The 72089-nt window shown below is 34.0% G+C and overlaps 5 protein-coding genes across 7 annotated transcripts in view; 1 reads left to right on the top strand and 4 right to left on the bottom strand.

Annotated features, from left to right (window-relative positions):
* Positions 1–10773, bottom strand: part of LOC127965870 (myosin-IIIb-like) — a 22150-nt gene extending 11377 nt beyond the window's left edge. The window contains exons 1-6 of the mRNA XM_052566567.1: positions 10491–10773; positions 10223–10288; positions 10009–10139; positions 7103–7205; positions 1145–1247; positions 843–999 (exon numbers count right to left, since the gene is read on the bottom strand). Of these exons, the coding sequence (XP_052422527.1) occupies positions 843–999; positions 1145–1247; positions 7103–7205; positions 10009–10139; positions 10223–10288; positions 10491–10592 (662 nt within the window). The 5' untranslated portion in view covers positions 10593–10773. The remainder of the gene's footprint in view (positions 1–842; positions 1000–1144; positions 1248–7102; positions 7206–10008; positions 10140–10222; positions 10289–10490) is intronic.
* Positions 10774–12822: 2049 nt separating this feature from the next.
* Positions 12823–16464, bottom strand: LOC127965874 (BPTI/Kunitz domain-containing protein). The gene is made up of 6 exons (XM_052566573.1): positions 16297–16464; positions 14998–15192; positions 14748–14912; positions 13607–13672; positions 13360–13438; positions 12823–13247 (listed from the first exon to the last, which is right to left on the bottom strand). The coding sequence occupies exons 1-6, from the start codon at positions 16364–16366 to the stop codon at positions 13190–13192; spliced, it is 633 nt and encodes a 210-aa protein (XP_052422533.1). The 5' UTR covers positions 16367–16464; the 3' UTR covers positions 12823–13189.
* Positions 16465–21233: 4769 nt separating this feature from the next.
* Positions 21234–24254, bottom strand: nxnl2 (nucleoredoxin like 2). Its single transcript, XM_052566574.1, has 2 exons — positions 23810–24254; positions 21234–22121 (listed from the first exon to the last, which is right to left on the bottom strand). Exons 1-2 carry the CDS (start codon positions 24109–24111, stop codon positions 21953–21955), a joined length of 471 nt encoding a protein of 156 aa, XP_052422534.1. The 5' UTR covers positions 24112–24254; the 3' UTR covers positions 21234–21952.
* A 3921-nt stretch (positions 24255–28175) lies between these two features.
* Positions 28176–36412, bottom strand: LOC127965872 (spindlin-Z-like). Of its 3 annotated transcripts, none has more exons than XM_052566569.1 (6): positions 36208–36412; positions 32912–33183; positions 32783–32831; positions 31099–31352; positions 30019–30252; positions 28176–29047 (listed from the first exon to the last, which is right to left on the bottom strand). In XM_052566569.1, exons 2-6 carry the CDS (start codon positions 32961–32963, stop codon positions 28848–28850), a joined length of 789 nt encoding a protein of 262 aa, XP_052422529.1. In that variant the 5' UTR covers positions 32964–33183; positions 36208–36412; the 3' UTR covers positions 28176–28847. The 3 variants fall into 3 exon arrangements, with proteins under 3 accessions (XP_052422529.1, XP_052422531.1, XP_052422530.1); XM_052566571.1 differs by lacking the exon at positions 36208–36412 and adding an exon at positions 35928–36008; XM_052566570.1 differs by lacking the exon at positions 36208–36412 and adding an exon at positions 35841–35978.
* Positions 36413–41472: 5060 nt separating this feature from the next.
* LOC127965871 (hippocampus abundant transcript 1 protein) lies at positions 41473–55510 on the top strand. The gene is made up of 12 exons (XM_052566568.1): positions 41473–41762; positions 43884–43982; positions 45157–45219; positions 45305–45432; positions 46030–46144; positions 46308–46526; positions 48625–48738; positions 49600–49671; positions 51482–51594; positions 51743–51840; positions 52067–52221; positions 53225–55510. The coding sequence occupies exons 1-12, from the start codon at positions 41676–41678 to the stop codon at positions 53438–53440; spliced, it is 1479 nt and encodes a 492-aa protein (XP_052422528.1). The 5' UTR covers positions 41473–41675; the 3' UTR covers positions 53441–55510.
* Positions 55511–72089: the final 16579 nt, after the last annotated feature.

The following is a 72089-nucleotide window of genomic DNA, read 5'->3' as shown; positions in this document are numbered from 1 at the left end:
AAAGCAAGCGATTGCTAGCTAGCTGCTAATTTTCTTACATTTTATAATGGTAAAAAATTCCACTATTACAACTTTTAATGCTACGTTTTTAATGCGACTTTTTAATTGATATGATTATACTAAAATCATTATCAGGTCTATCAAAAAAGGATTTTATCTTTCAAAAACTATGAAAGCCAGTCGTGGAAAATCACACTTTTTTTGCAAAGAGGGCAAGAAAGGATGACAGTGATCATTTTTTCATTAATAAATAGGATAAGAAAAAAAAAAAAAAAAATCACAAACTGTTTCTTTGTATTTATTTTAAATGTAACATTTATTGTCAATATTGGGATCATGTGAGTACTAGGGTACTCTTTGCTGTGTGTGGATGACCATGTCGGTCAGCCACCACCGAAGACCAATTTTGACCCAGGAAAAACCCTGGTATGTTGTTGTACGTAAAATGTAAAAAAAATAAAAATATTTAAACTTTTTTTTACAATATTAGGTTACTATTGTAAAAAAAAAGTTTAAATATTTTTATTAAATAGAATATGTAACTCAAGCCTTGTGTGCTCTTGTGAACTTGTTAAAATCACTGTACCGCACAACCTTGAGTGTTTTCGAATTCGTCTCAACCAATCAGATCTTTGCATCACCTGACAATGTTTTGTATTGACCTTTTACACAATGAATGCCGTATTAAGAAACATGACGTCCGTGCCACAAATAGTTCTGTGGGAGGCGTCGTGTGACACACCTCCAATAAACTGCATGGGTGAGATGCTAATCTATGACATGCATCGTGAACAATGTTGATGATCCGGTTTCAAAAGCTCATGACATCACTGATGACTCACCGGTAGCGTGTTGGGTCCAGGAGGCCGTATATCTCTTTATCCTCCTTCGAGATGCCGGCTAACATGAAGTAGAAGATGTGGAAGTTCTGCTCTCCCTCGTCCTGATGAACCACACGGGATTTCTCCAGGAGGTACTCGTTGATTTTGGCCCCTTTGACTACAAAAACACAGAAACGGAGGTTAAAGTTCAATCAGAGAACACTGAATTGATTTATTGCTCTAGAAACACACCCAGTGAGACTTATATGATCCATTACAGTTAGTGGGAATAGCGTTATCTTTATTGTCTGTGGTAAACAAACCTGAAGAGTTCTGGAAGCGAAGCTGGATGTATTTCCCGAAGCGACTGCTGTTGTCATTCATTACCGTCTGAGCATTTCCAAAGGCCTCGAGAAGTGGATTCACCTATTCAGACACAACCAGACGCAATCATGTTAAGCAGAATCTTAACGTTTTTAACTTTTCTTAAAGCTTTGCTTTTAAACAGCATCCCAGAATGCAATACAAAGCTGGCTGAGATAACTGTGATGTGCTTTGGTCACAACACCAGTTTGTTCACTATCATTTGTTTTCTTATTAAACTTCATTATTTACATTCACACAAATATACATATACATACATATATAGCTATTATACATGTATAAAAAAGTGCCTCCATAAGTATTGGGACAGTAAAGACAAACTTGCTCTGCTTGCATTGTAGTCTAGTAATCTGCAAATATGATTGAAAAAACTAATATGAGACAAAACTACAGAATGTCACATTTTATTATTGGGTCATTCAACACAGAGAGGTTTTACCAGCTAAGAAGATCATCAGTTTTAGAGTTCATCCCACTATCTGATGGGAGCATAAGTATTAAAACAGTTGACTCACAGATCTTTCTAAGTGTCCTGTTGCATTAATTCTTCAGACATTAAAAGCAGGGAATGTGTCAGTTAGTGCATTATCCATTGCTTCTGCATTTTGAGTCTGGTATTCGAGAAAAACACACACAAACCAACATTTACCCTAAACACCCTGCCAGTTCAGTCAACCACTTTATCAGAGGAAAGAAATTGAAAGTCTTAGATTGTCCAAATCAATCTCCAGATTTAATCGGATTGAACATTAATTTCACCAGCTCAAGAGGGGACTAAATACAGAAACTCCCCAAAACAAGCAACATATGGAATTGGCTGAATTAGAGACTGGGAAAAGCATTTCAAAGGATAAGACCAAGACTCTACAGACTTCAATCTTTTACATCTGCTTTAAGTTCAACTCTATACTTATGCTCACATCAATAGTGACATGAACTCTAAAAGTGCAGTCCTTTTTATTTGGGAAAACCAGAAACCGCTAATAATAAAATGTGACATTCTGTAGTTTTGTCTTAGACAATCTTAAATATAAAGATGCTTCAAAAGGTTCTTCAAGCGATGGCAAAGAAGAACCATTTTTGGTTCCATTTTGGAACCATTCAGTCAAAGATTCTTTAAAAGAAACCATCTCTTTCTAACCTTTTTTATAATCTGAAGAACCTTCTTTCTCCACAAAGAAAACAGAAAGGTTCTTTAGATGTTAAAAGTTCTTTAAAGAACCATTTAGACAAAAAGGTTCTTCTACTGCATTGTGAAGCACCTTTTTTTTTTAAGAGTGTATTCAAAACTTAATCTGATTTTAAATATAAACACACATTAATTAACATTTACAAAACAAATAACTAAATATTTATAAGGATCATCATGAATGCTGACTTTCAGCTCATCTACACAAAAACTGGAAATAAATATAAGGTGAATAATGTGCCATGAATTGTTGCTAGAGAGGAACAATCTTTTAAACTGTGCTCAGTCTACTATAATAATTTGTAGATTTATAGCAGAATGTCAACTATTGACTCATTTGTTTTTGTTAATTTTATTGCCCATTTAGACCAATTTTATGAATGCCTTTTGAATAAATGCCATTTGATTTATTAATGACCAATTACAGAGCTAGAAAGAGTAGCCTCTGAACAATAAGGAACTATATTGACAATTTTAGCTTTGAACCAACAAGAAAGAGAGCAAAAAGAAACAGGGAATCTGGACTGCTGAATCTCGTCTTTGTTTGAGGGATCCTAAAACCAGTTATTCCACTTCAGAGGGCAAGAACGAAGGTGCTCACTTCTCTATGCAAACATACTGAACAGTGTGACAGCAGAAAGCTTTCTTCAAGATAACAGTCTCAGAGTTTAAAGCAAATCACACATCGTAGGAACAGGATGTTGAAATGTGTTATACGGAAGTTTAAAAAAAAAGAAAAAAAAGAAAGAAGTCACATGGAGCAAAGGTTGATTCAACTTCATTCGCAAATGGGAGTCAAAGCATCACGTCTTGATTGGGTAATATAACAGCAAGATTTCCCTGAGTCACACCAGTGGGTGAAGCGGTCTGGCTTAAGCAATGCTTTAGAGAGTTTTGGTCACTTCTTAGATTCTCAGATGTCTGGGGGAGTTCAGACAGATATCTGAGAAGTTTAGGAAGTGAACTTGACTCTCTAAAGCAATGCATTAGCATTGCATGACCCCCATTTGCACAGGAAGTTGGCAATCTTTGCTCCAGTTGTTAGAAAATGTTCACACAGTTTTGTAAAGGTTTGGAAACACTTTGGACATGTCAACATCTTGCCTTAACTGACGGTGAGAGTTTGAAGTGGGACTATGTATTTGTCCGACTGATGTCTGACGGATGAAGTGTTCGGGAAAACCGGTTTAAAAACTAGTTTTTGTTACATTTGCAGGGAGTAGTGATGCAGAAAAGACATGCTTCACCTTTAAGAAGTGCTCAAACGTAAATGTTAAATGGAACACCCTTATGTTTTAGTACAAGTATGAACATTTCATGAAACTTCATCAGAAAAACAATACATCTAACAAACAGATGTATACTTTAGTAGAAGTTTGTAAGATTAAAATGTTTATTAGAAATTCAATTAAATGTGTGTTTACTGAAAGTTGTCAAAATAAAAGTCCCACTCACTCAAATTCTACGTCAAATATCAGTAATGGTAATATATTGATCAACCACTAAAACATTTTCCCAATGTTGTGCAAATATTTTTTTTTTTACGTCACAATTATCTCAATGTTCGGCGCATTAACAATATGCAAAAACCTTTAATAGTTTCCAAAATAGTTATAAATGTTCAAATAACGCAAATGTGAAAGTCTAAAGATGAAAGGTTTTAACTTAAAATCTGAGAGTTCCGGTCCTTGATTCTGATTGGTTGAGCCACGTTTGAATCTGTTCTAAATTACTCTACAAACATACACCTTTGTTTACGTTTGTGTGTTGCTTGGCAACCATTTGTTGGAACCAAAACTGTTTCTGAGGAACTACATTGTTTGGTGGAAGAATACCTTTTTATAGAAATAATCTAATAATCTACATTTATAGAACATTAATATAAACATTGTGTTAATGTCTCTATTCCCATTTGAGAAACTGCGCAGCTTAACCTTCCCACAATCAAAACACTAATTTGTTTATAAAAGTAGATCTTTGTAAACATATGCAAAGTCGATCTACTGTTAAACTGCATATGAAACGAAACACTCCAGGTGAAAAAAAATGATACTTTATTTCGAACTCTGCTAAAAAAAACCTTCTGAAAACAAACGACGAACCTACAGCAGCAGAAGTAAAACTGCAGCAATTACAATAAGTAGTAAGAACAACCCATCAGGTGTCAATAAATATTGCTTTTCCAAATAACCAACCATCAGGGGCTTCCAGAAGTGAGCTCGCTCAAAAATGCATTGTCATTTACAACTTTACCAACTTTCTCATTTCATCAGATCTGATGATGACTTTCAGCGTGAACATAACAGCATGGGAAAATGTTTTATGGTATTGGTTACCAGCTATGATTACAGATCTGAGTGGGTCAGATAGTGGAAGATAATACGATGCCAACTGCTATCAAATCATAACACTACACCCAACCAGGAAGTAACAAGCAGAAATAACTTCTACCATGCACATCTGTTCCTCAAACCAACCAGAGACCTCAAATTACAGACAGATGCTAAAAAATACTGCTGTCACACCCGCATATTTTCAGACACCGCTTGAGTATTTTTATACCAAGTTTAAGAGGGACGTATTAAAGAGAAAAAAAACTAACACTAGCTTCTTTTTTCCTTTTGTATTATTTTCCTTTTATTTATTATACAATTAACAAAAGCAAGAAGGCCTCTAACACTAGCTTGCTCTATTTTTTTATTTTATCGGACTTCTTTCTATTTATTATATATAGAATTTTTTTAATCACTTGCTATGTGTGCTATTAAGCTAACAGACTTGCACAAAGGGATAAAAAAAAAAACCTGAGGCTGAATTTTTTTTCCCGGTGGGGAAAGTTTATCTTGCAATAACTGCGGCAACTTGAACATTTGAAAGGATACTTTGACAAAGTTATTGCTTTCTTTTTTATGAATACATGGTTGACCTGAATCATGAAAGCTGTGTCATACACTTGGAAAATTATGAGCTATATCACCACTATCATTGACAGCATGTGACACTCCACTTATCTCATGAGAGGAGACAAAATACAGATACTTGCACAAACAATGCAGTTGTATTTAGAAACATTTTAACTAATTTAGGGCTGTGACTAATTATTATTTTGGTAATCAAGTAATCCGATATTTTTTAGTGATCAATCTAAATGAAAAACATGCTTTAGTATGACTATTTAAATATAAACTAACGATGAGGCAATAATAATTGGCTCAAATAAAATATCAAAACCAAGAAATTACATGATTGTTTTGAACAACACATTTAAAATACATAATGTAATATGCCTATACATAATATAAACAAACATATCAAGTGTTTTTTTGTTGACCCTCTAACTTTAACACTCACTATTCTAATTCGATTCTTTAAAAAATATAACTACCTTTCTAATATTTTTGTATTCTATGTTCTTTTCATTTATTATGCAATTGTATATGTATGTGTGTGTGTATGTGTAAAGACCTCTAACTAGCTTGCTCTATTCTTTTATTTTTTTATTCTATCTGTTTTCTTTTTATTTATTATATTAGTTAAAATCCCATGCTACGTGTACTGTGTTAACCTAACCGAGACTTGTTATAGCACTAATATATCATTGCTCTTTTTGTTGTTTTTGATTGCTTCCACTGTCTTCATCTGTAAGTCGCTTTGGATAAAAGCGTCTGCTAAATGAATAAATGTAAATGTAAATAAATGTAAAATAAGTGTCTTCTAAATGACTAAATGTAAATGCAAAAAACAGCTTGATCTGCTATTTATTATTATTATTATTGAATAATAAGTGGGCGTTCTCATTCTAAAATGCATTTGATTGGATAACTGCAAGACGGGTAATCAATTTTGTTAGGAATTTTACTAGATGAAAAAGGTTTTGCATGCGTATATTTCCTAAATCTTTTAGGTTTACACTAGCATTAAGATGCAGGCTTTCTTTATGTTGTGTAAAAGAGTGGTAAAACTCCCTTTCACTGTACATTCTGATGAAAAGTAAAAGTGATGTACTTCCATAGTATTGTCCTGTTTAACTGTGCTAATGTTATTAAACCTCAAAAAAAATATTGGCCAACCCTGAGCAATCTGTCAAGATGGAGTTTATGATTAAAATAAACAACATAATAATAATAAAAAAAAAACATAATTCAAAGGAAAAACAAGACATTTGTTTTTCTTGTTGTAACCATAAACTCACGTAATTTTGTGCAATTTCTGAGAAAACAACACTTAGAACAAGACTATTAGAAAGAAGAACCAAAATTCTAAGGAAGATATTCACTTTTTTGCAGTGCATGCAACATTTAATGCAATAACTATGAATTTAAGACTTTCTGCTCTAATTTAAGACCCTTTTAAGGCCGTAATTTGTGTAAGGGCAAGTTCCGACTTTTTAAGACCTCAACACTAATAGACACAGACTAAAAGCCACAAAAGTCCAAGTTTGACTTTATGGGCTCTTTAAGCCATTCCCAAAAACACATAACAACAAACAAATTAAACACACCCCATATACACCATTTGAATATCTCAGAAACCACACATGTGACTTTAACACACACACACATGAGGGTGAGGAGCAGTTTCATCTTCCTGTATGCAAATCAAACACCCGACCACTAGAATGCAGCTGCTAAATCATGTTTCATTGCAGTCCTAATCTGTGCAAACCTGGTGGCTGTATTCAAATGCAGACGCATCTGGCGGGCCGTACCTGCAGGATCTGCTGCTCCAGCTGTGAGTTGGCCTTGCACAGCTCCATGATGTGTCTCAGCAGCAGTTTGGTGCTCTCCGTTTTACCCGCGCCGCTCTCACCACTGCGGGACAAATGGATACAACATATCAGACTGTTAGTGTTGTGGTAAAATAAACGCTAGTGTCACGGGACAGGGCCACAGAAGTGAAACTTGGGTGAGTCAAGATACAAGAGAACCAAAACATGTCCAGCTCATATTTAACACCAGAATCAAAAGACTATATCTGGACTTTTTTTTTTTTCATGTCTATTAAATGAACACTGAGTGCATATTTTATATATATATATATTAAGTAAATTATTTTTATATTTTCCTTTTTGTTTCTAATTTTTATTCATTTTATTTGTTATATTATTCTCCAGCTTTAGTTATTGTTTTTTTCAATTTTATTGGTTTTCCTATTTCATTTTAACTTAAAATTTTAATTTTTTTTTTTTTTTACTTCGTTACAGTTTTAGTAATTTTGTATTACATTATTTATTCGTTTTAATTTTTTAAATACGTCTATATAATTTTTTATTAGTTTTCATTTTATTTTTTGTTTTATTTTAGTAAATCAAGATTAAACTAAATGAAACAAACGAATTAAAAAAATTATCAAATTAGTTTTTTGTATATTTAAAGTCACGTTTAGTTTACTTGATTGTCTTGAAATAATGAAAATAGCAACACAATTCAATGTAAAAACAAAATAGGCTTCGTTTTCAATATCCATTCCTATGCAAAATATTAATAATATAATATTGATTATTCTTATTTTACAATACAAAATTGCTTACAGTATGATCCAAAAACTCTTTTAAGAGCTCCAAAGACTAGAACTAATCAATATTTTTCACAAAAAGGTGCATGACTTTTGATCTGATTTCAAAGTCAATTTATATCGTCTTGGGGGCTACAACAACATCAAACATAATAATAATTGATGACACAGGCATACGTTAATGGTTGTGTTGTCTTGCCTTGTCATTGTACACATTAAAAGCATTCTGTCCCAGTTGTCTGGGTGATTATCAGTCTCCCTGCACTGGTACTGCTCTCATTCATGGATGGCTATATGGTTTCTAAGGGTGATCACTGAGCTCTATTGATAGTTTAGATGATCAGACAGTGTCTGTTGCCCAGTGACTGTGAAAGCAAAACCAACTTTTTGTCTTTAGATGGTGTTTCGCACTGCTCCGTCCCTATCAATGCACAGAACAGGTCTGAGAAATTCACAGTGAGGCTCCATATCTGAAAAATACATTAAGGCCGACCTTTCTAATGGTAAAGCAGCAGCGCAGAGTCTCAGCGGAAGGACGCACGGAGGAAAAACCTTAAATATGATACCGCAAAGAGTACAGCTATCAACTACACTATTACATTATGGAGGAATCCAGGAACTAAAATCCATCGGAAACTTTCACAGTTAGTCAGAAACAGACACGGATAGTTTATCAATGCAAACTCAGAATACTTGCATGACTGTTTGAAGACCAATATGATTAACTCTCAGCTAAGTCTCAAAATTTGCCCTCGGTTTCACAGACAAGGGTTAAGCCTAGTCCTAGACTAAAGTGTAAATCTGAACTGTTTTAACTGAAAGAAACTAGCACTGACTGATCTTAAAACACGTCACTGCCTTTGTTTTGTCTTAAAAATGTAGACCAGTAATTCATGTTTATAAATATTATTTAAATGTCCTAATTGAACTATGGGTTAGTCCTGGTTTAGGCAGAAAGCCTTGATCTCAGATTAGGGGTTGAAAACCAAGTTTACACAACTATGAAAGCTTGCTTTCGCCAAAGAATACAATAAAAAAAAAATAATAAAAGTAAAAAAATTCACAATTCTTATTTTTTTCTCGCAATTCTGACAGAAAAAAAGAACTCCGAGTTTTGAGAGAGAAAGAATAATGAGATATTAACTCCGAACTGAGAAATAAAACTCAAAGGATAAACTTGAAGTCCTGAGAAGAAAACTTCCAATTGTGAGAAAGAAATGTAAAAAAATTAGGATCACCTCATAATATCGCAATGAAAAGTCGTAATTGTGAAACAAAACAGCTGCGAGAAAAAAAAAAAAAAAAAAGTATATAAAAATTCACAATTACCTTGTTTATTTTTTTATTCCATGGCAGAAAAATTCGGAATTGTAGGAGAATAAATTAGTAATTCTCATTTGATGTCTTGCAACTTTTTTGAGAAATAAACAATATAAGATAAACATTCATATTAACACACACACACATACATACACATTAAGATGCGATCAGACTATGGATCAGACGCGTGCTCGCGCGGGTTTAGAGACGCGATGCCCCGCGTTTGGCGTGTAATAGCATACATTTTCTGTAAAGATACGAATCAAAACAACTCATCCGTCGAGTAAAACACAAGCGAGATCGGCGTCTATTTCTAGTTGAATTTTGTCGCGAAGCTACTTCCACATTTGTCCGCGACAACGTTGTCATGTGGTTTCTACGTCAGTAAAGGCGGTAACAAAGGGTAACTAACGTCATTGACAGGCGACTGCTGCCCCGTGCCACGGTTTAGAATGGGAATTTTCTCATGATTTACAAGTAGTTGAAAACATTAGAGATATTGTTAGTAATCAGCTGGACAAAATATATAAGACTAGCCTAGTGGTTTTTGGATAATTTACTGCAAATATCTTACAAATTGTACCTTTAAATGAAATAGACAAGAGGACTTTTATCTGATGTCAGAAATATGAGAGAATGCTCGTCTTGTCTCTACGTGTCTCACCGAAAAAAAACAAACATGACTGAACAAGAAATTTCATACTGTACTTAGACGCGTCACCATATGAGCATTAGAAGACCGCTCCAGGAGAAACCACTGGCTTTGATTGTAATACAAACCTGATCACGATACACTGGTTCTTGGGTCCCGTGGACAGACGTCCCATCATGGACTGATACGCCCGGTCCGCCACAGCAAATATATGAGGGGGCAAAGACTTCTTCTCATGGCACTTATAACGCTCAGATACCTGCACAGGAGAGACCAGTTTAATTACGGTTACATGCTTTCTGACCACATACCTTCTTAACAGCCAAAGAAACACATCCTTACCTCTTTTTCATAGATTGAAAGATATTTAAATGGGTTAATAGCCACCAAGATGTCTCCTATATAGGTCTGTAAATATATATAAATTCAGTTAGAAGTCATATCTCAGTGATATAAAGCAGCATTTACATACAGTCAGGGAATAACAACTGTCCCACAGAACAAGAGCTCGTTGTTTAATCATCTCCAGAAAACACCGCTGGTTTTAATTCAGGAGTTTCACAGATTTTATGGTATTATTAGGTGTTTTAACACGTTTTAAGTCACTCACATAGATGAGGTTGTGTGTAAAGCGTCCAGTCAAAACCGCCAGCAAACTTTTCTCGTCCAGCTCGGAGAGATTCGCCAGGTCTTCAGGCAGTTTGTCCTCCATCGTTCGACTCTAAAGTTGTTCGTGAACTTATAAGTGTCAAATCTTATTGTCTCGCATCACAAAATAAAAGCTAGTGTTTATATCCACGCTCCGTCGCGTCCACGCAGCGGTTGACTTGGCTCTCTCTCGCGCGCGCGTGCACACTCTCTCTCTCTACACTTCTTGAGTGTCTCTCTCTCTCCGCCCTCTGCTAATAGACACCCCCGTTAACCCTTTCATCACACTACAACATTTAAAGTGATAGTTCACCCAAAATTAAAATTCTGTCACCGTTTTTAACTTTTATGTGACCCTTGAACACAAAACCAGTCATAAGGGTAATTTTTATTGCCTTCTAGAGATTTATACATCACCTGAAAGCTGAATAAATAAGCTTTCATTGATGTATGGTTTGTGAGTAAAGGACAACATCTGGCTGAGATACAATTATTTTAAAATCTGGAATCTGAGCAAGCAAATAAATATAAATATTGAGAATATCGCGTTCAAAGTTGTCAAAATTAAGTTCTTAGCAATGCATATTACTAATCACGGTAGAACATGTACAAAATATCTTCATGGGTCATGATCTTATTTAATATCCTAATGATTTTTGGTATAAAAGAAAAATCAATAATTTTGACCCATACAATGTATTTTTGGCTATTGCTACACATATTCCACAGCGACTTCAAACTGGTTATCAGGGTCACATATATTGTTACAAACTTATATGACTTTATTTCAACAGAAATGGAGATACTTAGCAGAATGCTGACGCTGCTCATTTCCAAACAATGAAAATGGATGGGGACTGGGGATGTTGATCTTTCGAAAGGTACAAAATGTACCTTTAAAGCAGTAGTTAATATATTAAAGCGCTATATTCCATGTCTGATGAAGCTGTATGATAGCTTTATATGAGAAAAGATTGAAAATCATCTTATTATTGCAGTTCTAATATCTAAAATACTAAAATATTTTCAGTAATTGAAAGAAATCTGGAATTATAGCAAATGTCAATATAAGATGACTAAAACTTAACTTTAAACATATTTATGTATTAAACAGTTTATGGACAATCATGGTGTTCTGTCTTTATAGTGAAATTGGATTAGTAATGTTTAATAATAATAATAATAACAATAACAATAATGTTATTGATATCTAGAAAAGGGTTCATAAAGGAACTGATGAGGGTCATTAATGCACCTTTAAGTGAAGGTTCCAATTAGAACCTTTGCACAGTTGCAATCTCCAGGAACCTCAAAAGGTTCATTTTTGGAACCTTTTCTTCTAAGAGTGTAGCAATGTTGGCTTATAAAATAAATGAAATAAACAGGTTTAAGTTGAGGTACCGGTACTTAAATTACTAAACCTGGAAAAAAAAAAAAGTAAGTTGTGTGTGTGTACCTATATCTATCTATCTATCTATCTATCTATCTATCTATCTATCTATCTATCTATCTATCTATCTATATATATATATATATATATATATATATATATATATATACACACACACACACACACACACACACACACACACACACACACACACATAAATAACAAAATTCCTTTTTTTAAAGCTGTATATTACTAATATATGGCATAATATATACAACAGAAAACACTGCAGTAGTTCAGTTCAAAACAGTTTTGAAGTGAGTCTGTAACCATCATGCATTCTAATTAATGGTGGATCAATGCTGTTATTATTATTTTTTTGTCTCAATGGGAGAATTTTTAATCTTTGGCATTTTATCCACAAGTCACACATCACTATAACATGGCGGATATTATGGACCAGTTCCACTAGTAGTTATGCATTACTGGTTAATGATTCTTATAACCTGGGATGTATTTTATGAAAACAGGTCATCATGGGTAAATTAAACTCTTCCTCCACGATCTAATCAATGAATGTTTGACATCACAGGCCTTCACATGTGACTATTAGAAATAAACAGGCTTAAATTATATCTTAATCAATGAATTTCTTTAATTGCCACCTGCATACACACACACACATATACATTCTTCTGTTTTTAACAATAAATTGGACAAATTATTAGAATATTATAAGACAGTAAATTATCAAATAAATATAACTAAATAGCTATTTTCACTTCTGGTTGAAATAAGATTACGCTCCTTTATTTTGATGTATTCTATTATTTATATTATAAATTTAATATATTATATTATATGTACCACAATATGTTATATATTAAATACATAAAAAAAACAGTAATTTTTTTTGGTCTTTATTATTTTTGGTATTAATACAATCTCTTGTTAAAAACAATATAAAACAGAAAAGTTATGATTCATTTGTTACATCATCATAATAAGTACAGTACATTTGATCAGGTACATCTGTGAAACTCATACATCAGATATCTGCCATCATATATATATATATATATATATATATATATATATAACATAATTAATTTTAATGTATAAGTGCTTTACATTGTTGAACCTTTCTATTCAAACAAAACATTATCACATGCATCATTTAAACCCAGTTGATCTATTACTGTCCAAACATGACTTGTAATGGTACAAAATCACAAATGACATATGTACAGACAAATGTTGTGAACGAAGATCTATTTCATTTCGATATCAGATGCCGGCACTAGCTTTCTTTGTGCTTTCTTGCTTTTCCTATGAATGAAAAGAAACATTTAACATACTTCCTCAGAAAGATCAAGTTTAAACAAGGGGGTATGTAAAGGGGCTTTTTGCTTAAAAAAAAATTTAATCACTTGATACTTACTTTCGGAGCACAAACATCACAATCGCAGAAATGACAGCACCAGCGAACACAATCCCAACCAAAATACCTACAATCAGCCCTGAGAGAGGAAAAAGGCATCATAAAAACATGTTTATGGACTCTTGAATAAGACTTTTTATGCACTGAACAATGAAGCGTGCAGCACAAGCATCAGCAGAGCTTTTAAGAAAAAACTAAACAGGAGCAAAAATGTCAATATGAACATATAAATAGTGAGTGAGTTTACCTGTATCAACAGTCTTCTCATCAGGGTTTGGAAGGTCTGCAGCTCCCAACAGCCGTCCAGACCGTGCTGTAAAACACATCCACACGGTCAGTACAGACTGTCCTCTAGTGGACAACACATGAACACACACTGAACATGCTGCTGGACATTTTAGGAAATGATAGAAAAACCTGAAGGAAATCATCTTATATTTTTACCATTTATAATAGGCGTTTTCTATGTGAATATATTGTTAGCTATAATTTATTCCTGTGATCAAAGCTGAATTTTCAGCATCATAAACCCAGTCTTCAGTGTCACATGATTCTTTAGAAATCATTCAGATATGCTGATTTGCTGCTCAAGAAACTTTTCTGATTATAATCAAGGTTGAAACTCTGATAGGGCCTACTCTTTTTTTTTTTTTTTTTTTTTTAGGATTCTTTAAAGATAAGAAAGTAAAAAAAAAAACAGCATTTAATTGAAATAGATATGTTTGGCAACATTGTAGATGTCTTTACTGTTAAACAATTTAATGTGTCCTTGCGCCACAATGTATCATTTCTTAAAAAAATAAAATAAAATCAATCAATCATCTGAACTGTATCCATTGCCGAAACTCCTTACAAGTACTCCAAGTCATTATCTTCAAAATTGTTTGACTTAAAAAAAAAAAAAAAAAAAAAGCCCCAATTTACTGCCTTATTATTATTATTTAATATTTAGGACATCCTCTTCTTCTTTGTGGTTCTTTGTGTTTATTTAACATTTAAAACGAGGCATTATCTGTTTCATTTTTACTTGCGTCAGTCAAAGTGGAAGAACTTACGAACTGTTTGCTATTTTCAACTGATGGTTTGATTATTAACCCGTGTGCACTCATAAAAAAAGGCACAACAACTGTCACTGGAGAGTTACTCTTTCAAAAAATGCACTTCTGGTACTAATCTGTATATTATAGGCACTAATATTTACTTTTAAAGTATTACATTTAGATTTTTAGTGGGATATTAGATGTACCTTTTAGCTTTCGCACCTTAGGATTGCACAACAGTGACACCATTGTACCTTTTTTCATGAGTTGAGTGGGAATCTTAACTGTTTGGTTTCATGTTATTAACATTAAACTGATTAAATATGGTGAAATGAGACTTGAACTGACCGAGACACATGTTCTTGCAATCCTCTAGAGTATCAAAACGGTTGCCGTTTCCTCGGCAGCCTCCATATAAGAAAGTACGGCAAATTTTCTCTTCATTGTCGTAATAAAACTTGGGAATGATGCCGAAACAGGTGCCTTGGTCCTTTGGCAGAGAACAGACTTTATCTAAAGGACACAAAGGAAAAGCATGAGACATCACATCACTCACTCATGTCAAATCAACAAATGCAGTATTTACTGGTTCATTTACCCTCATCCGGGTACATTTCATCTCCATTGGGTAAACATGCTTTCACACAGGCTTCATCGCTGTTGAAACGGTTGCTGTTGCCGCCTGCGCCTTTATAGAAGAACGGGACGCAGTGCTGTAACTGTGGATCATAGAAATAATTCAACACTCTTGCTTTTCCTTTTCCTTCATCTTTTGGCTCTGTGCACTGTGGGCCTGAAAAAAGACAAAAGACTCATTATTGTCTCATTAAGCATTTTGGACACACCGAAATTGTTTTTAATTTCTAAAGGCTCCTGCTTAAATGCGCTATTGTTTTCATAATAACTTATAAAATATATATTAAAAAGTTGCATTTGAGAGTAAAGTTGATTTAAAATTTTTATTTTTTATATAATAATTAACAATTAAGTTTATTTTAATTGTATTTAATAATTATTTGTACAATAAAGCTGCTTTATTTATTATTTAAATATTTATTTTGTGTTTGATGATAAAGTAGATTTTTAAAAGATTATTTTAATGACAACTATTTTAATATTATTTGTTTGAAAATAGTTAATTTCATTAAAAAAAGATTATTATTTTAATAATTATTATTTGTTCTGTATTTGACTGTTTTTAACTAATTGTTATTATAATAATTTTAATGTTTCTTCTGTGTTTGACAATAAAGTCGATTATTTTATTTTAAAAATTACATATTTTTAATTTTATTAATAATTTAAATATTTGTTCTATCGCCAATAAGATTGATGTTATTTTGTGAAAAAAAACAAATATATATATATATATATATATATATATATATATATATATATATATATATTTTTTTTTTTTTTTTTTTCATTGTAATAAAAATTTAAACATTTTTTTATTACATGTTTTTGTTAAATGTGAGCCAAAATCATCACAATTAAAAGAAACCAATACATAAACTACTTTAGTCTGTGTGTATTGAATTTATTTAATACATGAGTTTCACAATTTGAGTTGAAGTACTGAAATAAATGAACTTTTCCAATTCTAATTTATATCCTCAAACACAGATTATGATCAAAAGTGTGGCTTTGACAAGTGTGTTATAGGTAGTCGCAGAAGAGTCATTTAGGCTATTAAAATAAAACAATTTGCAAATAGATCAGATGCATTACTTTACAATAAACTGTATCTAGCTATATAAGAATGAATGTCTGTCCAAACATTTGAACTGCAGTGGATAAATTGTTAAAAAGGCAGCAGGGATGTCTATTAGATTTATTCTGGATATTATCCAGCATGTATGATAACTTCAGAAATGACGGGTCTGTCAGAACTCACCCTCTGATGAAGCAGAAACGCCTCCGAACCCCAGAAGCACCAGCAGGACACACAGACTCGATCTCCTCATGATGGGATTTTTCGGATTGGACTGGGTTTGGTCCAGTGAAGCTCCAGCAGCTGCTCGTTCTGCACGACTAGCTCAGATCGAGGCCGGCTTGTGTCCTTTAGACCCTCTTATCAGCTCAGTTTTTATGATCAGGGTGTGTTCCTCTCACATTGAGGCCAGTTTCTGCCATAAAACCTGTTGATGACTCCTCTTATGGTCTCATTGCATAGTTTCCAACTGAAATAATCTGACTACTCTCCCAGAAACCTGTTCATGATTGCACATAAAACTGAGAAATCATTCATTTGGGGATGAGGGATGAGGCATTAGGTGAAGTTTGTAATACAATAAACATATTTCATTTGAAAACATTTGATATTTAATTGAAATGAATGGGAAGCATGGTCTCATTTGCCCTTTGTTTCTCCTGCAGACCCAACTCAGAAACACACAAAAAGAAATAAAAGGACAGCTAATGTTCTCAAGACAAACAACAAAAGTCTGATAAATACTGAATTATTATTTTAAATATTCATTTACACAGGATAAACAGCAGAACATTAATTCTGATAAATATTAAATTACCATTTTAATAATATTTTAAACATTGCATTAAAATGTTAATTAATTCTTGAAAATAATAAATAATTTTAATAATTAAATATGAATGTTCAAAGTACTACCACAAAAAAATAATTTTGATATTAGATTAATATTTTAATATTTTTTTAAATACTTAAATAGGCTATTGTAATTAAAATTTGTATTAATTCTGATGAACAATTAATTATTTCTATAATAATTGTAATCATGTTCACAGGACAAAAAAATCTTTAAATTGCTAGGTTGAGAAGGTAATATGATAAACTTTTAAATGTTGTAATTTAAATGGATTTAAATTTTAAACTCTACGCTTATTTAAAACACACATTTAGTCTACGCTTTAGATTTGCACATAATATACCGGTACGGATCTAGAAAAATATTGATGGGGTGGCGAGAAGGGAGCAGGAATTTTTGAGGGGTGGCAACATATGGCAGACCTATATATACTGAATTTAGTCACAGTTATCACAGTTTGATGATAAATAGTATATGTGCACACTACAAAAGGGCACAGGCTATCATTTACAAACTTAATCTCATGCAATCAATGTCTTGCATTTGAAACTGGATTCATATAAGGAATAAGTGACCATACCCCATAAGCACCACCACACTCACTAATGCATACAGTATGCATCGACATGTCATTAAGAGCATTATAAAAGGTTCAGTGTTATCAATATGTCAATTTATTATAAGAAACACAAGATTTTAACAGCCAATGACATTTAATGATGGGGAGACTCAACTGATTTTCTACTGTTTAGTGTTAATCACCATCTAACTCAACCAGTCAAGAGCTACATTTAGCCTTAGATGTTATATGAATATGGTCTCTGAATTTTATTTTGACAGGTTGTCGTAAAGACATTGCCGTTTCTTTCTGTGTATACGATACGAGTGAATGACAATAGTTTTATTAAATGAAATGGTGAAATCTTCTCATAGCTCGCTGACGTGCACATGTGTAGCATACATCATGTATCAATAGTGAAGAGCTGAAAACACCACGCGTGCTTCAGTGTGTGTGTGTGTGTGTGTGTGTGTGTGTGTAGTAGAGCACACATTCCCAGAGACGTGTATACCAACACCTTCAGGGCCGCTGCTGGCCAAATGGGTGCCCATAAGCAGGATTGTATTGTTGTGCCCCCCTTCTTCAAATATGATGATGGAAAAAAACTACTATAGGGGTGAAAAAGGAACTTTAATCAAATAAAAAACTAAATGAATAAATTGTATTATTTACAAATCACAATTGTAGCTCTCGACATTTACCTGTGGCTATAACTTTATTATGACTCTAATTTATTTTATAGTCTCAAGCATTCAGAAATCATGCAAAAGGAAACTAAGTAGTTTTACTATGATAAAAGCATGTTTTATTTTTTTAAGGGTTGTGATATGCAGGTTTTTTTTGAATAAATTATAAAGGCTGTGTCATCTATAGCAAAAAGGTGTCCAAAAATGAAAGATTTAGTGAATATCTGAATTAAATGTTTGGTCAGTAGCCTAAACAAGGATTTGATTGTCCTGGAGTAACAGCAGCAATCACATGGCATTTGTAATAACATGTACATAAATTGTTTATTTTGTATTTGCCTACATCATGTATTTTAACGGTGTTATTATTAACCAATCATTATTGCCTCATTATTTTTTTAATATAATGCATTTTAAGTCATTTTAAAGGCTAGGCTATTGATGGCTTAGGTCTGTTTTTATAGCAACAACAACAACAACAACAAATATTACAGTATATTAATACTTTGTAAATTATTATTTTCAGTAACAAAACCATGGTTAATTTACAGTTAGCATGGCTACAAGAACGATGATTTGTGGTTTTATTGTTAAAACCATGGGTAATTTTCGTAAGGGAACCTGAAAAAAAAACTTTCACTGGAATGTGCCTGAAAGTGATAAACGGGTCTCATTTTTACCAAAATGATTTATACTTTGTTTTAATATATATAAAATATGTATAAGGTGTGCATTGTAGCTGACACCTAAATGAAAACATTACAATTGTTTTATGACTGCAAGTCTTTCTCCTCATATGCTATTGAGCTTCAAATTTGCGTTTGAGCCCATGTGAAAGAGTAGCATAATTTATATATGATTTACAGATTATTTTAATAAATATCAAACATTGAATTAAATTGTGCATTGCAGCTGACACCTACATGAACAATTACAGTTGTTTTTATGACTATAAGTTATAAGTCATTCTCCTCAAATGCTACTGACGTTAGAAAAGTGTATACCAATATCGCATGTAAGCCAACTTGATCTGTTTTTTTTTTTTTACTTTTATTTTTCTTTTCTCTTCGCTGGAATGGATTCATCCATCAATTATGAACATTCAGCCGCAAACATGAGGTGCGAGCAGTGGCGAGCGCTGATGGGAGAACGGAGGAAGTATTATTTTTTTTTTTGGAGCAACTGGGATGGTGCCCCCTCTGGGAGTTTGCGCCCTAGGCAGATTGAGTCAGTTTGGGAGTTCGGAGCGTAATCGCGAATCATTTGAGTCAGTTCTGGAGTTCGTAGCGGGATCGCGAATCATTTGAGTCAGTTCAGGAGTTCGGAGCGGGTTCGCGAATCATTTGAGTCAGTTTGGGGATCGCAAATCATTTGAATCAGTTCAGGAGTTCGGAGCAAGATCACGAATCATTTGAATCAGTTCGGGAGTTCGGAGCGCTTCGCGGATCATTTAAATCAATTCGAGCAGGATCGCGAATCATTTGAGTCAGTTTGGGAGTTCGTAGCGGGATCACGAATCATTGAATCAGTTCGGGAGTTCGTAGCGGGTTCGCGAATCATTTGAGTAAGTTCGGGAGTTCAGAGCGGGTTCTCGAATCATTTGAGTCAGTTTGGGGAACGCAAATCATTTGAATCAGTTCGGGAGTTCGGAGCGGGATCACGAATCATTTGAATCAGTTCGGGAGTTCGGAGCGGCTTCGCGGATCATTTAGATAAATTCTAGCGGGTTCGCGAATCATTTGAGTCAGTTTGGGAGTTCGGAGCGGGATCGCGAATCATTGAATCAGTTCGGGAGTTCGTAGCGGGTTCGCGAATCATTTGAGTCAGTTCGGGAGTTCAAAGCCGGTTCGCGAATCATTTGAGTCAGTTTGGGGATCGCAAATCATTTGAATCAGTTCGGGAGTTTGGAGCGGGATCACGAATCACGAAAGATTTGCGCTCATAAATTTTCAAATTGGCCATAACCTTAATTCGTTGCCAACTGGGGTGAGATCCGCCCCTGCATGTACATACAAAACTGTCTATTGGAATATACCTACACATACAATTGTACATTTGTATATTGTTATTTCTCATTTAATTTTTTTTTCTCTGTTTTTGTTCTGTTGCTGTCATTCTGTTGCACTGCGGAAGCTTCTGTCATAAAAATAAATTCCAATAAATCTCATTCTGATTCTTCTGATTTGATTCAGATCGGGACTTCACAGCGCAGATCCCGAATCGAATCATTTGAGCGTGAATCGCGAATTATTTGATTGATTTCGGGATTTCGGAATGTGAATAATTTAACTTAGAATGGAACTTCGGAGCGCAGATCGCGAATCGAATCATTTGAGTGTAAATCGAGAATCATTTAATTGATATAGGGCCTTCGGAATGTGAATCATTTAATTGAGATTTAAACAGGATTGGAACTTTGGAGCGCAGATCGCAAAGTGAATCATTTGCACGTGAATCGCGAATCATTTAATTGATATCGGGACTTCGGAATGTGAATCATTTAATTTAGATTGGAACTTCGGAGAGGATTCATGAAAAATTTGTTTCAGATCTGTATTTCAGAGTGTGGATCGCGATTCACTTTATTTTAAACAATACAAAACATCAAACCATTAAGGCAGTACAGATTCGCATATGAATCCGATAAGAACATTAACCATGTTTTTTTTTATATGGTATAAAAAAAGTAAAATACAATTAAATTGCTTTAAGATAATAAAATATTTTTTTCATGTGGTGTCTCATCATAAATATTGGCTGTACTTGGTTGCATGATCTAAAATTCACTATACTAATAGTTTTCTTACCTGAAACAGAAAATGCTTTGCTTAGTCAGGTGTAGTCATAGTATAGTTGAGATATGAGCAATCATAATCCCACAGCTCATTTCTCTGCACAATATTCCCTCATTAGTCGGATGGGTGTCGACACACTGAAGGAATGGGTTCGGTGTATGTTTTGCAACTGAAAGCAAAACAGACCTGTACAGGGAACAGAGTGCTGTGGAAAAACACTCTCGAAGGACGATCCAAGAGTTTTAATGAGACACAGAGGAATAGGAATCATTCTGATGTACCATAACAACAGAACCAGTAAACATCTGCTATCCTTCACGGAACATGAGAGATTATGCATAGATTCATATATCAACGAGTACATATTTATATAAATAACTAGATTCTTATAAAAGCAGCTGTACAAAAAATAAGTAGCAAAAGCATTCTGCAAACATGAAAATTAGGTGATAATATCATCACACTCAGCCATCCAAGATTAATTTTTTTCTTTGTCAGATTTGGAGAAATGTAGCATTGCATCAGTGTCTCATCAATGGATGTTTTTTATCAGCTGTTTGGACTCTCATTCTGACGGCACCCATTCACTACAGAGCATCCATTGATGAGACACTGATGCAATGCTACATTTCTCCAAATCTGATGAAGAAACAAACTCATCCTAATCTTGGATGACCTGAGGTTGTGTAAATGTTCAGCTTTTTTTTTTTTTGGTGAACTATTCCTTTTAAAGACACCCCCAGTCAAAAGTTTGGACACATCTGCTCACTACCACATTATAAAACGATATTAAAACTGTATTAAGTAACTTTTGACTAGTTTGTTGGTTGTTGACCTGAAAAGACACGTTTAAAGCTCTCGCACACAATTGCATAAGAATGTTCTGGCTCTTTTCAGTGTTGGTTTCAGCAGCTCTTGTGAATTCGTTGGAAGCTCCACGTGATTCTCAGCCTTTAAAGTTCTGGAAGATCTCGGCCACCTCCAGCCAGCTCCGGAAACACGCCAGACCCTGGTCCCGGATCTGCTTTCGGCCTTTGTCGGTGATCACCTGACCGTTCTCCTTCACGATGACCAGCTTCGGTAAGGCTGTGATGTTGTATCTCTTCTTGAGTTCGCTGGAAACACAACAAAAAAACACGTCAACATCACAAACACATAAACTTCAGATCACACAACTGACAACAGAGAGTTATGCTTCAAAGCTAGTTCACATTTAACACAATATTTTTTCTGAAACTGCTTTAAATGTGATTTATTTCGAATCAACATAATTTCGACCAAACAGGAGTTTTAAAAGATAATGCCATGAAACAAAATGGTAAAATGCAGTACAAAAAATCTGGTAGCACTTTATTTTACGGTCCTTTACCTTGTGTTACCAGAACTTTCTTAGATAAATACACTGTAAGTGCACTATAAGTACATGTTAGTACACATACTGTAAAATAAATTGCAACCAAAAATCTAGCTAAAAATAATACAGGAAATCAAACCAAAGAGAAATGGTTGGAAATGTAACATGTTTAATGCAATAAATAGTAAAATACAGTAAGGGCTAAAAAAAATAAAGCAAATCAAAGAAACTATTGCTTGATTTAAGATATGTAATGCAATAATAATAAAAAAAAAATAGTACAATACAGTACGAAACCATTAAAAGTTAAAAATAATAAGCCTTGTTTTCCATGCTGTTTTTCAAAAGTATTAACAATAAAATACTTTTTATTAATACTGACTGATATTACAGTATATACATTATAAATAGCAATTTAAAAAAAATGATATATTAGCATACATACACTTAAAATCTTGATTAAAGGGTTCAATGCTGTTTTTCAAAAGATAAATAGAAAACATGTTTATATATATATATATATATATATATATATATATATAGGTAACCATAAATATATAGTAATATATTGCAATTTATGCATGTAAAATGTATACATATTTTAAATTAAAAAAAAAAGTTGAATGCAATAAATATTTAAATATGGTTCCATAAAAAAAGGGAAAAAAAGGAAGTCAAAGGAACCATAATATTTTTTAAATATAAAATGCAAATTCAAAATAATAATAAAGTCATGCATTCCATGCCATTTAAATAGAAAATAGAATAACAAAAAAAAATAATATATATTTTAATTTATATCAACTGATATTACAATTTGAATAATAGCAATTTATATATATATATATATATATATATATATATATATATATATATATATATATATATACATACACACACACACACAAATACTATAAAATATTATATTATAAATATATCTACAGAGAGTTGTTAGATCTATCAAGTCTAATTTTCAGTGTTTCAATCTATTCTGAAATCCTAAAAGCAATGTAAAATAATTGAACAAGATTTAGCAAACATGTAGACGGAGATCAACAGCTTTTGCCCAATGAATTTTAACTAGCATTGATTACATTTTATAATTACAAAATAATTTGTGCATAACATATTTTAGACTTCAGCATAATTAGAGCTATTTATTTTATATTCTATAGTCATTAATTATTAAATAAACTTGTTTAACCCAAAGACTTTTCCAGGCTTGAAATTCACATTTTGCTATTCCCATATTACCATAATCTGATTAATGCAATAATGTGAAAATACACAGATTGTCTATATATAACATAATCCTCCAACTGTGTGTGTGTGTGTGTGTGTGTGTGTTAAACCTCTTATCAGGGACAGACTGAACGCTGTAATGAAAGGTTACTGTGGCAGATGCACTATAACTGATGCATGCATGCATTCAAACGCAATGCAACTCACTGTTTGTATGGATCCGTCCAGGGCAGAGCCAGCCAGTCCCCGTGCATGTCATGATAATACTCCACCATGTCTTCTGTGCATTTATCCGAGGATATGAAGACGATCTCAAACTGGGCAGGAGGCTCGCTCTCCTCCACCAGCTCGGTGTAGAAATCACACAGCAGCGGGGTGAAGTCTCGACACGGAGGACACCATCCAGCCGAGAAATACAGCCCCACCACTTTATTCCGGAGTGCTTGCTCTGGATCCACCAGATCTCCTTCTTTATTCACAAGAGTCCGGCCTGAAAACACCTCGACCATCGCTCAGGAGTTTCTGTCCACCTGGATAAAGTGCCTAACTCACAGTTCAAGTCTCAAAAAGTATTGAAAACACCTCTACTCAATGTTCTCTGCGCACTCCAGCGAGTCCTTTACTCTTATTTACAAAGCGCTTCCTATTTTGGTGAGTTCGGCTCATGAATATTAATGACGTACCGTGACGTTCGACTACTGATTGGCTGACAGCGGCGCGTGACTGCAGACGCTGGTCAGATGAATATAAATTAGGTAAATAGAAGACCGCAAGAAAAAAATAAAAATAATTATGAGCAACTTCTATGCCTTTCACCAAATCACTCACCGTAAGTAAAATATGTTTCTCCCCCAGCATTCATTTTTTTTGTATTGTATTGTTACTGTACAGATTATGTAATTTTGTACAATAAAAAAAAATAAAAACAAGGACCAGAGTGCTAATCTTAATCAGCCATCATGGTAAAATAATGTATTTATCAATGTTTAACAATGTAAAAAAGAGTAGATGCTGAGGGAAGGTTGCCTAGAAACGTAAACGCTACATAATTAATATTCATTAGATAAGGGTATGATTCGTCTGCTCTGTGTGATTGACAGCGGAGTCAACCAATCAAGATTTAGAGAGCGGTAAGTAGAATAAAATTCCTCATTATTGAAAAAAAGTTTTACCAATTCTAAAAAATCGAATTACCCTTAAAAATATTATTTAAAGTAGAAAGAAGTTAAGTAGCCAACAGAAACTAAATTGAATGTGGTGTTGAGCAGAAGCCTGGATTCAACATTAACAATAATCTCAGGTAATGTTAATTATTAATATCATCCATCACCTTAATACAATGTTGGAGTTTTGAAACATTTCTTTAACTATTTGAATAGACCTTGTATTTTCCAATAATTTTTTTTAAGGATAATATAATCTAGAGACTTTACATTTACAATTGTTGAAGTGCAAACTAAATGTAAAAATTAGAAATCATAAAAAAAAAAAAAATAATAATAATTTAGCTTGAATACTTTTTCTTAATTTTTGGCATAAAGAGACATTCAGATAAAGATTCAGACAGACATTCACATGAACTTTTTTTAATCTTATAAGGATAGACTTACATTATAATTATAAAAATTACTTAATGAATTAAGTAACAGGTTTTAAAATGTGTTTATACTTAAATGAAAATAAAATGAAATATCTACATGTAAAAAAAGAAAGAAAAAAACAGATTCGGTACAATAGAAGCCATTTACCTCAACGTGAAAGAACATGAAATTTGAACTATACATGTATCTGCAACAATCATCAAATTGCACTGTATTTTTGTCATCTTTTCTCTTTTTTTTATACAAAGTAATTAAAGAGCAACAGCATCTTAAAGGGACCATACGTTCAATTATCTCCACGTAGTTTAAAGTGTGCGTATGCTCTTATTCTATATCTACACGCTTGAGTTAGATATGCAATATTCAATACACGCACACATTAGCCCGCTTAACATATGTGAATTCGTCCCGATTTTGTCGCGTAAGGCCGGTTTCTTCATTAAATATGGCACTCTTCATAGAAACGTAGTAAGTTTGTCCTGTAGCAGAACTGTGTCAAAAGTATATGATCCCTCAAATGCTGTTTTTAACACTGGTTATGCCTCGGATTGGCACGCCACACAACACCAGTGTGTTTGTTCTTATAGAGCATAGCAGAAAATAAAATACTTAGTTTAACGTTTGTTTGTTTTTTGTTTTTTTTTTACTTAGAATTGGATTGAAAAACCAGAACAAAAACGTCACAATTATCAACACAATAAACGGAAACTTTCATTTAGGGAACGAATAGCCGAAATAAAAAAAAATGAAAAAAGACACATGCATCACACTAACGTACGATAACACCTCTACTCGTATCATGCAAAAAGAACGGTCTAGTTTTCGTCGATTTTTTTCCTTTTTGAAATTTCCCACTCGACCTGACATCAAAACACAGTACAATATTACAGTAGGAACATGTAGAAGGCCAATCCCATGAGTATGTCTTTCTGAGGGGGATCCGTTTGCATATTGACCTGTCTGTTGTCCACTGGATAAGACGACTCTAGCGACGGGGAGATCATGTGGCCGTGGTGAGGGACGCCTCGCAGAAGTCACCTAGCTCTTGTTTGGAAAGGAAAAGTAGATCAACGGTCCCAGGACGAAGCTTGACCTCTGCGTTTGGGCCGCTGCTTTATTTGGTAGGCCCGAGTGGGTCGCCCGCATTCAGGTTTCAAGGGCAAAACATGGAGAATCACGAAGGTGAATGCACTGCTTATGAAAAAAAAATCATCAGGAAATGTCCAGCTCACATTTCACCCCAAAATCATAAGAAAAACTATATGCATATATTGTTTTATGAAGATTTTAATTTTTTGGATATATAATATTATATGTGAATCTTTTAACGTCTAATCATCATTTTTTTTAAGAATTAACAATTCGTATATATGTGTGTGTGTATGTGTATATATATATATATATATATATATATATATATATATATATATATATATATATATATATATATATATATATATATATATATAAGTGCTATCAAATGATTAATCATGATTAAATCGCATCCAAAATACGGTTTTTTAAATATAATGTGTGTACACTATGTATATTTATTATGTGTACATAAATACAAACACATGCATTTATATATTTAAGAAAAAAACGTTTACATATTAAATATATTTATATATAACAGAAACTAAGAATATAAATATATAAATGTAAATGCATGTAAATATTTTTTTAAATACATGCTTTGTGTGTGTGTGTATTTATATATACTTAATAGATACACAAAGCACACATAAATATATTATGTAAACAAAAACATTTATTTTGGATGTGATTTGAATCACGATTAATCGTTTGACAGCACTTGAATATAAATATATAGTTTTTTTTATTGATGGCAGTTCACACATTTTTTCTCCCTTTTATTAGCCAATGAACATGTTTAAACTCCCTATGGTCATTACTGTAAATATAAGTAAAATAATGCATTAATTAATTAAAGAAAGATTTAGATTTTTGGTGATTAATAAAAATGTGTGCCTGGACAGGATTTTTACAGTATTACATGTTGCTTCGCACTAATGTATTTTTGCATTAGGCAATGACAAATTAAAGAATAATGTGCTTAAATGTTTTGGAAGTAAATACTTTTTCCATTTGATTTTGGAGCAAAATCTGACCTGTGCATTTCTTCGTGTCACCCTTCTAGTGTTGTGCATTGAATGCAGTAGACAGCGGCTGGAGAACAAGAGAAATGCTTCGTGCAAGTGTGAAAACAGGAACGGTGTGACCGTAAGCAGCACAAAATAATGCAAAACAAATGCATCTGCAAAGACTTCTTCAAACTATGTAACATTCCTCGGAGGGGGCCTTCAGGTCATTTCGTACAAGTCTACTTGGGAACACACAAACCTTCAGACAAAACACACACACACACACACGTAAAAAAAATAAAACAGTTAAGTCAATATCGAGGCACAGACGTTTAGGCTCGCAGAGAGGCAAAGCGACAGAGAAATCTCCCCAAGGCTTATGGAAGAAAAACAACGTAAAAGTCACGGGTTACTGCAAAGAAATTCCTAAATACTTTCTTCATTACTGCATCAGCGTTTTCTAACCGGTACGGGATTAAACACTTTGTGCGATTAGTATTGTGTAACATCTCTAAATACTTCAGGGCATTGGGTAACCGTATGATTTTAGGGCTAAAGAGCATGAGACAAAAAACCCATTAATCTACACCAAGAGAAAATGTCCACACTATGCGATGTGATACAATTAGTGGGCATTTTAAGAAGCCCATTACGTAAACTATGTGAAATGAACGTTATATCAACGTTACATCAATGTTAAATCAACGCTCCAAATATGAAATGCAAAAACGTTTCATTAATTGAAAACAAACGGGAGTAAAACAACTCTAAATTTAGTGCTTAAAATAATAAAAGCTGCATTAGAGTTTACTCGTGGTAATGATACATACTGTATATATATATGCATAATAAAAAAAGAAAAAAAAAATACATAAAAACAAAACGGTATGGTTTCACGCCACAAATGCCTACGTTTCAGTGACAGCAGAGCTCTTCTGCGAGAACCAGAAGACGGAGGGATAGAACGTGAAACATCTGGCAACCAACTCGAAGACATCAAGGACAGAAAGATGTCTTATTTACAGACGTCATCTCACGCCCTCCACCTCCTGGCACTTTTACATGGTTTAGGATGTCCCGAACGCTCCCCATTCCTCAAGGACCGCCGCATTTCTCACGTCTGAAATGATAAAGGCCTTGCTCGTTTCATTTTCACCGTTTCCCCAGGACCGGCGAACGCCCCAAACTTGAATTTTTTAACCCAAGACGGAGCTGTAACAGTCCAACAGATGAACACTTTAACAGCCCAGAACGGCCAGATGGGATTTTCCCGACGAACGTTTTCGGAACAACTAACAGGAATGGGAAATGCTCGAGACGAACTTCTGAAATATGAAGCTACGTGTGTATGTCGGGGGATGGGATGTCCGTTCATCCATCAACGATAAGAGACACTTGACTAGCGGTAATCCACCGAAATATCCAGCGTTACATTTCCAAAGATGTTATGAGAAACGTTCCGAGAGAACTTTTGGAAAAAATGTTTGTGTGGATAACATGGTTAGGTGAAACTCCTCCCCCTCTCCTCGTGTCGCCACCTTACGATGTTTTCACCAGGTCATAAACGTAAATGTGAAAGTCGTCATCAAACTTGATGAAGTAGACGGAGGGCTTGGCCTCCACCTGATGGATAACCATCCCAGTTCGTTTAGAGCCATCCTCTTTGGCGTATTCCACCTGCTTCCCCACGAGGCTGTCCACCACCTCTCCGGGCTCACGCTCCGCCGGGGGCGAGTCGTCTGAAACACACGCCAACCATCATTAGTAGAGACAGAGACAGATGATAAAAACGTCTCATTTAACTGAAGCTCCCATAACACACCAAAAATAAATAAAAAAACAGCAGATTGTAACTCCATTTTCTTTTCAGAAAAAAAAAAACTACCAAAAGCCTTGTCAGTAAGTAATCTCTCTTTTTTTTTGCCATTGTTTTTCTGTTAAATTCACAAATTGAATGAAGGCTTGATCCTGAAAAGGGATGGTAGCAGGTTGCACCCAAAAGCGTTTCCTTGGTTACCAGTTGTAAACAAAGCACTTGTGAACACTGTGGCAGGTGGAGCTTAAAGCGTTTCCTTGGTTACAGTTGTAAACAAAGCACTTAAGTGTTTCCTTGGTTACGGTTGTAAACAAAGCACTTAAGCGTTTCCTTGGTTACAGTTGTAAACAAAGCACTTTAGCGTTTCCTTGGTTACAGTTGTAAACAAAGCACTTTAGCGTTTCCTTGGTTACAGTTGTAAACAAAGCACTTTAAGGTTTCCTTGGTTACAGTTGTAAACAAAGCACTTATGAACACTGCAGCAGGTGGAGTGTAAAGCGTTTCCTTGGTTACAGCTGTAAACAAAGCAGCGCTGCACTTATGAACTTAAATATACATTATATAGAGATAAGATGAAAATAATAAATACCATCTAAACATTTCTAATGACAGTAAGTTCCCCTCAGACACATTCATATAAACTCCTGCCCTTAACTGAATCACGATTTGTTTTGCATCCCAACCGATATGAATCGTCACATATTTGAATCGATTCTCAACTGGCTCTGGGTTAATCGTTACATCCCTATTCATTTGTCATAGACATTATGCGGCCCCTCACTTGGTGTGAAACACTTGATGTGGCCCTCAAAAAACTTGCCCGCCCCCGACTTAAGACATTTTAACCAGTCGGATGTAGAGAGCAGATAGCATTTAGACTCTGAAGACACTCACTGGAGTCTGGCATGATCCTCAGATCTCCGTCTTTATAGTCATCAAGCAGCTGATACATGTAGAGCACCGGGTCTTTCTCGTACGTGATGTAGAACCATGTGTTCATGATGGGCGCCCGGGCCAGAACCATTCCCCTCCACTCGTTCTTAGTGCCATCCTCTGTCTCGAACATGTGCTCCACGGCTTTCCCGATCATGGTGTCTGCCAGGTGAGCGTCACTGATGCGCGTCGAGGCTGAAAAACACATGATTGCATTATTTTCACAGTCAGCTCTAAAATACAAGCAAAAAAATATATGCTTCACCTAATATTAACACCGAAAATTATAATGATTAAATTCATAAATGTTATATTTATTGAGCAATGAATGACACATTTTAAAAATATTATTACAATTTAAAATGTTTATATACACACACATTCAGCCCTAAAACACAATCAGAAAAATTATGCTTCACCTAATATTTAACTCTGAAAATTACAATTCATTTAATAAGTGCAACAAAAAAAAACAATAATAATAATAATAATAGAAATAATAATAATAAAAATAATAATAATAACAACAACAACAACATTCATATTCACACATTCAGCCCCATTTGAAAATTATCATTTATATTGAAATTATAAATGTAATATTAAGTATGAGCAATATGAGTGCACCATTTAAAAAATATTAATACAATACTACAACTACTGTACTACTAGGGCTGTCAAAAAATAAAAAAATATAATTTCGAATATTCATTGAATTTAACATAAAATTCCACATTTAAATGCAAAAATGTCAAAGTTTAATTTTAGGTGTGTAGATGTAAGTGTCGTTGCATTTTAATATTTTTACATACATGACACTGTTTTGTTTCTAATTGTTTAAGGTTTTTATTTTAATTATATATGGTTTATAAACATTAATTTAAACATGCACTTTTTTCAAAGATAGTCATGCTTTTTTTTCTTTGTAATATTTTGCTCTGCTCATCGCTGCATTAACAATCACTAATGATGCAGCTCTATTAAACTAGTTTGCACTCTTCTTTCTAGGTCTGCTGTCAGTGAATGAAGTAAAGCAGGTACCGAGTCTGTCTGGCAGGACCTCCAGTCCCTGCACGCGCTCATCTTTATGCAGCTCCAGGCCGTAGACGCAGTCGAAGCCGTCGTATTTGATCAGGTAGAGCGAGGGGTTGACGGGCACCTGGTCTAAAACTGTGCCTTTCCACTGCGACGCTGTGCCGCTGCCCTCCTTCCAGATGTGCTGGATACGACAGCCCACGATGTTCCTCCGCGGCTGAGCCACTGCTTTGGTGGGGCCTACGCTGCTTTTGTGTTTCCTGTCAGATCATCAACATTAGCATTAACATCGCTCTGAAATTACAGCATTTACATTCCCCAGACGCTCAATTCTGAATCAGTTTCAAGGTGAAAGGCATCATTTCAACAAAACAACACTTGATCTGTAAGGTATTGGTTGAGATAGTCGTACAGATCTCATCCTATACAAAAAGAAAATATTTTCACATTTAAAACTGAATAATTGCACACTTTAGCTTTGAACAAAATACATTTTATGCAACATTCAACGTTATAAATGTATAATTATGATAAGTATTAAGTAAAAAAAAAAAAAAAGTTATATTTGTTATCAATATGAGGTTAATATTTAAAAAATATTAAAATAATAATAATAATTTATTTTTTTTAAATATAATTTTTACATGATATAATAATTCATATTTATAAATTCAGCTCTGAAACAAGCATCTAGAAAACTCATCATTATTATCATCATTAAATACATAAATATTACAATCAATAGGAATTAAACATTAAAAAAATATTAATATATCATAATAAATATAATGTATTCAAATGTTCAATCCTGCTACACAAATGAAATGCAGAAATATATTTATAAAATATATAAAATTCAACTAATGATACATTTTGTTTATTTGTAATTGTATCTGAATTGTAATTAATGATTAATATGGACAAAACATTTAAAAACTTTTTACATAAAAGTAATACATTTTTGTACACTCAGCCATAAAACATGCAACAAAAAAGTGCTTTTCTTTGACATTTAAATCTGATAATTATTTTTAAAAATATTATTACAATCAATATAAACTAAACAATTTAATTCATATTTTCATGAGCAATACCCATTCAAATAAAAAAATACACAAATCATCTTAAAATTTAACTATGGGTCAGAAGTGTTATTTATTGAATTTATTACAATCAATCAATGTATGAAAAAAGCATTTAATAATATTAATATAACGTAATAGAATTATAATTATTATAATTATATATATTATACTTAAATTCTCACACAAAAGTTATTTACTTAATATTCAACTCTAAAAATTATAACCATTATATGCGTAAATATTTATAATGATTGCTTTGAGTGTAGCTTTTAAAAAATATAATTCACACACTAAAACAAGAAGATAAAATGATTAAAGGGGTCATCGGATGCCCATTTTCCAAAAGCTGAAAAAAAAATATATATATATTTTTACCCTGTCAAAGACAGCTTTGTTTTTATCAAGCCGTTTGGTTGGATGTTCCTTTAAATGCTAATGAGCTCTGCTGACCCCGCCCCCTCGTCTGTGAGGTGAGCAGTTTTCTGAGAGGCATGACCTTTTTACGAGACACTTCCTAACATTTAAAGTGATGAGCATAATATAATGTCGAATAATTATCAAGATTCCCACATTCAGCCCTAAAACACAATCAAAAGAAAACTTACTTATGAGAGTTCTTTTTCTTCATCATATTTGCAGAGACACCAGCATGCCCTTCAATCAGACACAGCAAACACGGTTATTATTAAAAAGACATTTGAGAGGATGATCTTCAGAAGGTTCCTCACTCTGACCTGCATCAGCTCTGGATCTCTGGGCCGCGTTCTTCCCGAATGGGGTCTTCATTCATCTGTGTGTGGAGGAGCAGCCCGGCTGCCGCACTAGGGTCAAAATATCCTCTGCTCTTTCTGATGAATGAAAGAGTTTCAGGGGAGAGGGGATTCAACCTCGGAGAAGAGATGCTGGCATGTAACGTGCTCTGCTGATGCCCGTCTGACGGGTCGGCCTCTCAGGGCCCGCACAGATGGGTACTGATCCAGACCTCCCTCAGAAGGGCTCCAGCAACCTAAAAAATACAAGAACACTCTGGGAATGTAAACGGTCACATGTTAACTCAAAGAGAGTGAAGAAGCTCCACGTCAATGAGCCACAATATATAGCTGAGAAAAACTTTATATGAATAAATATTAAGTTGGATCCTAAAACGTAAAAAACAACAACATGGAAAATGGGGTTAAATGTGGCTATGTTGACACTGAATGGATAGTTTACCCAAATAATTTTCCCAGTCTTCATCGATTAGTTAATTTCGAAGAACCTTCATGTTAATGAGCCACAAAGCACTTTGTAGATGAGAATATCAACAAACAAGACAAATGTGTCCCTGGAGCACAAAAGCAGTCTGAAGTCTCTGGGGTATATTTTGTAGCAATAGCCAAAAATACATGGTATACGTCAAAATTATTGATTTTTATTTTATCATTAGGATATTAAGTAAAGATCATGTTCCAATCACTACATTTTGTAAATTTCCTACCGTAAATATATCTTAATTTATGATTAGTAATATGCATTTCTAAAAACTTCATCTGAACAACTTTAAAGATGATTTATTCAGCTTTCAGATGATTTATGAATCTCAATTTTGAAAAATTTACCCTGATGACTTGTTTTGCACTCCAGGTTCACATTTGTATTTTTTCGTCCATGCAATGGAAGTCAATGGAAATTCAAACCATGTGCTAGCCAACATTCTTCAAAATATCTTCTTTTATATTCCACAGGACAAAGAAAGTCAATCAGGTTTGGAACGGTGTGAAGGTGAGTAAACAATGACAGAAAATTCACTATTCCTGTGAAATATATATATATATATATATATATATATATATATATATATAAAAATTTAACCTTGAAAAGCTGAAACGTAAAAAAAACCCCATAGTAAATAGGCTTATATGTGACCGTTGATAAATTCAACAACAATTGCACCCATCTGATGTCCCAACACTCAAAATACCAAAGAAAGCAGAGCAGATGAGCCATAGCATGAGACTTGCATTAATTCAGGAAGCCAAGCAGACACCGTTATACAACTCAACAGGAGCTCGGCTTCCTTACACCACGTCAGCAAACTCATTTATTCTGTCAGACCATCATGTTTTATAAAACAGTCCATTGCACACGAACATGACCTAGTGCAATCCAACAGCAATATTTTTTTAAATGTGTAAAATGCATAAAAATACACCAGAACATGCATTTATTGCTATTTTCCAACAAGACAAGACACAAATAACACTGCTTCCATTTTCAATCTGACAGTCTTTAGCTGCCATGAAAATAATGAGCTAGACAGGAACATTAACTCAAGGTCAGTCCTCCTTTAAGACATCCTGCCATGTTACTTTTAGATGAAGGTGTTGAGATGATGCCAAAGTTATTAAAACACTTGACCTGAGTCTTTTTGCAATGTTTTGTCCTTGAAATATTTAAAATATCCCTTAAGCATGTTGTAAACCAACTCTTATTTCAGTTTCTGCTGTTATAGTTTTCACAACATTGGGTGAAATCGACAAGAACACAAAAGACATTTCAGCCCAACATACAATAATTAAATTTAGTTTTACAAAAAAAAAAAAAGTGTAAAACTGCAGTAATTTTCTGCAAGAAAAATATTTCTTATTTTCTGAGGTGAAACTAGACCCAGAAAGGTTTGGCCTACACATTTCCCAGGCTAATAAATTGTGGTTGAAGATAACTATATTTTACATAAACCTACACTCAAGATAATGGATCTCCAATGCTGTTAAAATCGCGGCTATAACTGAACTCGATGGTGTTGTTAAAGACCTGCACATGGATGATGGAGCAATTCTGTATATGCAATAAATGCATTTACCAGTGTATGAGAATCGAATATATTTCGAGGCAAAAGTACTGAGCTGTATCAAAAGTTGGCCAGTGGGTGCTATAATGACAATGTCTGACAGTCACTGAATGCAATTAAAACCTGGGAATTTACAGCTCAATGATGCAGAAAAAATAGTGTTGTTGAACAGTATTCAAAACGTGGAGCCGACCAATTGAATCCAAGGAAAGGATATAGTTTTAGAGCCATAACCACCATATGTTAAGAGTCCAGGAGGACAAGATATACAAATAAATTTGTACATTCATTACACATCTAGGTTACATTAAATAAGATTATGCTTTGCTTTGTTTGGAGTGGTTGGTCCACAAAAATAGTATAATTCATAAGCTAAAGGCAGGTTTATATCAAGTTTCTCTGCTGTAATCTCTTCTTTACAAGCCTAATTGATCAATTAATCCTCCAGAGGTGCCCTACAAAACTCTTGAGCAGACTCATGAAATACAAATCAACTGCCGCCTTCCAAATAAACCCCAGATTAAATCATGTCCCTGGTTTTAGTGAAAATTACCAAATTTACACATGAAAAAGAACCTAGATGTGTACAAAAGCATAATTTTTGAAGAAAATCGGCATTAGGGAGACATACCAGCTAACATAGAGGACTAATGTACGAATTACATTGCATACAGACAATATTTAGCCATTTAACGATCAAAACAATACAGAAAAGAGCAATAAGCGCGCTTTTTGTGCACAGGGAATCACAATTTGTCATTAGAAACATTCAAATCTGTCTGGCTAACCGACTCCACCTCGCTAGTTCTCTTCAATTAACGCTACATATTCACCTCAAACACAGCCAGGTATATTATCCTAAATACTTCGACTGCATACAAACCATCCAAGAGGTTAAGAAAGCCATAAAAGAGCATTACATGATAAAAGTGTGTGGCTAAACGAGGTGCAATAGCTCCTAGCTCGACTCAGCTCAACGGTTTCAGCCGCCATTTTGGCTCAAGCGCTTATTTACGATCCCGCAGTAGAAACAAAGGAAGCACAAGAAACACATTTTCAACAGAAACGTCTGGATCAAGCGTCGCCCCGAAACCCCCTTCACTCCCTCCACTGCAGCTCTGAGCTCAATCATGTCGCATTTCGCTTTTTATTCAAGTGCAATGCATAAATGTGGCATTTGTGGCATGGATGCTCGCTTACCCCGGGTTTATTTTAGAAATTCACGCATATTGCGGCATAAAGATATTTCCACTCCAGCTCTGCCTCACTGTATGTTCAATGAGCAGCGTTTGATGAGCGCAGGCGGCCCCGAGTGCGGCCGAGCTCTTGCCCTCCCCTTCTCTACTGCCATATAGTGCTCCGCTGCCTGGCGCCGATGGCGCTGTGCGCGAAGCCTTCCTGCCAAATAGTGCGCCGTCAACCGTTTCCCATCGGCTTTCTTCGGCCACGTTCGGCGCTGTTGGACGATGATGTGTGCGCATGCGCAAGCACTGCGACACGAGTTTAGGAGACATGACTGTCCCCCTCAAAAACCCACTGACAATAAAGTCTGTAATTTGAAGGTCTGCACGGTGCTATACTTAACATGGAAATTACTTTATGAATTCACCAATAGCCTACGCAATCTGTTTTAAATTAAATTAAATTAAATTAAATTAAATTAATGCATTTAGCAGACGCTTTTATCCAAAGCGACACACTGCATTCAGGCTAACAATTTTTCCTAACATTTGTTCCCTGGGATATATAGCATATATTAAATATATACATGAGTGTATATATGTATAGGCGAGTATATATATATGTATCAGAATGGGGAAGAAAGTGGATAGCGGATTTAAGTGACTTTGAACATGGAATGGTTGTTGGTGCCAGGTGGTCTGATCTGTGTATTTCAAAAACTGCTGATCTGCTGGGATTTTCACACACAACCATCTCTAGGGTTTACAGAGAATGGTCTGAAAAAGAGAAAATATCAATTGAGGGGCAGTTGTGTGGACAAAAACGCTTTGTTGATGTCAGAGGAGAATGGGCAGACTGGTTAGAGATGATAGACAGGCAACAGTAACTAAGACCACATCAGGTGCTGCTCCTGTCAGATAAGAACAGGAAACAGAGGCTACAATTCACACAGTCTCACCAAAATTGCACAATAGAAGATTGGAAAAACGTTGCCTGGTCTGATGAGTCTTGATTTCTGCTGCGCCATTCAGATGGTAGGGTCAGAATTTGGTGTAAAGAACATGAAAGCATGCCTGCCTTGTCTTAATGGTTCAGTCTGCTGGTGCACGGTGGTGTGATGCTTTTCTTGGGACACCTGGGCCTCTTTAATTGAGCATGGTTTAAATACCAGAGCCAATCTGAGAATTGTTGCTAAACCATGTCCATCCCTTTATGACTACAGTGAACCCATCCTATTATAGATACTTCCAGCAGGATAATACACCATGTCACAAAGCTCAAATCATCTCAGACTGGTTTCTTGAACATGACAATGAGTTCACTTTACTTAGATGTTGACTCAGTCCAGTAGAGCAGTTTAGGGATGTGGAGGGACAGGAGATATGCATCATGGATGTGAAGCCGACAAATCTGCAGCAACGGCAGGATGCCTTCATGTCAATATGGACCAAAATCTCTGAGGAATGTTTCCAACACCTTGCTGAATCTATGCCATGAAGAATTAAGGCAGTTCTGAAGGCAAAAGGGCGTCCAACCCAATACTAACAAGGTGTGCCTAATAAAGTGGCCAGTGAGTTTATATATAAAATAATTCATTAGCAAGTTATTATTTTTATATATGTATACATTTTTAAATGCATATAAAAAACACATTATATATGTATTTTATATTTGTGTGTTTTATATATATATATATAGTTTCACTCCGAAAGGTCAGATAAAAATGTATTTCAAGAATAATAAAAAATATAAAAGACTATATATATTCGGGACTGACTGTATAAAGTTAGTATATTATATATTTATTATGCAATATATTTCCATTAAATTGTCATATAGTCATTTTTTTCTTTAGCTAGTATTAATTTTAATTACTATTTTTGTCCTTAATTAAAATGATCCTGTTTTGCAAGCTTCTTTGAATAACAGTATCTTATAAAAAGGAGAAATAAGTTTAATGTTATTACATAATAAATACTATATATATATATATATATATATATATATATATATATATATATATATATATATATATATATATATATATATATATATATATATATAATATTTTTTTCATAACTGATATCTGGTCAAGATTGAGTTTAGTGAGCCGAGGGCCTGATATAAAACACAAGCTTGTGGAGAGACGTGAAAATAAACGACAAAGAGCTTTGTGTTAAACCTCAGTTTATACTTCATCATGTTCATCTTTATCTCTTCACACGTGTCACAGATCATCCTGTGCTCTACAGGTATCTCTGGTGATGATGAGGTTGTCTAATGCGTTGTGACGTTCATTAACACACACACACACACACACACACGTAAGGGAGTGGCAGCAATAATCTCACTGTTTCCCAAACAAAACTGGGGCCGCCTCTCTGCGGTTGCCATGGAGACAGGGTCTTCACATGCCTTTGAACTGCTGCATAATGGACAGGAGCTGCTCGCTGCGTTTCTGGATACTGCACTGCTCCTCTTTCAGCCTCTCCTGCTCCTGGAAGACTCACACCTAATCAATAAATAAAGACCGGCATGGTGAAATGTTAAACAGCTGTCAGTCTCACACGCAAATGATGAGACGTTTGAATGTGTGTTCAGTGTGAGCGGCTCCTGTAGAGATGATTGCATTCAGTACAGTGAGAGAAAATCACTGTTCGTTCAGGTATTGCTCACACCAAATGGACTTCTAAAGGAGTATTTCATGCAAAAATGCATTTTAACATTTGGCTAAAAAATCTGATAAAAAGTGTATGTCTAGATTTATTTTTGTAAACTATATATATATATATATATGCACTATGACAATTTTGTATATACATATACAGAGAATAAAGAGCGAGCAATAACATGGGGAAATATCAGAAAAATAATATATAAAGAATAATATATATATATATATATATATATATATATATATATATATATATATATATATATATATAAAATTTATTTTTATTTTTATTTTATTTTTTTTCAGACAGCTAACTGAAATAGGTTGTAGCTAAATTGGTAAAATTACAAAAACTGAAAAAAAGCTGAATACAAATTTTAACAATACTAAAAAATGAAGCACATTAACAAAATAAATAAAACCTGACCTAAAAGTAAAATGGAAACTAAAAATCTGAAAATAAAACCTGAAATTATTAATAAATAGTATACTATAATAGTATGCAAATATATATAACTCTGACATGGACTATAGTGTATTTAACTACTAACAATAAAAAGCACTTAATATATATTGTATGTAAATTCATGTCATTTTATTTAAAGTAATAGTTCAAGCATTAAGTAAAAAAAAAATCTGTTATTAATTACTTACAAACAACAATCATTGTATGCTACAATATGATAACAGTTATTCAAAGATTGCAGCACTAAAACTACTGGCTCCAAGCTGAAAGAAGCTGGTGTCTGAAGTGAATGTCTGCGGTCGCACACCTTCAGTTTACAAGCTCTTTCCTCTCCCCGTCACAGCCAGGCCTGGGTCGGTCCAGCATATCCTGAAGTTCCTGTCCAATCACAACCGCAAGCTTTCGTTAGTCATTGTGAAGAACAAGAACAAACCCGTCCAAGAAACTGAGTCACATGACATCAGTGTGACCAGCAGCACCTGTTTCCTTCTCAGCAGATGCTGGTTTCAATCGCTTCCTTTTCTCACTTTCAGATGAGAGCAGGTTCAGTTTTGCTTTATAAGATGATTTTTTTAGACAGGTAATGTGAAACAACAAGGCATAGCCTCTACCTGTCTAGTTGTTGTAATTCTGCATCTAACATGGTGAAAGCTTTATGGATCATGTTCACGGCCTCGTCATGAAAATCTCACTGAAATCTCTGTGAACGCTCACCTGGATGAAAGCCACACAAGTTTTTATGCACTGGTTACAAAATCATATATTTCCTTACATATAAAGAAACAATGCATCTAGACAGTCATATATTCATTAATATTTAAAGCTAAAATCTCCATGCACTGTTTGGAGTTTAGGGTAAGATTTGTAAATGTTTTGAAAGAAGTCTCTTATGCTCTCAGGGGTTGCATTTATTTGATCAAACATACAGTAAAATTCTGAAATATTATTATAATTTAAAATAAGTGTCTTCTATGTGAATATATGTTAACATTTAATTTATATATGTGATCAAAGCTGAATTTTCAGCATGGTTACTCCAGTCTTCAGCAGTTCTGGGTATAACATATAATTTGGATAAAATTACTGAATCAGATTCCAAAAATGAAGAAGTCATTATTAGATGAAATTACATTTTAAAAATGCTCATAAATCAGATCAAAAGTTACTTTTTTTATGGATTACACCATTGAATATTATTCACACAATGGCAGTAAATAAATCATAATTTAGTGATTTTCAATTCAAATATTTTGAATACATTTACTCAATCGTCATCTGATGATTTTTCATATATTGTAATGTTAGTAACTATGGATAAAAACAGTTGCACAGGCATTATGTTTGAATCAATAATCTGTATGAACAATTAAATAAAACAGTTTTCAGCAGTTTATTGGATTCACACACCAAACACGAAAACTATATTTCCTACATCTGTTAATGATAAGTGTAATGCTTATTTTTCGTGTCGCCTTATGGCATTACATAAAACTAGTGATACAGATCAACAAACTTCATCATGCTACAGATCTGCTGCCAGAGAGCCACTTAACTTATTGATGCAAGCCATAAAAATAGTTGTGTTCTAGGACAAATTCATTCATATTAAACTGATTAACTCAAATAGACCGACTTTAAACAATATATTTATTTATAAAACAACATTATGGAACCACATAATCTGTCTTTATATTTAATAAAAGGTCTATCACCGGTTACACAGCAAAGACACGTTTAAATAAAAAAAAAATACAAATATTGAATCGATTTGAAACCCGATTTTCTGTTTCTGTGTGGCATAGTATTTATATGCATAAATTACTTGCACTTGCACTAATAGCAATAAAAATAAACACTGCCATTGAAGCGAAATGACTGAATCTCAACAAAATTTCAAATGGCACGTAGAGGCTTTTGCATCTACGTGAAAAACAGACTTTCAATTAATATAAAAATAAATAAGTAAATTGATTTATAGTAAGCTGTATTAATAGTGAGGTCTCATCATCCAGTTCACTGTGATATATTTGTCTAAGCCTCTTGGTAACATCCTCTGGATGCATCATCTTTTTGTTCTTCAGTCGCCAGGCCACGCTGTTCCTCCGTCTGACCGCGCGGGGGCGCTGTTCTGCGCACTGCGATCACGTAACACACGGCACAGACTCACAGCAGAGGCACCACTTCATCCGGACGGGCTGCTTGTTACTGGATGAATATAACCGAGCAGAACCTCGCAGATTTGTGTTTTTTGGCCGGTTGGACGGCTGTACTCGACTAAAGCTGGAAGGAGCGCAGATATGCACGCAGCAGGACGGATTTTACGTTCCTCACGTGAGATGTGATGAGATGATGAAAAAGATGGGCGAGAAAGACCCTAAACAGAGCAGCCGAGTTGTGCTGGTCAAGAGGATCATAATGAAGCATGACACTCCGGTGAGAATAACACGCATGACGCAAACACGCCTCTGAGACCTATTCATTCATTCATTCATTGTGTTTTCTGTTGATATTAGCTTCGGTTACTCGCGTAAAACATGTACAATGATACAATATGTGTTTATATGGCTTGCTGCGTTATAATACGCGTGCATGAGCAAATATTTGTCTTTTTAATCGTATTATATACGTGTGCACGAGCGGCCAACGTTATCTGACAAATCACATCATTTCGGATTTGTTTAAAACTGCGATCGAATTGTCGATATAACAAATTCTTTATATGATTTTTCATAGTGTAATATCGATAGGTGTCATGTGCGATATCGATGATTTTTATCAGGGTGAGGTGACGCTAATGCTGTAATGGAGCGCTGCTGTGTGTTATTACGTAACTGACGCGAGCGCGCGGACACAACACCTAGATCTGATGCGCGCGCGCAGTCTGTTGTCATGGGGACGCCGGAATCTTCATTCATTCATTCATTCCTTACTGTCTGTGATGTCATCAGCGCTTCCTGTTGAGCTTCAGACAGAACTCATTCTTCCAGTAAGAAATTTAACGGATTTACAAATAAGTATTTACAAATTTGATTGTTTGCTCAGCTATATATGTGAACGTAATTATTATTTTATGTAAAATCTTTAAATAAAAATTGTTTTTGTTAATAATTTTATATATATTTTTATATATATTAGTTATATATTTATAAATATATATCAATATATATCACTATATATCAATATATATATATATATGCATATATATAACGTTATACATGTATAATAACTATATAATAATGAATACATGCATTTATTATAAAATATAAAATAAATATCTTAATTATATTTAAAGTTACATACATTACATATTTAAATATATATTTATGCATCAAATAAGTTATTTTGTATGTATATGTGTATATATATATATATATATATATATATATGTGTGTATATATATATATATATATATATATATATATACACACACATATATATATATATATATATACACATATATATATATATATATATATGTGTGTATATATATATATATATATATATATATATGTGTGTGTATATATATATATATATATATATATATATATATATACACACACATATATATATATATATATATATATATATATATACACACACATATATATATATATATATATATATATATATATATATATATATATATACACATATATATATATATATATATATATATATATATATATATATATATACACATATACACATATATATATACATATATATATATATATATATATGTGTGTGTATATATATATATATATATATATATATATATATATATATATATATATATATATATATACACACACATATATATATATATATATATACACACATATATATATATATATATATATATATATATATATATATATATATATATATATATACACACAAGTGTGTATTTGATATTTTTATTATAAATGCATGTATTTTATAATGAATTAAATTTTTTGGGATGTAGAAAAAAAAAAGATTTTGGAATGTATTTTTTACAAAATGCAATTTTCTACTCTTTTTCTAAACACAGTCATCCAGAACAACTAAAATAATTAAAATTGAATAAAATTATAAGACAATTCATGCATGCAACTCGCATATTACATTTTTGTTTGGTTTATATTATTAAACTTTTCTATCACATTACACAAGAAGTGCTCCTAGAGCCTTAAAAAGCTTCACAGATCCATGAAAGATTCAGTGAGAGTTAAACGCTGTCCATTACATAACTGCTATAACAAGTGTCCTGTTTTCAGCCAGATACCGTCTCTGTGTTTCCTGCTTCATGTATAAATGAGATTAAATGACATTATTCTTCACTCTTTCATTCGTTAGACATTCTTGCGATGGCATATTAAGCATCACAGTGAATTCTTTGAGACATTAGACTGTGAACAGAGTTTGGCACGACTCAATCTCTTTGCTCTTTTGTGTCTAAACATCTCGGAGGAATAGCAATGAGACGAGTCCCAGTGAAAGCCGAGGAGTCTGGCATTCAGCATTCTGAATAGCATTATTAATAAAGAGCTGTTTATGTGTGTGATGCTGCAGGTCCAGCAGGGCATCGGGAAGCCGAGCGTCTATCATGCTGTCGTGGTCATCTTCCTGGAGTTTTTCGCCTGGGGTCTCCTGACCACGCCGATGCTCACTGTGAGTTACTTTAATTCTCAGTTCTGTTTGTGTTTCACGTTTATCAGGATTAATACTTCTGTCATTACAAATGCAATATTAAATTTTTGGCACCAGAAGGTGTCCATGAAAGGTTAAAGTCCACTATTCAATCTTGAGAGACTGAACATTTTTATGATGTTTTGTTTCTGTAATATTTCTGGAACATTTCATGAAGAACTGAACTTTAACATTTAAAAAAAAAAAAAAGAATAAAATGTAAGAATTCTGTAAACTAAAACTATTAAATACCTTTTATGGTATTTTAGATAAAGCTGAAATAATATAAATATTGGATAAAATAAGCTGAAATAAAATAAGTTAGAGGTACACAAATTACTAAAACCTAAGCTTAAATAAAAATAAATTTAAATCTATATAGAAATATGAAAAATAATTATAAAAATGACAAAAGCATCAGTTTGCAGTGTTATATTAACTAAAAGTAAACTATAAAAATTATTTCCAGTATTTGAAATAAAACTGAAGTAAAAAAACCTTAACCTTAAAAAAAAAATTATTTGTTTTTGCAGCTAATTGAAATGAAATAAAATAAGTTGAAGTTGAAGTACTTAAATTAAATTGAAATAAAGCTTTTAGAATTAATTTTCAGAATGATAGAAATGACAAAAGCACACTTAGTTTTTAGCATTATTACTGAAAACTAAACAATTAAAAATATGCTTTGGTAATTTAAATAAAGCTGAAATAAAATATAAATATTAGATGAAACCCATGCTCCTAAAACTTGCTTCAGAAATGAGAAAAACTTCAAAAATGTAACTTCAAATTTTAAACGTTGCCTTGACCGTTAACTAAAATAAATAAGTTAAATGACCAAAAATATGACATGAAATCAATAATAAATAAAAAAAAAAATAGAAACACTAAATAAAAATTTAGTAAAAAAACTAATAAAAATGACAAAAGCACAGAAAATTGAAATGAAAACCAAAAAAATGAAAATAAAAGCTAAATATTAATAAATAAATGATATATCATAATATATACATTAAATAGCACTTGATAGCCATCTGTAGTCTTTGGTTATTTGTGAAGGCAAATTGAAAAATACACATCAGTGCACCTTTAATTTTGAGAAATAAATTGTTTTATATTTGATCTGTCTATTGAAATGTGAATTCTTCATTTGTAGGTTTTACATGAAACGTTCCCCAAACACACGTTCTTAATAAACGGCCTGATTCAGGGAGTGAAGGTACGTGATGGGGATATTTTGGACTGGTTTCGGTGGTGCGTGTTGGTTTTATTGTCTCGCTGATGTTTCTGCTTTGGTTCGTCAGGGTCTGCTGTCGTTTATGAGCGCTCCGTTAATCGGCGCTCTGTCAGACGTGTGGGGCAGACGATCGTTTCTGTTGGTTACCGTGTTCTTCACGTGTGCGCCCATCCCGCTCATGAGACTCAGTCCATGGTAAGACTGTCCTCACGTGACCTCTGACCTCTGACAGTGCAATACACTGGGCCAGATGATGTGACTTGCAGAGAAAACATGAAAATATCAGGAACCTTTTTAAACTGTGATGAATGTAAATTGTTATGATTGTATAACATGCAATGGAATATTTGTAATTTTTTTTTTTTACTAATAACTAACTAAATGTGTGTGGGTGTGTGTGTGTGTATATATATATATATATATATATATATATATATATATATATATATATATATATATATATATATAGTAATTCATATATAATAATAATATTATATACAAAATATTTTGACTTTTAAATTAACATTATATAATTTTATTATGTATATTTCATACAGTGTTTGACTTATAAAATCATTATAAAAGTTATATATTTTAATTATGATATGTATAATATTTACTTTGTTCTTGATATACTGTACACACACACACACACACACACATATTTATATATTATATATATATAAATCAATAATCCAATACAAAAAAAGTTTACGGAAATTCATCGGAAAAATATTTAGGGTGCTCCAAATCAACGTCTTAGTTCATCTTATATTCTTATTTTGTTTTCAGGTGGTACTTTGCCATGATATCAGTGTCCGGCACATTTTCCGTCACTTTCTCTGTCATCTTTGCGTACATCGCAGACGTCACGGATGTGCGTGAGAGGAGTACGGCGTACGGACTCGTAAGTGGCTCTTTTATTAAATATAAAAAGCATCTTGGATAGATCTCAGAGTCTCAGTGAAGCTGTTTTAGGAGATTTCTATTTCCAAAGTTCTTCTGCATGACCTGGATTCAGTGTCCTTGACCCAGATGGATAGATGAATTATATTTCTTTACACCTCCAGGTTTCGGCGACGTTCGCAGCGAGTCTGGTCACCAGTCCGGCCATCGGCGCGTACCTGTCGGCCAGCTACGGAGATAATCTGGTGGTGTTGCTGGCGACGGTCATCGCTCTGGCTGATATCTGCTTCATCCTGCTGGCCGTCCCAGAGTCACTGCCCGACAAGATGAGGCTCAACACATGGGGGACGCCCATCTCCTGGGAGCAGGCCGACCCGTTCGCTGTAAGGATTTCTAGAAGCATTCTCCACTTGTTTATTAATTTTTTTGGTTTATTTGGTTATAATGATATGTCAGCATTATGAAAAGGTAACTTAAAAGATTATTTAATGCTATTTTTGACATTTAAACATTACAAATAGTAGCTTTAGAAAGAAATATTTTGACGAACACATCACCATTATTCCCAGTAAATATATTTCTGAAGATGCTGTTGACATGGAATTTTCACCAGTTGTCAGTAACAAACCAAGTTATTCATACGTGCAAAGAAAATAAGACGAATGAGAAGTTCTGTGTAATAAAGGGGAGAAGTATTGAACATGAACACATGAAGAAAGCCAAGACACCAGCAGAAATCTATCAGTAAGTTGAAAGAAATCCTGCTCCTCGCCAGAGGAAATTAATATTAGCTGGTTTGGTCCCAAATGATGGGCTATAAAAAGGTGTCTCATTACCAACGTGTCACACAAGAAGCATTTCATGATGGGAAAAAGCAAAGAGCTTTCTCAAGACCTTCACAGCCTTATTGTTGCAAAACATACCGATGGCATTGGTTAAAGAAGGGTTTCTAAACTTCTGAATCTATTGGTGAGACAAAAATTGAGCTTTTTGGAGGCCATAATACACTTAGATGGCACATCACACCAAAACATCATGGTGTGGCACTGGCAAAATTCATATAATTGAAGGAAGGATGAATGGAAAAATGTACTGAGACATTCTTGATAAAAATCTGCTGCCATCCACCAGGTTGATGAAGATGAAACAGGGGTGGACATTTCAGCGAGACAATGATCCCAAACATTTCCAAGGAAACTCAATTGGTTTCAGTGAAAGAAAGTAAAGCTGCTAGAATGGCCAGCCAATCATCTGACTTGAAATTAATAGAAAATATATGGAAAGCTCTAAAGATTAGTGTTTATAGAAGAGGCCCATGGAACCTTCAAGATTTAAAGACTGTTTGTGTGGAAGAATACATTTACATTCTGGTAAAAAAAATTATAATTGTATAGGCTGAATGCACTTTAAGTCAATTTGGATAAAAGCATGTGCTAAATGCATAAATGTAATGTAATGTAATGTAAAAGAATGGGGCAAAATCACACCTGAGCAATGTATGCGACTAGTTTCTCCATACAGGAGGCATCTTGAAGCCTTCATTAAAAAAAAAGGCTTTTGTATGAAGTATTAAATTAATTTCAGTAAGCGTGTTCAATACTTTTTCCCTGGGTCATTCCATTTTATTACACAGAACTTAATTTCTGAATTTATTTGTATTGTTTTCTTTGTATGTATGGATTACTTGGGTTGTTATCAACATCTGAAGAACATTCCATGTCAACAGCACCTTCAGAAATATATTTTCTGAGAAAAAAACGTATGTTACCCACTGTAAATTTTTATGCTACAACGACCTCACAAACTATGAAACATAAAAGGAGATAACTTGAGAAACATGTTTTTTTTTTTTTTAAATCAAGCAATTTTTGCTGTAAGAACTTATAAGATCTTATTGATTTTTACAATTATTTATTTTTATGACGACGTTATGTAAAAAAAATAGATATTCAACATACATATATATATATATATATATATATATATATATATATATATATATATATATATATATATATATATATATGTATGTGTATATATGTATGTGTATATATATATATATATATATATATATATATATATATATATATATATATATATATAAAATTGATTAGGATATAATTGATTGGATAGGTGAGGTGTCCAAGTCGCAACATTTACAAACTGGGGTGCCTCAGGGCTCAGTTCATGGACCACTTCTCTTCTCCCTCTACATGGCCATCACTAGGTTCTGTCATTCAGAAACATGGCTTTTCATATCACTGCTATTCTGATGGCCCTCAATTTTACCTCTCATTCCATCCTGATTTAAATATATCAGGATGGAATATATCAGTAGTTTAAATGGAAAAAATTACATCTGCTTACAATTATCTGCTTCGTACCGATTCTTAAAATAAAACACTACTATACAATTTTTTTTTTATTTCGGTTTTATGAGCTACTGAATGTTTTATTGATGCTTTTTGTGTTTCTTTGCAGTCTTTGCGGAAGGTCGGGCAGGACACGACCGTTCTGCTTATCTGTATCACAGTGTTTCTGTCCTATCTGCCCGAGGCGGGCCAGTACTCCAGCTTTTTCCTCTACCTGCGACAGGTAAGCGGTTTATTTTTGTTTTTTAAAGAACAAATATAAAGGTTCTATATTTAATGTTCCTGTTTAAAGCAGCTGTCTGCTTCCATTAAACTTTCATCAGTGGTTTATCCTGCAGGGTGCTTTATTTATGTTGCATTTTTCACTGTCTGCTGACTGGAAGGTTTTTAGTACCAGCATGCTTCTAATTAACTAAACAAGTAGGATCAGTAAACAAAAACACTACCATACTACTCAAATTGCTTCTGCATGATGACCAACAAAATGTGCTAACTTGTAGTAAATATCATAGTAAATACTTTTTCATTAATTCTAAATGTGTTTTTTTTAAGTCTCATGGTCACCAAGGCTGCATTTTTAAAAAAAATTAAAAGTACAGTAAAATTAAAGAGAGTAATATTCTGAAATTACATTTAAAAATAAAAACTGTAGTAAATAACGTTGTACAATACTCTTTTTTTTTTTTTTTAATCATTCTAATATCCTGATTTGCTACTCAAGAAGCATTTCCACAATATGATTTGTGGAAACTGATACATTTTATTTTATTTCACAGATGAATAGAACCTCAAAACAACAGTATTGATTTAAAGTTAATCAATGAAACGAATGCATCCTTATTGAATAAAAGTATAATTTTTCCTAATATATATTTATTTAGTTTTAGAATTTCTTATTTATAATAGCTGTACTCTATTTCACACACTGGTCGGTTTCTCAGGAAGTTCAGCTGGATTGTTAGTGGCATCCTGAGTGTTGAGTTGAGTTCAGTGATGGATCATTACTGGATATAACGGAGTTCATTGGATCGAGGTGCGCTGGTGCAGACTGATGGTGATGTGGCTCTTTCTCTGTGTCTCTCAGGTCATTAACTTCTCACCCAAAACGATCGCGGTGTTCATCGGCGTGGTGGGAATCCTCTCAATCCTGGCGCAGGTATTTAATTGAAGCAATATATATATATTGCTGTGCCTTATTACTTGTGTCTTTGAGCCGACGAGGCGTCTCGTGAAAGTGGCTCTCGCAAACGCTTTCTAATTGAATCGAATTTCTTTAAAAGTTCAGCGGTAAATGTAATGAAATATAGGCAGCACTTTAATGAGCAGATAGCATGGTGTTAACTGGTTTATTTAAGTGGAGGGGTTTTATTTTTAGCCCCACAACAAGCAAGTTGAATTCTAGCAGCTTTGCTCCGTGATACAGCAATGCAAATGATGGCTTAGTAAAATAACAACAACAGCTCCCTGCATGTTGGAAAATAAATAGCTGCTGATTTGCAAAAAGGCTTAATTTTACCTAAAATGATGATGCTAAGTTGAAATATTAAAATAATATAAATGTAATGTGTCTTTGTCTGTGCGTGTGCAAATATATATATATATATATATATATATATATATATATATATATATATATATATATATATATATATATATATATATATTTATAAAAATAAATAAATAAATAAATAAATATCACATTTTACTATGATAAAATAAGAATTATTTTTTTTTAAATGATGCATATGTATATCAGGCTTTAATACATTCATCAAAATAACAAAACCAGTTGATTTTTTAAGGTTTTGGTTTTAATGTTAAAAAATAAGTATTTAAAATGCATATTTTAACTTAAAATCTGCAAAAGAGTGGAAAATATATTCATATCATTTATTGTTAAAGAACTTTACATAAATACAGGTTTATGAATAAATATGCTTTTCCCCCCACAAAAGCTGTTTGGATTTAGTAAAACACTGGAAACACATGCGTATGTTTTCATTTGCTGGCCACTAAACCCAGATATCATCAGATGCATAATGTCATACATGTTGAAATGGAATGATAATTACACAGCAGGGATTCTGATGAAGATCTTATGAAGATAAATCTAAGACCTTTTAAGACACAAGTTTAATGAATAAATTATAGGGAACATCATTTGTCATGATGATCTTTAAATGTAAATATCTAGGAAGCGCAATGAGTTGTATTTGGCAGTACTTCAAAGTTTGAAAATAGAAATTCCTACAGATATCCATTACTTTTTGATTCATTTTACAAAAATAAATAAATAAATAAAGCTTAAGTATAATGGGAATATCTTTTATTCTACCTTCTGATGACGCTGCTAACAAGTCTTGTTGTTCCTGAGTATATTTGTCTTGTTTTCCAGAGCAAATGTGTAACGATTCTTAAATTAAAACAGAAGCACAGTCTTGCTTTCTAAGAAATTTATCAAAATAAAATAAAAATTAATAAATATCTACCAGTGGGCTCAGAAATATCTACTTAATTCAAAGGTAAAACAACTTCTCATTCTCCATGGACAGATATTGGTTCTCGTTTTCAGCTTGAAATCACTTTTTAGTTTCTCAGGTTTAGTATCTGCCTTTTGCATCTAAAGTTAATGTTCCCTGATTTAAAGCTGTTTCTACTGGAAAAACTAAAAATATATATTGAAGATGTTTTTTTTTTTTGGTCTTTTTTGCAGTGCAGTGCATGCAACATTTAATGCATGACTATATATGTAAGATTTTCTGCCCTTTTTAAGTTCTTAATTTAAAAATGAAGAATAATTTGGCCATTGCAAACAAAAATGCAACAGAATGCATTAGATTTTGTGACGTGCTCAAGCAAAATGAACTTTTTTTGGAATTTGAACCCCAAAATTAGTATGAAACGACTATTTGTTCAGCAAATATGTTGCAGGGCAGTGTGATTATTAATTCTCATGTTCCCTACAGACGCTGTTTCTGACTTTATTAATGAGGACCATCGGGAACAAGAACACGGTTCTTCTGGGTCTGGGTTTCCAGATTTTCCAGTTGGCCTGGTACGGTTTGGGGTCCGAGCCGTGGTGAGTTCACATCGAGATCAAGAGAAATGATCTGCTTATGCATGCATTATATAAGAATGATCTGGTTTAAGAAGAGTGAGTCACTTCTGTTTGATGTTCATCGTGTCCAGAAGCGATTGTGGTTTATGCTGATGTTATATTTGTTTAGGATGATGTGGGCGGCAGGCGCGGTGGCAGCGATGTCCAGCATAACCTTCCCTGCTGTGAGCGCTTTAGTGTCATGCAGCGCAGATCCAGATAAACAGGGTAAACTCTTATATCTGACAACTTTCAAGATTATAATTGTTCCAAACTTTAAGGATTGAAGAAAAACATCTGTGCACTATAAAAACAGGAACTTCAGAAAGTACACATTTTTATTTCATGTTGGCTTCTAAGTGAAAATCTGATGCATTTAAATAATAATAATAATAATAATAATTTGTTGCATTTATACAGCATGTTTTCATGTGTGTGTGCTGTGTTACCTCAGGTCTGGTTCAGGGCATGATAACAGGGATCCGTGGGCTCTGTAACGGTTTGGGTCCGGCGCTGTACGGCTTCGTCTTCTTCCTCTTTAATGTGGAGTTGAGCGAGATCCCCTCCATCGAGCCCGACTACGCCATGCCACTACAGCCCTCACCAGAGGTACAGGTGTCAGTCTGGCTGCTATACAGTTTCAACCTGGTTTAGTGAATCAGTTCAAAATATTGATTCAGTGATTCATTTGCATCATGACTCAAAGGCACTCCACGCACAGCAATTTTACTGCTTAAATATTTATTTTCTAATAGAATTTTTGAACCTATTTGGCTACAATGACTTTGGTTGAAATTATTTAAAATGTATATAAATGATAATGTTACTTTTGAGGTCACTTAAGAGCAAATAAATGAATAACAATAATTATAAAAATAATAAAATAAATGTTTTTCTTCTATCATCCTCATTTCAAGTCTCTTTGGATAATAGCATCTGCTAAATGACTAAATGTAAATCTCAATTAATCACTTTAAGAGCAGAAAGTTAAAAATGTAAAAATTATGTATATATATGTGTGTGTGTGTATATATATATATATATATATATATATATATATATATAAATTATTTTGCTTTGCACAGTATATATCTGTCTATGTGTGTGTAAAAATATAATATATTTACTATAGATTCACTATACTTTATTTCGTACAAAATGTTTGCTGTATGATGTCATGTAAAAATTATATATTATATATAACGAAATTTGTCATATTTGCACAAAACAAAAAAAAATTAATTTTTAAATATAAAAATATATAATTTCACATCAGCATATAAGTAAAATCTTATCATAGATCATAAATGTTATTCAGAACAGGAATGAAAAATTTAAGTAAAAAACGAATATTAATCATAGTGGAAAGTGACATTTATTAGAAGCCTAAACTTATTTATTTAAACTGAAACTACTTGCATGTGGCAAATTAACTTAGCTCATCAAAAACTTTACTTGCATTGTGGAAAATACTTGATATATTCATTTAACATATGTATTACATATATATCTAAATAAATACTCAGTCAGAAGCTCAAACGGTGTCATAAATCCGTGTTGTCTTCCTCCAATGCCACTCACCTTCTGCCTGTTTTTTTTTTTTTTTGTGTAGAAGAGCTTAATCCCCGGTCCTCCGTTCCTCCTGGGTGCCTGCACAGTGGTGGCAGCGTTTGTAGTCGCTCTCTTCATCCCGGACCACCCCACGCCCCCAGCGACGCCCTGCCAAACCCGTAAGAGCAGCGCGAGTCTGGCCGGCGCTCACACCAACACACAGCTGCCGGGGAGCGAAGAGGACTTCGAACCGCTGCTCGAGGACAGCAACGTCTGACTCTGAAACTAAATCACAAATGAAAAAAAATGAAAAGGGCGTCAACAAATCGCAAACCCTCCACCTGTCAGCGACTAACATTTGAGAGCGTGCAGTGTTTCTTTTTTTGTTGTTTATGACAAAACGGTTATTGGTTTTGAACTCAGAGGCTTTTTTATTAAGCGTTTTTACAGCGTTTAACATGAATCAACACACTAAGGGCTCGATCAGTCAGATGGGATGCCTTCGTTTTGATTGAGTTTAAACACAAAGCTCTTTATGTATATAGATATTTGGGCGAAGTGCAGTAAAGTTTATTGTATGCGGAGCTTGAGGTGGCTGGAAGAATAACGTTGCTGTCGTGAGATTGAAGAAAAACTGGGTGAACTTCATGAGAACATGGTTTAGGCCATTGACTTTATTTTCAAGCACATTTTCTCCCTCCTTAAAACAGGCTTTATTTGCATGATGAAAAATCACATTTCCTGTGATTTCAAATAATTCCCCCAAACGGAATTTGAGATTAATACACAGTATTTTTCTACCGCAGTGACTGAAGCCTTAAAGTCACATATTCTGTGGCGTTTGACAAGGTTTTAATGTATTAGCGGTGCATCTGGTTGCATGAACAGTATTTGTGGCGATGTTAACCAAACCCAAAACACTAGAGCACCAGCGGAGGCTAACGTAGTTCTTCTAGGCCAGTTAGTTGTTTCGGACATGGCTTGATTGTGAAATTCTTGAAATGTGAGTGTGAGTGTGTGTGTGTGTAAAGGTTCTATGCAAGTAGTGATCAAAAATGTCATTAAATTTAGAAGTAAAATGGACTGTGAATGCCATTTCATGTTGAGAAACATGATAGTATTGCTTAAAATATTACATTTGTACACGTGAAAATTTACCTTCATTTTTACTTTGGAGAAAAAAAACTGCAAAGTGCATAAGTTAAGCTATTTTACTCAACCATATTTATATATTTCCTTAAGGATAATTCGTATTTATTAAAAAATCAGCCAACATCTAAGTACCAGCTACCTCATTTTTGGAGGTTTCGATGATTTCGTGAAACGAGGTTAGAGTCGATATTTTTATCTGCATTTTGTTTTGTTTTTATAGCCACAATCCATTTTCAAGAGGATTTTGGATTTTTCAGAGATTCATTAAAATTATTTTGTTCACGAATTCCATATCTTCTCATACAGTGAATGTTTTCCAAGCAGATGATGTATTTTGCACGAACACCCGTGAATTTCCAGAGTGATGCTTTATATTTCCGAGGCCTCTTTCTTTTTGTGCGAAGAACACTGTAGAGCATCTCATTAGAGTTTGAGGTCAACATCAGACTGACCTGTGCTTATTTCCTGTTCCACGTGTGCATCATTTCCTGCTCTTGCTGTATTCCATACAAATATGGCAGATATTCCATTCAGAACCCGATGAACTGTCAATCAGACAGAGATTGTGAGCATAATCTGAAATATTTGCTTTCCATCATTTATTCTCCAGATTTTAGTATTTTTTCATGTGTTTGCATTGTTTCATCCATAGTCCTGTTTATAATGCAGCGACGTGAAAGTTTATGCTTGAAATTGCGCTGTTGTGTATTTATGGCGCGATCTCTGAACGTGTGTAACGGCTCAGCCGTAGTTCCCGCGCTTTTGGGTTTTGAATTCGTGCACAGCTTCTAACGGCAGTTTTTACATGTAATATAGCGACGATCATATTCATTATTTTAGGATTGTAAAGTATTGTATATGTATTGAATAGTATTACAGAAAAACTTTTACATGTTGCCAGACACGCAATATTTTTGGAACAATTAACGCGCGGCTCCAAATAAAGTCAACCAATCGTCAGAAACGTCGCGCGAGTTCACTAGAATACCTTTAGCTTTTCCTTTCTGAACTTGTCAAGTATTTGTGTGTCTTTCAATGGGATACACAAGGTGCCTCAAGTGTAAAACATGTTCATTTGTAATCTGACTAGGCTACATTGAACAGCTGATGAAGATAAACTGTACAGGGATCCTTATGTAGCCTATATATTGTCATGTATTTTGTGAACCTATTAAAAAGGGGGAAATGAATATTACCAGTCATGCGTGATGGGTTTCTTCTGCATTATTTCTCTTGATCGTTAGATGGCGCTGTTGCGCTACTTACTTTCTGGGACTTCTGAGAACCGTAACAAAAAAATGACTGGGCATTGCCTCGTTTTTGACTGTACTACAGTAATAACAGGATGATGTATGAATATGGTAATCAGTAGTGCATGACATGTCTAAAAGAACCACAGGATAATGTGGCCATACTCTCAAAATGACATTTAAAATCGCCATGTTATCAACTTGTTTGCATTCTTAAGGCACAATCATTTAAATCACTATTCCTATAAATATTTGCATACCTATAAATATTCCAAATGCATGATCAATTATTGTAAATCAGATTGGGAGTTCATTTCAAAATGTCAATAAATCAACATGCAATAAATTCCCGCCCAATAAAACACAGATGCAAAGTCGTCAAATTGGTTCCTTGGTGTTTTAATGCACATGAAATACTCTTAAAGTGTCCACTCGAGTGCTCAGATTTCCTCTGGATGGCAGTGTTGATGTCTCCGAGATGTCAGAGTCTGACTGATGCTGAAAACCTTGAGATCTCATCAGAATAACCTCAGCCCAGTATCTAAATACTTCAGATGCAGTTCAGTTTAGTGATGATGTAAATGCAGAGAATGCAAAAGGTTAGAAAATGACAATACAATAGCCTTTATGTCTTCTGCACCGAGAAAAAAAAAAAAAAAAAACCTGGACATTTCTTGTTCGTTTTACAGACACGACACAAATTAACCAGTGCAAAATCAATACAGAAAAAAAAATCCTTCATATATTGGGCTCTGTTTTTACAGACGTCTTTGAGATTGTGAAGTCATGCTCAAATGCACACAAACATTTTTGACACTGTGCATGCAGATGTGCATCTGTGTAGTTCATAAATATTTATAGTAGTGGTTTTGACATGCTCTCTCCCTCGGGAGCAGTGAATGGATTACATCATGTATTTTTATGCATCAGCTGCATGTGTCCAACACAGAGGTCACATCAATTTTTTCACTCACACCAGTGTGCTTCAAGTGCACACTACACTGAGCCAGATTCTCAGTTCTGATGATGCTCTTACACTTCACACCTGAATCACCTCCTGTGATTTGGGTGTTACTGGTTTATGATGGTCTTTTATGATGAGCCACACTACATAAGCGGCTAAAGGGTTAATTCAGTCAAAAATGGTCATTCTGTTATCATTTACTCACCATCACCTCGTTCCAAACCTGCATGACTTTCATTCTTCTGTGAAACACAATACAAGTACTTTAGCAGAATTACAAAACACCATATGAACACAGTGTCCTAACGTGCATGGTAAGCTTTTCCTAAACCATTAAAAAGAAAATGCGTAATGTATTAAGACAGTGTAGACTATTAATAAAACAAACTATTTACAGACAAACAGATGAAACTAGAATATGAAAAAAAAAAAACAACTATAGAAACTCATTTTAAATAAAAAACTTTTTACGGCGATTTAAAAACTATGATATATGCATATATGGATTGCAATTAAATGCCAAAACTTTCCACGCTTTTTTTTTTTTTTTTTTTTACATATCTTCTTTTGAGAGGTGATCACACTCCTGTGCATCTTAAAAGTCCAGAAGAAACATACCGTGCTTTAATAAGCAGTATAACATGGAATCTACCAATCTACAATCTAAATAAATGAGTAAAATAAAAATAAAGCTGCTAGTGGGGTAAACAAAATGACTACATCTTACTTACTTATTTAGGCAATGAAAATATTCATGAATCCTTACACGAGTCAGAAACTGCTAAATATTTCATGCTCAACAAATACATACTTCACTGTAAACATTTCTATAAAGACATAGGATTATTAATATAATATTATGCTTTCTAGATCATATTTGGTGAATGATTTTGTTTGCCTCATGGGCAGGTCTGTTTATTTATTTATTTACTAGACATATTTAGCATTTTTGCTCATCTATTTGCTGCTTTACTTCTAATGTGGGTGAAATTTAATATTTATATACAATACAATAAAAAATAATAATATGTAAAATATTCAAATATTAAATATTATATTTAAAATGATATTGAATTATTTGTGTCAGAATTTAAGATTATTAATAACACCCTTACTAGATATTTATGGTATACTTTCAAGAATTTATGGATAATTTTTGTTCACCTCTTTGGCTTTTTAAATGCATCATAAAGATATCCAGTAGTGTTTATTATATATATTGAATATAATTCAGTATATAATATATACAATTATAATATTTAAACTATTTTATTTTATATATATATTTTTTTACATATTTTTATATATTATTTTATACATAATATGTATTACAGATTATATATTTTAGTGTAATAAATATTTAATATAAATATTACTTTAGTTTAATGTACAAAATAAACACTTGTATTTAATATATCTAAATATTTGTAAAACCAAGGTCAAAACTAGGTCTTGAAACAAGAAAATATCTAATATTATTTATGAAGACTCATTCTGTTGTAAAATTTCACATCTATGAGCCATATTAATCCCGTCATAGACTTCCACCGCTGGAGCGTCTGTTCCAGTGACTGCGAAAGATCTCTAAATGATGGAAAGTGGAGAGAGATGTATATAAAAGATTCCACTTGGATCCTTTAAACTCCAGTTTTAATGAGTAGAAGTATTTTACAAGTCCGCACAACTTGAAATGAAGGCTTAACTTTCAGTAGACTAGCTGTGGAGTCAGTGTTTTACGCCTGTGTTCATTAGCGCAGTACGTTTGTGAGGAACTGAATTAATTGCGGTGGGTCGAGTGAAGAGATCAGGGAGTTTTATACCAGCTGTGCAGGACCAAACACCATTTCTGCTCCTCATTTCACATCTTTTAACTCTGTTTTGCTTGCAGCAGCACTGTGTGGTTCATCTCAGTATCTTTGCAGGTTGTGTGTTGAAGTTAACGTGGATCTGATAATCGACTGATGATCCCGAAGGACTTCCGACCCTGGAGAGCCATTAACACCCTCTTTTTCTGATCCATCAAACGGTTTAATAAGATCTGAAGTGTCTCTGTGCACCTCTCGAGTGATTGTGACCTTTCTGACAGCGTTTGACGGCAGACGCTCAAATAATTGATTCTGTGACACACACGGATCAAAAGCCTTTTAGGACGACGTGTGTCACAATACTCTTGGGCAAAGTGAATAGCTAAAATATAAGATTTTGTATTTAATCTGAAAATGCATATCATAATTCAATACTGCATCATATTCAAAATAATACATTTAATATAACGTAAAATAGTACATTTTATATTAATGTGATATTGATTTATCAAGATTTAGGATTATTAATATTATCCTTACTAGATATTTATGATAGTTTCAAGAGTTGCTGAATAATTTCACTGGTTGGTTTATTTATTTAAAGATATATATATATATATATATATATATATATATATATATATATATATATATATATATATATATATATATATATATATATATATATATATATATCATGTTTCAATAATATTAAATGTTAATACATTATACATAATTTTTAGATATTAAATATACAACATATAATATTCAATATTATACCTAAAAAGATAATATTTAAAATGATATTGAATAATTTCTGCTGTTATACTTTTGGTAGTTTCAATATCTTTTGTAAATCATTTTTCTATAACTCGTTTCCCATTTTTGTTTTGGTAGATTTTTATATGATTATAAATATTGAATAATTATCAGAATATATTAAATACAATATAAAATAAAAATAATAATAATAATAATACAAAAATAATTTACCTCATTGGCAACAGCCATTAATTTCAGAAAAATGCATATTTTAAATATTTAATGTGATATTGAATATAAATTTTATTTAATATTGAATCATTTAAAATTAAGATATATCAACATACTAAATATAAAATAATTTTTATATTTAATATGATGTTTAATCATTTTTATCAAGATTTGTATAATTCTTGAGATGTGTTTAGTAGTTTCAACAACTTAAACATTTTTGTTTCACTCTTTATTGTCATCTTTTTAAATATTATTTGATTCTATTATATTTTATATTATTCTACATTGCTGACGTGTTAGTAGTGAATGAAATAACACACTGGAGTTAAAGGAATTATGTAAAATGCGATCAAAAGACACTTAATATTTTTGTTTGGAGAATGAATCTTGAAGAATAACATAATTCCTCTGAGATCGCAAGCAAACAACTGGATTTTAATAACTGCTGATAATAAGAATGATGTTTGACTAGAACAAACAAATACTAGAGATGGCAGGCATTTATTACAGAGAGATTGTATTTCTTTAGCACACACTTTCACTGGTAACAATCGCACACATTGGGTCAAAGGTCACTGAGCATCTGTACTTATGAACGGGATCTAAAGATTGATCCGTGAGAGGATGATCATTTGTTCAGATGAGAGCAGCTCTTGAACATCTTCCTCTGTGAGTTAAGTGCAGGCTAAAGGCCGACTCTCATCCACCTACAGAAACTCATCACACATCCAAGGTTAGAAAGTGATGCTTTCACAGCCTCATCAACGCTCTGAACCTTTTGTTCTTTCCAGTTTTCTCTGCTTCATCCTTAAATTGCACCTTAAAACACATTAACTTCACTGCAAAGTCTGTGGGAGATCGTCTAACATCTGATTAGCTGAGCGTGCTGCAACTGCAATATGAATGCAAGGAAGTAGAATAACTTGCACATTAAAGAAAATATCCTCATTTTTAATTAGAAAAAAAGTTTAGTTTATCAAGACGAACAATGGCTGCTGGTTTGACAAAGTCTTGATTGAAAGTTTAAAGGTGTTGAATTTTGAAGGTTATAAGATGGATGGACATATGGAAGGGTGTAAGGCTAGATAGATAGATAGATAGATAGATAGATAGATAGATAGATAGATAGATAGATAGAGAGATGAATTCATGGGCAAGCAGAATGATAGACAGATGGACGGATGGATGAATGGAAGGAAGGAGGGACAGAATGAATGATGCAAGGATAGAATGATGGATGAATAGAAAGATGAATGGATAAACGGATGGAATGATGGAAAGATGGATGGATGGAAAGATAGAATGATGAACAGATGGATGTATGGAGGGATCGACAGATGGAAAGATAGAATGGTGAACAGATGGATGTATGGAGGGATCGACAGATGGAAGAATAGAATGATGGATGGAAGGAAAGAATGTATGATGGATAGAATGATGGATGGATGGAATGATGGAAAGATGAATGGATGGAAGGATAGAATGATGGAGAGATGGATGGATGGAGGGACAGACAGACAGACAGACAGATGGAAGAATAGACTGATGGGTGTAAGGACAAAATTAATGGATGGATGGGCTGGTGAAATGATGGGATGACGATGTTGGATAGAATGATGGATGGAAGGAATGATGGGACGACGATGGTTGGATAGAATGATGGATGGATGGAATGATGGGACGACGATGGTTGGATAGAATGATGGGATGTTGATGGATGGAATGATGGATAGAATGATGGATGGAATGATGGGATGACAATGGATGAATAGAATGATGGACGGCTGGAATGATGGGATGATGATGGATGGATAGAATGATGATGGATGGATGGATGGAATGATGTGATGACGATGGATGGATAGAATGTTGGGTGGACGGAATGATGGGATGATGTTGGATGAATAGAATGATGGATGGATGGAATGATGGGATAACGATGGATGGATAGAATGATGATGGATGGAATGATTGATGGATGGATAGAATGATGATGGATGGAATGATTGATGGATGGATTGATGGGATGAGGATGGATGGATAGAACGATGGATGGATGGAATGATGGATGACAATGGTTGGATAGAATGTTGATGGATGGAATAATGGGATGATGATGGATGGGTAGAATGATGGATGGATGGAATGATGGGATGATGATGGATGGAATGATGGGATGACAATGGATGGAATAATGGGATGATGATGGATGGAATGATGGGATGACAATGGATGAAAAGAATGATGGACGGCGGGAATGATGGGATGACGATGGATGGATAGTATGATGATGGATGGATGGATGGATGGAATGATGGGATGACGATGGATGGATAGAATGTTGGGTGGATGGAATGATGGGATGATAATGGATGAATAGAATGATGGATGGATGGAATGATGGGATGACGATGGATGGATAGAATGATGATGGATGGAATGATTGATGGATGGATGGATGGAATGATGGGATGAGGATGGATGGATAGAACGATGGATGGATGGAATGATGGATGACGATGGTTGGATAGAATGTTGATGGATGGAATGATGGGATGATGGATGGATGGAATAATGGGATGATGATGGATGAATAGAATGATGGATGGATGGAATGATGGGATGATGATGGATGGATGGAATGATGGATGATGGTGGATAAATAGAAAGATGGATGGAATGATGGGATGACGATGGATGGATAGAATGATGGATGGATGGAATGAAAGATGACGATGGATGGAAAGATAATGACGGATAGATGGACAGATGGAATGATGGACCGATAGAATGATGGATGGATGGATGGATGGAAAGATAATGACAGATAGATGGACAGATGGAATGATGGACAGATAGAATGATGGATGGATGGCTAGATTGTATAACTGAAATTTACACAGTTTGTTGGTTTTAGTTCCCATTGACTTCCATTGTACTTTTTTGCCCAAATGGGAACCAGAACGGTTCTGCAGAGTTGTCTGTTTAGGTGCAGCTCACACACACTCGAGCAAGCCGTCGATATTTGCAGAATGTGATGTTAAACTGTTGTCTTTGGGTACATTTACCTTTAACACTGACATTTACAGTCTGTGTGGGGTCGCTGGCGAAGCATCTGTGTGGGGATATGAGGAAGTGATGCTGTGGGAAACGTCCCGGCGCTCGGCTCTACGTGTTAAACTCACAGCGTTAATTACACTCCCAGATGATGATGCCAAGCACTTCGGTCTCTAATGAGGCTCCTGGGAACTTAGATGTACAGAAATCGAGTCGTGCAACAACTAAAAAGAGACGAGAAAGGAGGAAACAATGACACTAGATACTGAGTGTGTGTAACCTGGGTTAAAGGAGTTATTAAAAGACACAGCACTGAAAGACTTGCATATAAACATGGAGCAAAATTAACATGAACTTTCTTAGTGATATTAATTATTGGCGTTTCCACAAATCATGACATTTGTTGAGGAGATTTAATTCACTAAGTGATCCGATGCATCATTGTAGGAAACCTACATTGTAACACCACTCAGCAGTGTAATTTCAGTATAACGGAAATACTATTTTCTAGTTTTTATTAATATTTAAAATTTGTTTCAATTTTTACATTTTCATTCAAATTTCATTAATGTTTTGGTGATTTTGTTGTGTGCTTTTATAATTTTTATTTATCTTTTTTATTTTTATTATCAGTTTCCTGTGTGCTTTTATCATATTTATTAGCTTTTTTAAATGGCTATGAAGTATTAATTATTATTATATGTTATTGTAGCACATCAAATACAACAAAATGCAAACAAAAACTTTTGCCTTGGCAACAAACTGAAATAACAATTTTTTTATATATATAAATCAGTTAATTTTTATTTAAAGTTTTTTTCATGTTCATTTTTAATTCAGTTTTATTTTAATATTTTTATTTCAATTTGTCACTCACATTTACTTCAGATATTGTTAAAATCTGGTTTTAATACAAACATGTTATATTTCTTAAAAATATCATTAATACAATCAGTAGAGCAGCTGGTAATAAAATAAAAAAATTGGGTGTTATTTTAAGCCTCTGTTATTTTAATTCTTGTTTGGAATCTCATTTACACCTTTAAAAAAAAAAAAATACCGCCGTCTTTTTTAAATCAAAATTGCAGGTGTTTACAAAATGTGTCTTAATATAACCAGCTGCTCTAACTCTGAAAATACATTTCCACCTTGCCTGTCAAAAAAATCTGCATTTAAAACTGACAGACAAAGCTGAACTAACAGATGAATGCAGACACCTAAAAAAAAAGCAACAACTACAAAAACAAACAATAAGACAAAGTATGCATATGAAAAAAGATGTCAGCTTTTTATAGATACAAATGATTTTGATCTATAGGATATTAATTATGCAGCTACTTTTCACACTGATTGATTTGTTTTGACCTTTAATCATATCTTCATATCACAAGTCAATGCGTATTATAAAAAGAGTTTGTAATAACCCGGGAACTGCGACACAACAAATCAAGAGTCTGTTGAGAGTAAGCTGGCGAAGACAATCCACGAGTAAAGCATCGAGCCGAGTTAAACATCCTTTGATGTCATCTGTGTGCTATAAAATTAATCATTCTTAAAGTAAAACCTCTTTTTTCTGGAGTCAGTCCAAAGGCGGAGCACAAATCTCAAATATAAAGTAATTATTTTCTCTTTTGAAAAGCTCATTATCAATTTAAGTCGTTTGCTCTCAGATCACCAATTAAACATAATTACATTCGCAGACACTTCTAGGAGAGGAAGTCTGTGACACACTGTGTCTTGTGAGCATTTTATGTTACAGACTTTAAATTTAACCAGTGCGGAAATCTTCATAAAGAACTGAAAGGAATAGTTCACCCAGAAATCAATTCGCTAAAAATGTCCTCACCTTCAGACCATCTAAGATTAGGATGAGTTCGTTTCTTCATCAGGTTTGGAGAAATGTAGCATTGCATCAGTGTCTCATCAGTGGATGCTCTGCAGTGAATGGGTGCCGTCAGAGTCAGAGTCCAAACAGCCGATAAAAACATCACAATAATCCACAAGTAATCCACAGCACTCCAGTGATTCAGTTAACATCTTGAAAAGCTGAACTGTGTAGATCACTTTTTTACTGGATGAAGCGTTATTATGGATTATGGTTTCATATTTTAGCCAAAAGCAATGGTTTAAAGTTAAAATGTCTTGATAGCTTGATGTAACTTTTTTCTTCTCTAGACATTAACTGATAAACTGGAGTGGTGTGGATTACTTGTGGATTATTGTGATGTTTTTATCAGCTGTTTGGACTCTTATCCTGACGGCACCCATTCACTGCACAGGTTTGTTGAGAAAGTCTACATTTTATCCGAATCTGATTAAGAAACAAACTCATCTACATCTTGGATGGCTTAAAGGGGCAGTAAATGTTCAGCAAACATTCATTTTTGTGTGAACTGTTCCTTTAAGAGGGTAAAACCTCCAACATTCAAAAGCAATTCACTCCACTATTACGAAAACCATCAAATTTGTCAATTGCCACTCTGACTTTGCACACTCGTAACCTTTTCCCTCTTTTATTTTGAGTGTAATTCTCAGATATATAGAGATCATGAATTATGCATGTCTTCATATGGCTCCATTAAGCTTTCTATATTCAACTCTTTGAAGCTGCACAGTGTAATGTGGCTTTAAAAGTATTTATCACATGCAAATCACAGATACAATTTACCTGGTAGTTATTATTTTTCACGGCAAGATAAGACGCGAGGAACACATTTAAATGGAATGGATTTACAAAGGTCAACACATTTGCTAAACCTCAATAACAGTTTTTTGGATTTATAACCCAACACAAGTGACAGCCTTATCAGGATTCTGCCATTATTCAGGAATTCACAATATTCACATATTGTGAGAGTCTGAATACAGACATTAAGAGCTAAAACAAACCTTTTTCATTATTTTGCTCAAGTGTGTTGGTTTTTCACATTCTGTTGAATGTGTTTATGGCTCTTTCAAACATTCAGTGAATATAAGTCATCCACAGATTCTTCACTTGAAATTTAGCGGATGTTTTTTCATCCAAAGCTTGTGTGGAAGCACTAATCAATCCTAAGAAATTGTACTCTTGAAGCTTGTGGTTTGGTAGCGTGGTTATGTCGGAGTGGAACGTTATAGCTGATAACTTAATGTCCGAGGAACAACAGCTCATTCAGCTTTGGAGTAATTAATGATGATTACATGCTCATGTAGCTTGTGTTGTTATGCCTCATGCCATTAATCATGATTGTGCTTCCAAAGAAACAAGCTAAGCACACAGGACACACTCAGGTCCAAACGTCACCGAGACTAAAGCAAGATGACAACATGATGAACGTACCTGCAGCACTTAAAGGGATAGTTCATCCAAAAAACCATGGTAGTAACCTTGCTGTCTATGGAGGATCAGAAAGCTCTCGGATTTCATCAAAAATATATTAATTTCTTATGTCTTATGGGTTTGAAACGACATGAGGATGAGTAATAAATGACTGAGTTCTAATGTTTGGGAGAACTATTCCTTTATTTCTATATGTGTGAATATGGTATGTCCCATTACTTTTTTTTGATTCATATTGATTCTTTTCTTGACATGAAAAGTTGATTAAAATTAAACACCCAGAAATAAAATAATTAAGTTAAGGAAGATGAGTAAATAGTTGAATAGAGTTACATTTTGGGTAAACATGAACTAAATTCCATCATGAAGAATTCATTAATTGCTTTGTTTTACATTTTTAGTAAATTTTTAAAATACCTTTTATTATTTTATTAAAATAGCCAGATTAAAATTATTACTTAGTGAATCACTGATTACTGTCTCATTCATTAAATGTTAACAAAAAAATTTAATGATATGCTGACAAAATCAGTCTAGAGTCTAATTTTTGGGGATAAAAATGAATAAAACAAAACAAATCCGCACTTCGCTTTTAATTGTACTGAATATTTCAACCACAGATGGCGATAGAGAGGCAAGAGTTATGTAGTTAAGCTATCAAAGAACAAAATGAATGAATAAAAAAAATAAAAATAAAAACATTATCATCAAATTAAACCAGATCGTTATTAGTAAAGAAAACGTTTTATCAAATTTCTCCACTATAATTTACTCACCAATGCTTGACTAAATTTACTAAACTTCTGGTGAAAAAAATCTAATCTAATGAATCAGTGGGTCTTTTCATTCAGATCAGTTAAGAACATTAATCCTGCAGTATTTTGAAAAGCAGCCAAGTTACTGTCATGCTACTGAAAAATGTAGTTAAATTACAGCTCTTATAGACAACATGGTTCAATTAGTAATCAACATTTTGTCAGTTTTATGTTCAGAAACATTTATACAGTCGGACTAAATCGAGACGAGATGATGCAGGACTGAACATGATTCGCCTGAACTTTTTAACTCATGAAATCTTTCTATATTCAAACACAAATCACGTCTAATTGAAAAGAGAAGGTGTCAAAAGCAAATACTCTTCTCTCAAACTCAGATGTGGGGAAAATCAAAGAGCTGATATCTCATTTAACAACACACACTTAAAGTGCATGATGGACTAAAGCACTGACGAACAGACGAGGAGATTCATATCGATCTGCGCCGCGGCCGACTAAGTGTCATTAAATCAGCCATGCAAATGAGCGATCCTGCCTGACCGCTGTCATCCCAATCCTTCCCAACGCATCAAAACACCAACCTCCTCGAACCCCTGAACGATTGCATTCACTCAAACAACTCTGAGGCATGATTAGAAATCACATTACTTGTTTTGTTTAGTCTTTGCCATCAAATGAAGCCAATGAATGTTCGTTGAATTAGATGCCACAAATCACATTATATAACAAAAAGTTACATCTGGTTAGATAATATATTTCTCTTTTCAGTTAGTGTGAGATTATCTTGCCAAGTCCTGCACTATTAAACACTGTTTACAGTATTACAAGATTTATGGAGTGATTAAAAGAAAAATCCAAAATACATTCTGAAAAAACCTTTAATATGCCGACAAAATCAAACAAGAATTTTGAACCTGGGCTTTATCCAAAGTTCAGATTTATGCTTTGGAAATGTATGCAAATTGCAAGGAATATGATAAGCAATAAATACATTTTAATAATCTTAGGTTTATACAAGAAATTAAGGTTGCAGGCAACAGTTTATAGTTTATTAGACAGAAATGTGTTGTTTGTGTTTCATTGCGGTGGTCCATTGTGGCATTTTTGTTTAAACAAATGCTGAAAGTTTGCTTGAAAATCTGTTCAATAAAATAATTAAAGTAAATTAGGGGACTAGCATCAAATTTTTGGATACGAACAAAATTTTATTTTTAATCAAATCATTTTTTTTTTTAAATCAGCATATTAGACTGATTTTTGAAGGGTCATGTGACACTCCAATACTTGAGTAATGATGTTGAAAATACAGCTTTGATCACAGAAATAAATTACAGTTTAATAGAAATCCACATAGAAAACCGCTATTTTAAATGATAATAATATTCCACAATTTTGCAGGTTTTACTGTATTTTTGATCAAATGATGGCAGCCTTGCCAAGCAGAAGATACTTCTTTCAAAATATTAAAAAAAATCTTATTCCAAACTTTCAACCTTCCTGGAAGCGAATGCATATAGTTGGCAATACAATTAAAAAAATAATACATTGCATTTTACATTTCAAAATGTCACAGTGAAACCAAACAGAGTTTGACTCCACATCTGTGTGTGTGTCACATTTCTTACCTTATCCTCACATCTCTCTGAAGGAGGAGCTCACAGTATCCATCACCTCCATATCATCGCCTCAGACGCTCATGATGACATTATAGTCGGCAGGCAGCAGGACTCCTCCTTTATTGGCAACAGAAGAAATATAGAGTCTCGGGCCGAGCGCAGAGCTGCATGAATCTCAGGGCCGTGTCGGCAGTGCCATTATTCAGATGATTGTAGATGGGCTGCCGTATCAGCATGGCATGCGGGTTTGTGTCTCCTGGATGGAGCCTCGTGCACGCGGCAGATTTCATCTCCAGGGTTTATGACTTACTGTGTGCTGCTGTGGGATCTTTTGAGGTTATAAACTGGAGGTTTGGTAACTGTTGTTCTGTGGCTGAGAAATGTGGGAAATGCAAACCCATACAAGTGCTTGTTAAAAACATCAAGGCCTGGTATCAGTTCCCTTATACTGCCGAGGAACTGGGGTTTGATGCATCATCCTGTACTGCACACAAATCCTCACAGGGGGATCTGTGCACATCCACATATTCAAGAAGAAAATCTTGGGTTTAGTTTACAAAGTTAGGAATGTGTTATTTGAGAGATATCATCACAGCACTGGTACGTATGGATGCTTGAGTCTGCTATGGGACAGACTTGAGAGATATAAACGTAATAATCGGAGAAAAAAACATCAGAATTGTAAGATTTAAAAGTTACAATATCTTTTTATTTTTCATGCCGTGATGAGTAAAAAAAGCATTACGAATGAATTGCAAGGGGAAATAAAAGTCAGACTCCTGAGCTTATATAATCACATTTCTCACACATCTAACACATTTTTTGTGTGTATCCTCTTTTTCAGGACTTTTAGTGGTCCTTTTACACCATGGCCAAACACCAGCTCTGATGGGCTGAACTGGAGAGACTCCTGCACTCTATCACGAATTGAAAATAAAAGCAAAGGAACACTTTCGTCCCACTCAATAAAGTACATCCTAAGCATTGCTTTTAATGTTTGATGGAACCTTTCCAATGACTCCTGACTCTCTGGGTGATAAGCACTGGATATGCCATGTGTAATATTAAGTGATTTAAAACCTTGAGCACACAATTTAGACGAGAGAATGATTCTCTGTAAACCAAAAGTGGTAAAGAACTTTGTTAAAGCTTTGCAGCAAATGATTGTGCACCAGTGATAGTATCTTCTATCATCCAAATACTGCATCTGGTCATTATGTACAGATACAGCACAACAAAACAGATGATTTAAATCACTAAAACTAAGAAAAAGTTAGGATTGATGCAACTCTGTGCATGATAATTAATAAACACAATGCTCTGATTCACTTTGCTGCTCAAAATCGTCCCAAAGTTCCAATTTGTGCAGATTTGCTTTGCCTATATGGATTAATCCTTTGTTTTCTGCATAATTTATGGATATGGATATTACTTTAATGTGAAACTCAATAAATAAAGCCAGATGCTACAGCCAGAGATGAATACTGTGTCTTCTGCAAGAGAGACGAGCACCTGATGCATGGAGAATATTTGACTCGTCATTCTGCGAGATGTTCTGTCAGAATTGATTTGATATGAATCTGGCGCAAACAAAAGGGTGTCGTGGAGAATCACACGAATCGTGAATAACAAAAGGAAACAAATAAACAGACCGCCAGCCAGAACCAATGTTCAGAATATATCAAAGGAAAAAGCCCTCGTCTTAATGAAGTCGAGGCTGAGAAACATGCGTGGTGCCAACAGAATCTTAATGGCATTGTTATCGATCGCGTCTTAAGTCCAGATCCAGAAAGCGTCTGATCTGAAAACAATGAGGTTATCTGAAATCAAAGCCTTCTCCCCTGCTGGAGCACATCAGACGGAGCATTTAACACCTCCCAAAAGCCTCCAGAGAGACCATCGCATCCAAGCCAGGAGAAAAACACTCTTCTTCTCGCTACAAACAAGCAGATCATGCAATCAGGGCCCTTGGAGCTTTGCAGCGATTACGTTTCCTGCTGGTGCAAAACAGCTTGACAGATGAAGAACTCTACAAACACAAGTTCACTATGTTGGTTTACAAGAGAATATGGATTTTTTTGTGTGGAAGCAGCACTGGAGCATTCAGATTAAACATTAATTATTTTACACTGCTTCAGCGTGTGAGATCAACAAATGAACAACCTCAGTGGGCCCAACTAAACCATTCACAATTGACTTAGACTGACTAAAAGATTACAATTCCATTTCAGACTGTGAATTTCATTTGAATTAATGTGCTACTCAGTATGCAGATTCAAATGCAAAGGAATTCGTTTTACTGCCATTTGGTGTGACAAGATAAAACAAGAGACCAAACAAAACAAACTACAGACAGATAGATAGATTGATAGGTAGATAGATACAGTGCTTTAAGTGGGCCGGTACGCACAGGTACTCAGTACCGCCACTTCCAAATATAGCTCTTGAGCGTACCGCCACCTCTCCGTGCGCCCAGAACGTGCTTGTAGCGTACCGGTACGCTCATTTGGACATCTGTTTTAATAGAGGTTTTAATCTTTTACCTGCACTGCCGATTTTCAGAGCACCCTTCACAATGCAAGCTTCCTAATTCATCCCACCGAGAGCAGAGACTACATTACCCATTCACCCTTAAGTTATACAAGTGAAAAGCGCATGCTGTCAGTGTCAACAACTCAATGTGGCCGTAGAGGGTGTGTGAAACGCGTACACTCAGACGCAAGCTAATGAAGTAATGCAGTAGCTCTTTCTAAGTTCAAAAGCGGAGTTCAAAGTGGGTTCGCGAATCATTTGAGTCAGTTCGGGAGTTCGGAGCGGCTTCGCGAATCATTGGAGTCATTTTGGGAGTTTGGAGCGGGATTGCGACTCATTTGAATCAGGGAGTTTTGTAGCGGGTTCGCGAATCATTTGAGTCAATGCGGGAGTTCAAAGAGGATTCGCTACTCATTTGAATCAGTTCGGGAGTTCGTAGCGGGATCGCGAATCGTTTGAGTCAATGCGGGAGTTCAAAGAGGATTCGCTACTCATTTGAATCGGTTCGGGAGTTCGTAGCGGGATCGCGAATCGTTTGAGTCAGTTTGGGGATCGCGAATCATTCGAGTCAGTTCGGGAGTTCGGAGCGGGATCGCGAATCATTTGAGTCCGTTTGGAGATCGCAAATCATTTGAATCAGTTCGGAAGTTCTGAGCGGGTTCGCGGATCATTTGAATCAATTCGAGAGTTCGGAGTAGGTTCGCGAATCATTTGAGTCAGTTTGGGGATCGCGAATCATTTGAGTCAGTTCGGGAGTTCGGAGCGGGATCGCGAATCATTTGAGTCCGTTTGGAGATCGCAAATCATTTGAATCAGTTCGGGAGTTCGCATATATCGCTGGAGGCCAGACGCAAGCTAATGAAAAAATGCAGTAACTCTTTCTAAGGGTATTTTTTAAAATCCTTTTGAACATTTTATTTATGTTCAGTAGTTCTTTCTAGCTCAAGCAAATCCACAAACTAATAAAAGGATTTATTATTAAGGTCGCCTGCTGGCTGCTGTATATAAAACCCCTTCAATAAAATTGGCTATAATAGAGTACAGGCACCTCTTTTGGGCCACTTAAAGCACTGGATAGATAGATAGGTAGATAGATATAGATAGACAGACAGATATAGATATATAGAATAACCTGTGTTGAATTTCTTTGACTAGAAGAAACTATAGACAGAACATTAGAATGATAAGATAGACAAAAATGATAGACAGACAGAAGAATGAAACAAACAATAGAATGAATGCAGACAGACTGTTGGTTATATTTAAAATTATTGGCATATAAACTTCATTAGCTATTAGATACAAATGAAACATACAACAAAATATATAAATCAATAAAAGCATTTTATAACCTTTGATTTATACAAAGACATGATTAAGCACAATTATATAAAAGATTCTTTAAATGTACCTGTGATAAAAATGTTAAAAGTTTAACGGCCCCAGAAGTCCTTAAAAC

This window comes from Carassius gibelio, chromosome B10 (genome assembly GCF_023724105.1).
Source record: "Carassius gibelio isolate Cgi1373 ecotype wild population from Czech Republic chromosome B10, carGib1.2-hapl.c, whole genome shotgun sequence".
Taxonomy (NCBI): Eukaryota; Metazoa; Chordata; class Actinopteri; order Cypriniformes; family Cyprinidae; genus Carassius; species Carassius gibelio.
Note: the sequence above shows the minus strand (reverse complement) of the source record. Positions and strands in the feature narration are given on the sequence as shown.

Bases quoted from the DNA above. Each gene is read 5' to 3' on its own strand.
- LOC127965874 (XM_052566573.1), bottom strand. From the start codon at position 16,366: ATGAGGAGATCGAGTCTGTGTGTCCTGCTGGTGCTTCTGGGGTTCGGA. The intron at 13,673-14,747 runs GTCAGTTCAAGT...TGTGTTTTACAG, and splicing joins TTGCAAGAACATGTGTCTCG to CACGGTCTGGACGGCTGTTG. The intron at 13,248-13,359 runs GTAAGTATCAAG...TTTCATTCATAG, and splicing joins GTGATGTTTGTGCTCCGAAA to GAAAAGCAAGAAAGCACAAA.
- nxnl2 (XM_052566574.1), bottom strand. From the start codon at position 24,111: ATGGTCGAGGTGTTTTCAGGCCGGACTCTTGTGAATAAAGAAGGAGAT. The intron at 22,122-23,809 runs GTGAGTTGCATT...TTGTGTTTCCAG, and splicing joins TGGACGGATCCATACAAACA to CGAACTCAAGAAGAGATACA.
- LOC127965872 (XM_052566569.1), bottom strand. From the start codon at position 32,963: ATGAAGACCCCATTCGGGAAGAACGCGGCCCAGAGATCCAGAGCTGAT. The intron at 32,832-32,911 runs GTCAGAGTGAGG...GTCTGATTGAAG, and splicing joins GAGATCCAGAGCTGATGCAG to GGCATGCTGGTGTCTCTGCA. The intron at 29,048-30,018 runs GTGAGTGTCTTC...CGTGTGTTTCAG, and splicing joins GAGGATCATGCCAGACTCCA to ACGACTCGCCCCCGGCGGAG.
- LOC127965871 (XM_052566568.1), top strand. From the start codon at position 41,676: ATGATGAAAAAGATGGGCGAGAAAGACCCTAAACAGAGCAGCCGAGTT. The intron at 45,433-46,029 runs GTAAGACTGTCC...TTTTGTTTTCAG, and splicing joins CTCATGAGACTCAGTCCATG to GTGGTACTTTGCCATGATAT. The intron at 46,527-48,624 runs GTAAGGATTTCT...GTTTCTTTGCAG, and splicing joins AGCAGGCCGACCCGTTCGCT to TCTTTGCGGAAGGTCGGGCA.